The sequence below is a fragment of the Magnolia sinica genome, unplaced genomic scaffold, assembly GCF_029962835.1.
Source record: "Magnolia sinica isolate HGM2019 unplaced genomic scaffold, MsV1 ctg357, whole genome shotgun sequence".
Classification (NCBI taxonomy): domain Eukaryota; kingdom Viridiplantae; phylum Streptophyta; class Magnoliopsida; order Magnoliales; family Magnoliaceae; genus Magnolia; species Magnolia sinica.
In genome coordinates, this window is record NW_026682818.1 from 179,556 (window position 1) to 244,606 (window position 65,051).

Consider the following 65,051-nt stretch of genomic DNA (forward strand, 5'->3'; position numbering starts at 1 on the left):
GCCGGCTGTCACAGGAAGAGTAATGGCTCCCTCGAAGATCACCCTATTTCCGGCAAAGCCTTGTAGGGGGTTCACGGGTCAGAGTTGTGACCTGTCGATTCTCATTCTCTCGAAGGCTTCGGAGTAGATGACGTCGACTGAGCTTCCCATGTCGACCAGGATGCGGAAGACCTTGCGGTTAGTTATGGTCATAATTACCACAAGAGCATCGTCGTGCGGTGTTGGATCCCGCACGCATCATCTTCTGTAAAAGTCAAGTTGCAGGGGTTGAGACAGAGCTCTTTCCTCGGCCTTTTGGTTAAATGGACATAGTGCTCGGGCTCTAAACTCTGAGAGTGGGCTTTGCGAGCTCTATTCGAGTTGCCTCCATCAGATGAATCGCCATAAATGGTTCAGATTTCAGCAGGTTCTTCTGTAGTTGCTCGACCGTTCTTCTTTCTGAGTCGACTTCTCCTCCTTAGCATATCGACGCAAGTAACCCTTGCGGATAAGGGTCTCGATCTCACCTTTGAGGTCTACACAGTCGCTCGTATTATGGCCATGATCACGGTGGAAGTAGTAGTATTTGCGCTTATCTCGATTCTCAGCGTCGATTTTCATGCAAACATGCCAGTTCAGGAGTCTCAGACCCCTGATATCTAACAATATCTGCTCCGCGGAGGTGTTGAGGGGGGTGTAAGAACGGAGTTTGCCCTCGAGTCTTCGGCTTGGCCAACAATCGCGAGAGGCACGGTCGTCGGGCTTTTTATTGGATGACTGAGGTTCTTTGTTTCTTTGCCTTTTTTCTTTTGATGATGCTTCAGCAGCTTGGATGTTCTTGCGGGAGTTGGAGAATTCCTCGGCATTGGTATACTTATGAGCCCTGCTGATGAGTTCGGCTAGGGTAGTCAGTGGATTTTTCCCAATTGAGAAGGTGAACTTCCCTTCTTTGAGGCCGCTGAACATGGCTGAGAGCGTCATCTTGTTGTCGTAATCTTCCACTAACAACGCTTGCTCGTTGAAGTGGGCAATATAATCCTTTAGTGGTTCTTTGTTCCCCTATTTGAGGGTGAACAGATGAGTAGTGAGCTTTCGACTCTTCTTACCAAAAATAAACTGGGTAAGGAACAATTTGCTGAGCTCTGCGAAGGAGCTGATCGATTTCAGTTTAAGTTGTCGATACCAACTCCGAGCAGACCCAGAGAGAATTATCGAAAGGGCTCGGCACATCATGGCGTCCGTGGTCGACTGGATCTACATCAACAATCAGTATGATTCCATATGTTCTAAGGGGTCTCCGGATCCGGAGAATTGGATGACAGGGGGCATCTTGAACCTTGACGGCATCACCTCGTCCATGATTGCTGAGGTGAAAGGAGGCTTAGTCTCTTCCATCATCGTCTGGACTGCAGTTGGGACAGACATAGAGCACTGGTCCTTTTGAAACGCTTTAAACTGGTCTCGGAGCTCCTTAAGCTGTGTTTCCAAAGGATTCTAATTCTCAGCTACTGTCTCCTGGAAGGCATCCATCATGTCAGTTATCCTGCCGCATCTACTCTTCTCTAGCCGATGGCGGAGGTCGATAGGTGCTAGAGCCGAAGTGGCAGATATATAAGACTGTTCTATGTCCAGAGCGGGTTCTGGGATTCTGGCAGATCGCTCTTGGGGCACTATGCCGTGAGCAGGGTCAGGAGCTCGTGCGGACCGTGCTTAGGATACTCTGGCCCGTGAGCTGACCGGTTGCGGTCATGCTTCGAGCATTGGGGTGGCTTCCATCAGGTTTAATGGTGGCTGCTGATTCTACTACGCCTTCATTCGGCTGATTTCATCTTTCAGTATCTGGACTTCATTTTGCAACGCCTTGTATTTTCCTCCTCGGCTCCTAATTCGTTGAGACGGTCCTATTGGAGCCGACTCGGTTGCAGTAATGAAGAAAACTAGGGTTGCGGTTCCATCACTATCGCCCTTTTCTTTCCTCTCACCATTTCCGGCTAGACCTTCTAGCTTTTTGTTCGCGAATTCCCACAGACGGTGCCAAAAATGTTGATGTCAAAATCTGAATCACCCACCACTCGATGCTGCGAACCTTCGAGGAACCCTGGCCCTGCGCAAAAGGTTAAGCAAAGGAGACCCTGGCTAAGCTGGGGGACCCTCCGATGCCTAAGTCAGGCTAGGGAATTGGGGTCTAAGTCGTATGTAGAGAGAGGGTGCTATATCTTGCGTACCTGTGGCAATGAGGTCCCCTGGTATTTATACTTGTGGGTAGAGAGGACTACGTCCGTTAATCACGGCATGATTTACTCAATCAGGCGGATATTGCAATCGTGGAGATATCCTCTACAATCTTTGGATTGCGTAGTGCATTGTGTCCTAATGGCGCGTATCTCCGAGCGAGATCGTTGGTTACATTCGCATCCAGGTCAATATCTGGGCTCATCGTGTCGAGTATCATCATGGGCTCAGCCCTGGCCTCAGCACGCGATGCGTTCCTGCCTGGACTCGGCCTTGGCCTCAACATACGAGGTATCTGTATTCTGACTCAGCCTCGGATCGTATAGACGTGAAGCCGAGTACCAATAGTCGGAGTTTGTTGATAGGTCATTAGGGTTGGAGTTCATCAATCAAAGCTGAGGATGAAGATCAAGACTCGGCTCAACCACTCCCCTTCAGACGAGGACGAGGATTCGGGTTGGCCAATCAGGATTGTAGTTCTGAGCCATGACTTGGGAATTGGCCCTTAACATCATATCTTCTTTCTGAGGCCTCGCTATCGGATTCGTGTAACCTTGGCTGACCCCGATTGTCCTTGTACGAATTTCCCCATAACATTATGTAATGATCACAATTGTAGTAGGGCCTAATAGATCGCTCAATCTAAATAATTCAGGGATTAGATTAAAACTAATGATCATGTGTAGCTCACCTAATAAGAGTCTTTGGGTCAGTACTAAACAACGATTGATATTACCTCTTGCTTTGTCATTTCTAGAATGGAAAGGCTACTAAATGGAAAAGAGAAGTCTTCTCAGTACCCACGTTGATTATGTGTAATTAAGGCTAATTTCAGTCAAATTACATTTAATTACAACAAATCAAGCAGGCCCTAAGACTTCCTAATGTCGTGCTTGGAAGAGTCATAGCTTGCTATTATAATGAACATACCACTCAATGAATCAGATGCTACTCTTCCCTTTTTTTTTAGATGATTTTCTTGCCCAATTGAATGCTGATTATTGGTTGGACAGTTTTCCTCCCCTCAATTTTTTAATAATCGAAATTAAATGTAGAATAAAACAACATAAGAAAATGCTTAATCCCACACTTTAAATTTCACAATCTACCTAGGTACTCATAGGAAACTCTTCGAAGTAGAGAAGAAGAAAATCCTTACGCGACTATGCAAAGTCATGTGGGAGGTGACTAGTTGTTCATGTGGGAGGTGGACTCCATGTGGATGAGATCCAACCCATCCATCGAGTGATTTGATTGAGGTAAAAAAATCAGGCTGACTCAAAACTCAAGTAGGCTAAAAGATGGGGAATGGTCTAGATGGGAAATCTTGTTAAAATCATGGTGTTTGACATGCCCCACCAAGATCAATGGATTCCCAAAAATCAAGACATTCAAAAACTCTTGTGGGCAGCACTTGGTGAAGTTTTGAAGTTTAGTTAATAGGCATGATTTTACACCTTTTCATATTTTGTTGCCCATGTAAGTATTGTATTGGACTGACTTTTAGGGGTGTTTGGCACTATAGATTTGGGGGGATTTCAAATCCCTGGCCTGTTTGGCACAATAAAGTAACCAGCGGTTTCAAATCCACTATGAAAGCTTGGATTACATGTAAAATCCTTTCAAGACTTGCATGTGTAACATGTGTCACCAGACTACTATTCTATTGGGCACTTGTTCCACTGATGATATCCCAAAACAATTAGGTTATCAATTGCATCACTATAATTACTTTAATATGATTATCCGCTGTCCAAACATTGTCCATGTAAATCAATGGTTAAAAATTGTTGGTTAGTCACTCGGACATAACCATCCAAGACAAGGAATTTCATCATTTTCAGCCAAAGTATATCTTTCAGTGGGCTTATTACAACCATTGCATCAAACATTATTTCACTAATTAGACATATTAAAGTTGATTTAGTAATTAAATTCAAATCCATGTAAATATACAATGCATAGTTACTTTTGGATTAAAATTGATTCCGAATCTACGATGATGCCAGACACAATAGGAGGATTTCAAATCCAGGAATTCCAAATCCATGCTCACAAACAGGCCCTTGTAATATATGGTGACTGACGTGCATTAATTTTTTCCTATGCCCTTCATATGGATACTTGGTCTGCCTAGTACAGCACTAGAGAAAATAAAATCGGTACGACCAAGTGGGGCTGTCAACGGGCTCAGCCTGTGGTTGGTCTCCTCCTGAATTTTGAACCATTTCAGGCCAGGCCATTTGGTCATCCCATTCAAAATTCTCATTTTGGTAGGCCTGGGCCCAGCCCATTGACACCCCTTTGACCAAGGTTGCTGAGATTTTGAAAACTGCGTGTTAATAATAATAAAAAAAGTTAACAAAACATTATTATATTGGGAGATTTTCAAAATGTAAACAAAATTTGAAAATATCACATTTTTGTTGTGAAAAAAATTAGTGCCTATTTAAAACATGAGATTAAATGGTATTAAATTGCATTAGATGGAACTAACATTATTATTGCAAAATTATTACATCTCTAGTAGTGTCATGGTATTTTGATTGTCCAATCCAACATTTGGAATCAAATTCTTCTTATAAGAAAAAACATTATATTAAGTGAAACTTATGTTTGGTGGACTATAGAATTATAATCAAGATATTAAATTTCACAACTAATGTCAGTCACCTAATGCATATGTAACTTGATTATCATGTTTTAAGGGTGCATATGATCGACAGCATGGATAAAACACATGCATTGACATCAGACCGTGGATTTCAAAATTCACCAGAAATCCCATTGTATTTCGTACTGGGGTGATATGATACATGTATTAATCTTATCCTTCCTATCTTTTTCAAACGCCGCCGATGGAACCTAATCCCATGTTCCAAAGGACCCTTAAAGAATTTTGTTATATACATATATACTTCAAATTGGGTTATAGTTATTAATTTAGGGAAAAAAAAATATTTTTATCTTCTACAATATTTTCCCAACAACATCCAAAGAAAAACCTCAAAAATATGAAAATCTTCCAAGAACTTGCCGAGATCGAGATTTCTCTTCATGCATAGAACATTTTGTACCATCAAACAGAGAAAGTAGATGTATAGTACATGTGTTATATGTTGTATAAATCCGTAAGAAAAAACATACATGACTTAGGAAACCAATGAAGAAGCCATTTATCAAGATATGAAACGTTGAATTCAAAGTGATCATCGAGCGTTTGGTCGCATTTGAACTCGGCAATATTGATGGCCATGTCCATGATCTCCTTGTTTAGGTCGAGCCGCGGGCACCACATGGCACTTAAGTATTGCAATTCATTGCAAGAATGTAGAATGCTACATAAGCTATTGTTCGTGATCGGTGTGTTATTAAGATTGAGCCACTTGAGCTTTGGCATGAATTTTCCGATAGCTATCAACATTTCTTCAGTCACTTGCAAATGAGCCAAATTGAGGCCCACTATGCTTCGACAGTTTTCGCCGATTTCTTCAATTGTTTTTGCGGTTGTGATGTTGCATGAGCTGATGTCAATGAATTTCAAGTTCTTGCAAGTCAGGATCAGCTTGCTGAACTTGATGCTCGATATGCTGTAACAGTTGCGGAGAGAGAGGGATTCGATTGATGGGGACCTAGCGTGTAATTGAATTGAATTCATCAAGGTCTGATTCGATTCAATCAAAGGACTGATTGCTAATTTGTGAAATTCAAGATGCTTATGGGGTCGTTTGGATGCACAGAAAGCTCCCAGGTCTGAGTCCAGCCCAGCTCGTGATGGGCCGAGACGAACATGCCTGAGCCCTGCCTGTGACAAAAATGCACATCTCAATTCTATTTCCAGCCACCCTATATTGTGCAATATCCAGGTGCATACCTCACTAGAATTCAGATCCTGTGTTTGCCATAAACAAAAAATTTCTATTTTTCTGCATTGTTATTGATTCATGTCATCACTACATTGTCAAAATTGGTGCATTGAATGCAGCCTGGAATGATGTGGCTCAATCCTATTACAACAAATAGAAATTTTTTGCCTTTGGCAGGCAGATGATATGGATTTACCTAATTATGGAAGATATTGACAAAAATGCCCTCGGTCGGGTTGTCTGACTGGAAACGGATTGATTACTGAACATGCCACTGGCCAATGGCAAGTGGTAGGTGCTCTGTAGGCCCCACCATAACGTATGTGTTTCATCCTGCCGTCCACCCATTCTTCCGGATCATTTTATGGTATGAGCCCAAAAATGAGGTTGATCCAAATATAAAGTGGACCGCACAATGTTGATTGAATGCCCACCATTAAAAACTTATTGGGGCCACTAAAGTTTTGGATCAAGCCGATATATTTTTTTCCCAAGTTTTTATGACCTAATCAACAGGTTAGATGTCAAAGAACCATTACGCTGGGCCCAAGGAGGTTTTTAATGGTGGACATTCAATCACTACTGTTTTCCCATGGTGTGGTCCACCTGAGATTTAGATCTACCTCATTTTTTGGATCAAACCCTAAAAATTATCTTTTGAAATGGATGGACGGCGTGGATAAAATACAAACATCATGGCGGGGCCCACATAGCACTGACCACTAGCCAAACCACCTCCTCTCTGACCCGCTTAATAAATGGGCCTAGCTTTTAGGTCATGTCCAGCCCTTGGGCCTAGAATTTCAGCTCAAGCGTGACCCGAAGCGGGCCAAGCCCGAAGCCCGCGGGCCAGCCCTGCCAATTGACAGTCCTGCTGAGTTAGCTTTCCATGCATCCAAACCACTCCTGAAACGAGAATTTCCTCTTCTACGTTTTGCAATAGATAGAGAACTTCCAATCACACATTGGTCATGTGTAACTGATCAAACCATCCCAACCGTCCAAACAGACGGCCCAAAACGGACGGCCAAGGGCCCGTTTGGAATTTCCCCGCTCCAAAGCGGAATGAAAGTGGAGCTGTTCTTTCGCAGTAGAAAAAAGAAAAGCAGGGAAATAGAATCCCACCAAACATGCTTTCCCATTTCTATCACCTTCTCCAACGCAAGGCAATCCGGTTATTGGGCGGACATCCAAACGGGCCTCAAATCGAAATGTGCAACCAAAGCCTATCAATTCAACGGTCAAGATCATCCTATCAGTTCAATTCAACACAAACATTGGGCGTCGAATCCAAACCTGGCGGCGATCGTGTCGATCATCTGGTCACTGGCAATCGAATCGATGCAAATCGACCTTGCCCTCGTTCCGCTACGTTCCAACACGTGGATCGACATCGAATTCAGCGTCTTGAGATCGAGTGGTCCAGCATCTCTGATGAAGAGGTCCAGGAAGTTCTGAAGGAGGGTGAGATGGACAGAGTCCGGGGTAGATCGCAGCGTCCCGCCAAGATCGGCACACGTGTGTGACTGCAATCAGAGAGTCGAAATCCAGCATTGAGAAGATATAGATCAGAGCCTCTTGGATGAGATCAGACCAGTGTATCAGGTGGGGTTCCATTTCCGTGCTCTTGGGCTATTGAGTTTCTGTGCGTGTGCTTTAAGCAGTTATTGGCTCTTTTATGGAAACGGATTGGCTACTCCCCCTGACACCAGCCCCGGAGCTGGTGTTCGGTGCTCTGTGGGCCCATCATGATGTATGTGTTTCATCCATTCCGTCTATCTATTTTTATAGATCAATTTACGGTAATATACAGAAAATGAGGTATATCCCAATCTCAAGTGGACCACATTACAAGAAACAGTGTTGAATAAACTTCTACCGTTAAAAACTTTTTGGGGGCCATAAAAGTATTGGATCAAGTTGATCTTTGTTTTCTCCCTTCATCTGGGTCTTTATGACCTAATAAACGGATTGGATTTCAAATAAACATTACATCAGGCCTTAGGAGGATTTAAATGATAGATATCCAATCATTATTTTTTTTCCTATGGTGTGATCCATTTGAGATTTATATCCCTCTCATTTTTTGAAGAAAGACATAAAATGATATTTTAAAATAGATTAACGGAATGGATGAAACACATACATCATGGTGGGGCCCACAGCGCACCGACCACCAGCTCCGGGGCTGGTGTCAGGGGGAGTAGCCAATCCGTTTCCCTCTTTTATATAGGTTTGCTTCAATACATCCCGATGTATTATAAATACGATACGTCGTGAATCTTGCCGTTGGATTTGGGTCCTTATCGATGATACAGGCTGTTTATTTGATAAAGATGTTTTTGGATGAAGGATGGGTTGAAAAAAACTATTAAAATTTGAATATTTGAACTATTGATTTATATAAGAATTAGGTTGACCGTTCACTTTCAAAGTAAAAGAGCGAAATTATCAAAGGGCTAAAATAATTCAATTGAGAAATTATTAGTAGTATGACTATACTAAAAAATGAGACTGATCATATAAACGGTCTGGATCATTCGGAAAACGACCCGGATTTAAAGGCTAAAGTGCCGACGTATCGTGAGGATTACGTTGGGATGATTCGAGAAGACCTCTTTTTGTTCTGTTTTGATTGGGTGATTAGAAAAGCTATGTTACTCTGGTGGGTCGTGATAGTTGGTGTACGTGCACTCGATAGTTGAACACGTGGCATATAATTATTGTGTTTTTGCTTCCTGGGTTCCGGTTTAGATGGGGTATAAGACAGAAATTTCACTGGAATAATGTCACGGGTGGCCGATTTCTGGAAATCTAATGGACAGTTAAATTGAAAGCTAGTTAATGGTATGGATTCACCGAATTAATTTCTATGAATCTGCCGTCTAAATTATCCGATAGATATCATTTTATGGTTCTGATCTATTTAATTGATGTCCAAAAATATGGACGGTTTAGTTTAATGTGATCCATGTGTTCAAACCATAAGTGCATGTGTATCAACTACCAATGTATGCTAGAGCATCAAATAATCCTCCCCAGATTAAGAGGTAGACTCCTACAGTAGTTAGCACCATTTTGAAAATGGTGGTGACTCATTATTCTCATATGTGGCAATGTCTTACAGTTATCAAGACCATCCAAATTGTGGGACCCATTTTCGATGGAGTATATGTCTAAAATCACACTATCCAAAGGAATCTCGACCATCCAATTAATGTATATAAAATAGACTGTTTAAAAATATTAGTAAGATATCCAAATTAAAAGTTTCAAAACAGAAGGTTCGTATTATCCTTTTGGCCATCTTCCATCTACAGTTATTTCAATATTTTCACGGCCTGGATTGCTGTTTACCATGCCATGTGTACGGCTGAAAATTCACCATCGTTTTTTTTAAAACAAAGAAGAAGTCAAAACTAGTATATTAGAGTCTAATCCATTTAATTCAGATCATCAGACGTGATTAGGGGTGTACACGAACCGAGCTAGCTCAGTTAGCTCGCTCAACTCAACTCGAAAAAGCTCGAATCGGCTCGGTTTAAAGTTGAGTACGAACCGAGTTAAGCTGGTTTTTTGTGCTCAAAAATGAGTTTGAGCTTGACTCAACTCAGATCAAACCCAACTCAAATCAAACTGAGATCGAACCAGTTCGGTGACTTGGTTATTTTTGATGTTGCTCACCAAATGTTTGATGAAACGAGTGGCTGGCGGCAAGAAAGGTATATATGTAAATGAAACTAACACCCTTTTTTTTTTTTCTTGATTTTTATATCACTTAGAAGGTGCTTGATAAAATACTTGTAAATTGGAGAACTCGGCTCGAATTGATTTGAGCTGCTGACTGGACTGGGACGAGCTGGCCAGTTAAGCCTGAGGACCAAGCCGAGCGCAGCTCAAGCTGAGGTCAGCTAGTGGCCGAGCGGAGTCGAGCTGAGGCCAGCTGGACTCGGTTGGACTCAAGGTACACCCATAGGCGTGATCGACGACTACAATGATGATGCTCCGGGTACAATGCACAGGTTGAAAGTTTGTACAGTACAGCTCTCAATTTTTACAAATGGAGACCATTTTTCATGATCCAAACCGTTGATATTATAGGCCCCACTGCGGATAACCATTTATAGAAAAATATCCTAGATGGAATCATCCTAACCATTGAATAGATGACCAAAAAGACAAACAGTTAAGAACCAAAATATAAGGACGTTCAGGTCCAACATAATAATTAGTCTTTTCTTGTATAAAGATTTATTTTTTCTTTTCAATGTGTCCATCCATATTTTGGACGATCATATCAATGGATTGGATTGGTGGATGATTGGCCACACATGTACAGACTGAAAATGCTAACGGCCCGAGCATTGTGTAGTACTTAGTTTATTCCTAGATGCCAGTGCTTACAGAAGCACGGCGACAAGGTCCGTGCAATAGTGTTTCCTTTTCTTGTCTGATACTCTGGCAGAGCATGGCCGTATGCAAACATCCAAAGTACACGTGGCATACATGCAGCTTATCCAAAATTAGAATTGTGGGGCCCACTGTGGATGAAGTATGCAATAGTAAAACGACCAAACTGGTTAGACGGTCCTAATCTTGTCTGGGCAATGGGCATTTGCTTGTTAATTTTGGACCGTTAACAAGTGGTCCACGTCATGGCCATTGATCAGATGGCTAGGATCATCCAGACTGTGTAATTTTCGTCTCCCGTTCTATACACCACGAATTGTACGGTCAACCCAAAGGTCCAACCCAACCCCAGCCTAACTTAGCTGTGGTAATTATCTCTATTTTGCTAAAGTATAACTTAAAATTTTGGAGGCACGTTTGGATTTGTAAAAATCATGAAAAAGGAATTTGTATTTCTTAGAAACCATATTTTCAAAAACTCAAAAGGGAATATAGTATTCCACGATTGTTTTTACTAAATTTCTCGAGAAGATTTGGAATTATTTATTTTTTTATATAAAAGAAATATTTTTTTGATTGTTTTTTTTTTTTTAAATATAATTATTGTATGTAAGATCAAAACTTTTAGTACGGTCGGGACCCTAAAAAATGAATAGTAACATATACAATATATATAAGACACTTAAAAGATGAATTGCAGCATATGTAGCATATGTGTGATGATTGTAAATGTATAGTATCACATGTCGCATCAGAGACGCATAACACATCTAACATATGGCCACTCAAATTTATAGAGTAGCATTCATGTACATACGGGCACTTAAAGCTAAGGAGTAGCTTTAATGTACATTGCACATGGTACATATGACATGGAGTAGTTGAAAATGGATAAAAGAACGTGTTACATTGGCATGTGGGGGTGAAGGGATATGAATTGCTTATAATCTTTCGTTAAAGGGCTCTGTAATCAAAAGCAAAGATTTTCCTATGTGAAATGTTGGTGTTGTCTTGTATATCGTGAAGCTTGCATTTGATGTGTGAAAATGATGTTACAATAGTATTATTTAAATCACATAACTTGTAATGGCAATATTTATATTTGTCTTAATAGAACTGCCAAATGCATGTGTACCATTACAAAGATTGTCATATCACATAACTAGTAATGACGTTATTCATCTTCGTGCCATTGCAAAGATTGCCAAATGCAGGAGTTACAGGGACTAAAAATGGCACGTCGGCTCATGTGACGCTCTAATGGCAATGTACATCTTCATACCAAAGAAGCATTATAGGGGCCGAATGATATGTTGGCGCATATTCAATGTTCATCTTCACGCGACAGCCAAATGCAGCGGTTATAAGGTTGGTACACGGCACGTGATGTTGTGTTGACATTGTACAAATAACATGGACTATATTATTGTTAAATAAATGGTGTGTTAATGAATGTCAATGGATTTTAATACTCCTTTGTAAATAGGGAGAGTATATTAGAGAGGCATATTTGCTGCTCGTAAAGTTTGAACACATGATTTTCTATTTTAATACCATGTCAAACAACAATTTTCTCTAAAAGCTCAAGTCATTAGATAATCGTATGTCAATGCATATCAAGAGACTCTAACAATTACATTGGAGGTTACATTAGAAAATATGGCACATGTGAGATTATGAAAGATGGATGTCAACACATTTGGATTAAATTCTTGAAAATTTAATTTCCTTTCATTTTGAAAAAAAAAATGCCTTTCTTAATACTTGAAGTAGAAAACTTATTTTAATGATTTTTCAACAAAAAAATAAGAAAAAACTAGTTTTTCTTGCAAATTCCTTGTAGAAGAACTTCGCAAAGAAAGAAAATTAAGTTTATTCTTATTATTATTATTTTTTATTTTTTATTTTACACACAATACCCACCCATGCGCACACCCCCATACTCATGCCATAGTAGGATTTCACCACCAATGGGTACTTGAAACACTATTATTCCCTTTCAACGAATTCAAACAAGCCCTCGCGACTTAGGGCTAGAAAAATCTTTCTAATAATGGATCACCTACAATTGCCCACACCACTTATTATACAAGGTTGTTTGAGCCATCAGATGTATTTATGGATTTTTGAGCCATTGGATGTATTAAATAATTATTTTTATCTCTTTTTTCCCTTCCCATGCATGTAGTAGAGATATATGGCTAGGTCCCGGTTAAGTTCGATTGCCTGAGACCTCAACCCAAGCCTAACATGAGCTTGGGCTAGGTTGGGGAGTTGTAGCCCAAGACTAGGGGTGCTTTAGTTCAGTTCTTGGGTGAAACTGGAACTGAACCGTTCCCAACGGTTCTACGATTTTCGGAACCGGACCGTTAGCACCCTAGAATCGAACTGGAATCAGATCGTGAAAAACGGTTCGGTTCCGAATCAGTTCCACGGTTCTGGGCTTATAAAAATCCAGCTGATGTTACTGCTCTTGAAATTTGAAACTGCACTTTTGAGGGATGGCAAGCTCGGCCAAGCCAAAATCTGAAACTTTAACATGGAAGTTCTTGTCCAAGAGGATGTTGCTGCTCTTGAAATCTCTATGAATCGGAGGGGGGCTGACATGTTCATGTAGGTATTCCAGACCTCTGGCTACTTCCAGAGTTATTATCATTCGAGTCTCCCAGTCCAACTTCAAAACGCCACCATGGGAACCTGTGAATCTAGAATCACACCAATAAATTCATCTTGAAGGGACATGTAGCCAACATGTATACATTTGCTTAATTGTATATATCTGAGAGACTTGCGGATAAGTGCATGGTTTGACCAGGGGCCTGGGCAGCCGCAGCAGCATCCAGATAGAGATGGTGAGAGAGAGAGAGAGAGAGAGAGAGATTGGGAATGCAGACGGTGAGAGAGAGGGAGACGCACCACGTAGTAGGGTGAAACAAATTAGGGTTTTTTGTTTTTTTGTTTTAATCTCAAGTTCGGATCAACGGTTTGGGCCATGGTTCAGATCAACGGTTCGGTTCTACATGGCCCTAAACTGGAATCGAATCGTATCAATGGTTCTTAAAAATTTGGAACCGGAACCGGAACCGGTACAGTGTAGAACCGGACCAAACCAGACCGTTGGATTGGTTTCGGTTTGGTTCCACGGTTCTATCAGTTCGATGTGCACCCCTACCCAAGACAACTCAACTGCAACTGAATCTGGGCCATCGGTCAGGTCGAGCGCAATACTTGTTGCACCTATCATGGACAAATATGGATTTTCTTGCGAAAATAGGACAATATCAATATAATATGGTGAGATTTTAAAAATAAGAGAATTTTAACTTTTTTTGATTTTATCTCAATTTAAATAAAAAAATTATTTAGAAGCTAAAATTATCATTTTAAGCTTATAAGCTAAACTTATGTACATGCCACACATTTGCCAACTAGGCACATAGGTGCTAGATTCAATCCATCCATTAGGTCAAGGTGTACATATTTTCGCAAAAATAAATAGTCTATTCGACATGTGGACCCTGATATTAAAAATAGACCAGTAAATTAGAAAACTTTAGCCAAGTTTTTTTTTTTTAAGACCGTACATTTGTTTTGCAAATTGTGGCCCACTAACCAATGGATCAACTTAAGTATTAGTTTGGGGCATCAATAAAATGGATGAATTGGACCTTAGACTTACCATGCCATGTTAGCACACATCTGGCATGTACATGAGTTTTATTACAATTGTATGTCCGCTTAATAGCTCTAAATGACTTATATATCTCCACTTTTTTAATTGTTCAATTCTATTAATTTATAATTAATATTTTTAAAGGCTTTTTTTTTTTTTTTTGATCCACTTATTTTTTAAGCCATTAATAAATCAATAAATCAAAGCCTACTTTTAAAATATTTTAAAATATCTATTTATCCTTTGAACTGTTAATCATATTCTCATTGACGATATGATAGAAATATATATGTTTTACTTAATTTTTAAATTGAAAAAATCACCCCTCAGTTGAAATCTATCATGTCCACATACTTTGCTAGCTCATGTTAGAGAGTGTGTCCAAAAATGGGATAGATTAAAACTCAAATCATCCCACTGAGAATAACTATATAAAAGTAGTAGCCTGACCCAAAACTTATGTTGGGATAGTCACGAGTGTTTCAACTATGGCTGTTTAATACCTACTGTTTCTTGCTGTGTGGCCCAGTGGAGTGTTTGAACAATGGTCGTTCAATCTCTATTATTTCTTGTAGTGTAACTTATATGAGTTTTGGATCTGCCTGATTTTTTGGGCTCACACCTTTAAATGATTCAATGAAATTAATGGACGGGATTGATTTCTCACAAACATCATGATGGGCCCAAGACTGTTTCAGTAGTGGGCGTTTAATACTTACCATTTCTTGCCTTGTGGCCCACTTTGGTTTTAGATTTGCCTCAATTTTGGGCCCACTACCTGAAATGATTTGCTGAAACTGGTGGATAGGGTGGATTTTTCACAACATCATGGAGAGCCCCATGAGTTTTTCATTGGTGGGTTTGAAAGATGGATCAGAAAAGGCCCGGTCGACGACAGAAGTGATCCGGACTATCGGACCTTAGATCAAGCGTATCTCGCAATCCGGAATGAGTTATCTGACATAAAATATATGATTTTGGGGTAGAACGAGCTACTTTAGCCAACCAACCCGGCTACGCGAGTTGCGCAGCCGAAATTGCGAAAAACCCCTTGATCGACGGTTGTTTCCCTGTTTTAATTTCGTTTTTATTATAAATAGTAAGTTTTAGTTTGATTGTAACTCTTCATCCGTCGGGCTTTAGGAGTTGCGCCCAACATGAAAAGAGCTTAGAATAATTAGGAGAATGGTTTGGTGAAGCCAAATAGGACACTTACTATTTTTGGCCGAAAACCTTGCGCACTGGTAGACATCACGACCATCTATAAATAGTAAGTTTACTATTTATAGTAAGTCGCGAATTCTAGGAGTTTTAGTTGCAGTTTGATTTTGATTTCTTTCCCATTGCTTGGTACCCCTATTTAAAGGGTTGTGAACTCGTTTTAACTGATTCATTAATCAATTTCGAATTTATTAGAATTTATTTTTATTTTCTACTTTCTTTCCTCGTGGATTCGAGAAGTCTTTGTGAGGAGTCCAGAGAAGTTCCGTGGATTCGGAATAGTTATCCTCTTGAGGACGACGGTGCTCGACCTCACGTCCTCCCCTGCGTCAGGGTTCAATACCATTTCCAAACCCTAGAGAGAGATGGGCGTTCAATACGTACTATTTTCTATGGACCACTTGAGTTTTGAATTTTCCTCATTTTTTGGTCCAATCCCTATAATAATCAAGTAAAAATGATGGACATAAATGGAGTGGATTTCATGCAAATTTCACGATGGGCCCAATGGAATGTCTTTTGTGACATCTGCTTTGTCCATCAGTTTTGCTAAGTCATGGTAAGTAAAAATTCCCAAAATTATTCAAAACGTATGCTCAAGTGGGCCACACTGAAAGAAACTAGGGGATGGAAACGCTAGTCGTTGTTGTCGTTGCCTCACGCCCTAATACGGTCCATGCATGAAATGATGGATGGCATGGATATCCACAAGAATATTATTGGGCCTCATTAATCCTTACATGTCAAAGAATCTTTCACAACATAAAGTAATAGAATAAAACCATGGAAATTCATAGCAAATATATTAAAAATAAAAATAAAATCTTTTTTCAGAGTTAATGCTGCATTTTGTCAGTTAATTGTGTTTACACTCATTTTCGGCGCCCTGACATGTACCAATCAAAGATTGCCATGTATCAACACCACCACCACATGACCACAATTGGTGTGAAACTTATTCTCATCCGAGAGTATTGTCATTTGAACTTCCTTCGGCTACACTCTTTCGGTTATAAATGGGAAGGCATGAACCCTTATGCTCATCTTTAAGAACACAAATCAGCACATGCCACATGGCCATGCTGATCGTGCACATTAATGAGGCAAGTGGAGCTCCCAGGTTCGGGATTCTCTTCGGGGCTTGAGGATGAGAAGCTAGTGGAGGGGCAGGAGCAGAGAAAATCCTTGTCACGGCCTCTTGGCTTGTTAGAGGCGTAATAACCTCGGTTGGTGGAGCTTTAAAGGGAGACGTGGTTGTCAATCTTGTCTTTGACTTATTTATTTTCTTACTCGGTGTAATGGCCAATGAGGACGATGCTTTCCTTTTCCCTTTGGGCTCTAGTTGTGAAGAGATTTGACTAACAATATCATTTGGGGATTTCTTCAACAACTCCCGATAATGGCTCTCCCACCATTCAAATAAGCTATCCATTGCTTGTGGTAGATTTGGATAGGTGGAGAGTTCAAGAGCATTTGCAGCCCTTCGGAAGGAAGAGTGCAGAGATGGGTAGAGAACTGAGTCGGTCACAACACGTCTACTGAACGGCGGTTGATTGCAAGATTTATGGGTGACGGGACAAGGAATACATTGAACAAAGCCAATTGTCGAGCAAGTAACTTGGGATAACACTATTAAACATCAGCCTTAGCATCTTTGCCTTGTTCGCTCGACCCCCCGTATGGAAGATTTCGGCCGATGAGATAACTTTCCTAAGCTTGATGCGATTGGGTTGCTGCCTCATCATCGTCTGATGTAAATTGGTTGGTGAACCAGCTAGGGCCATATTCTCCATCAAAGAAAGGCACGAAGGACCGGTTCTTTTCATTCTTGTTCAGATGAAAGAATATTGTAGACATATATAGCCTGCATGAGTGATGCTCGTGAGAAGAATGGATGATTCGCTCGTCATTCAAGGTGTAAACGGCTTCAGAGTGGATGGAATGGTGCACAAGAGAATGGTGAAAATATTCATATATCCACATTTGGAGAAGCCACGATGGTCCTCCTCCTAAATATAAACTTTTATGGGTGATTTCATAAATCTTCATGTACAGGTGGCTGAGCACGAGGGGTGCTAGAGCAAGCTCGTGGCCTTGGGAAGGGGCCTCGGCCCAGGGAACATACTCTGTGGTGATTTGCTGAGCATCCACACATAACAGATGTCAACAATTCCATAGTAGAAGGAAGGCCACATGCTCTTCTTCATCCATCGGGCCACTAATATTACAGTTGGCCTTCATGAAGTGAGAATAAGCTCTTGCACTCTTGTTGGGGGAATATTTGTTGTGTCAAGGCGCAAAACCTGGATAAATGGCTATGTCGAATGGAAATAATTGGGTCAAAGCTGGAACATCTAAGATAGTTGGGCTCACAGGACCACAACCGAAGTAAAAGGTGTTGGTTGACGTGCTTTAAAAAGCTAAAGTAGCAAGAATAGGGGTTGGATTTGCTGGATACTCATACACGAAGAGCTTTATGCATTTTGTAGATGTCTGATTCTCTCCAAGTCGCATCATGCTGGGAAGATACGCGAGCGAACTGGGCTTCTCATTTCAGGAGTGGTTTCGGCCATGTCCTAAGACTTTTTAGGACATTCATGACATCAGGAACATAATCGGACCGAATTAGTAGCGTTTCCCTGGGGTAGATGAGGAATAAAGGATCCATCGCTTGAACCTCCTCCATTTGTGTCTCAAGAAAAAATGCAGGGCCCGGGCACATATAGTACCATAGGGGTGTGACTGGAAGACAGTTTTGTCAATGCACTTGTCGACAAGGGTGTCCATCACGACCATCGGATCTGTTTGTTGGAAGTCATGAGCAAAAGAGAAAGAGGCAGCCATTGCTTGAGGTGTGGATTGGGAGGCGGGAGTTTAGAGCAATAAGAATAAATGGAAGCGTAATGAAAAGGATTTAAAACAACGCTGATATCGGCCAAGGTAATGAAGCATTTTTAGGGCATCGCCATGGTTTTGTTAAATGTAAGTACATGTATCGGCGCGGGGTTCATCCCTTGCTTCGATAAAGTGTAGTCATCGCTGACGTGTTACAATGAGTTGGGCAAAGACGGTTAACACCTTGACGATGCATGTACGCAATAAATACTGTATTAATGAAGGGTCGCATTTCACTTTCACCAATCAGGGGGAGTTACGTGTGATCTGTAGGGATCCACGTGGTGCATTTGAAGATATGCATATATGTATAGGGAAGATTTATCGATAAGTGTAGCTGGAATGTATCAGATGATGCCGTGTATTGCTTGAGCGATCGATGAAGAAACAGTCATGTGTGAACGATTATTGGACATGTGGCAAGGGGAGAAGCAAATGAGTTTAAGTAGTGAAAGAACAATTATAACAACTGTCAGAACGTGGGAAGGATCCATAATTGCCAAATCAAAGCTATAAATAGAAGATGAATATAAGAAGAAAAATTCGTCTCATACTAACCTAAACAAACCAAATATATCTTTCTATAATCTTGTCAATTTATCACTCAAATTACATTCCATAGTGTACTCGTTTACCTTATTTATCAAGTTACAATTCTTAGTATAATCTTTACTTTTCAACCTGTTATTTTACATTTCGTAGTGTAATTCATAGCACTAACCAAGTAGCTGGTAATCATTACTCTTACCCGGGTGGTAGACTCTTAGGAGTTTCAACTCCTGGTCAAGGGTTCGAGTACCCATAGGTGGTGAAATTCCACCAGCGTGAGTGTGTGGGGTGTGTGTGTGTGTAAAAAAAAAAAAAAAAAAGTAGCGCGCAATCATTAGCTATAATTTGAGTATATGCTCGCACGTTGGATTTAGTTCATTCATTGGAAAGGTGTTCCGCATCTATTTTTCGCGATTGACCGTAAGAATCCTTTTTCACATTTCACTTTACCTGTATTGAAAAGTCATTTCGTATAGAAGGCAAATGTGCAACCCATTATTAGAAGACAAACTCCACCATATGAATATCACCTGATATGATTTTTACACATTGAATGAGTGATTGAATAGGTGATCGATTTCTTTAGATATCGGTTATATACTATGTGTCTGCCTATCTTGACACCCAGGGTCATTGTTGTTCGGTTTGAAATGAAGCCAGAATTTCAATCATGGCATGCTTACGCACCCAATATCAAAACACAATAGCAGTACCTCCGTTACAACTACAGGCTGTCCCATTTAAGATTAAATTTGCCCTCCAATTATATGAGTAACCACCATGTGTCTTTTTATCATCAATACTACGATTGCCTTCCATGAAGGATCGGTGTTTAACCTTCTTATCGAAGGCGGTGGCTATTTATGTTTGGTACAACTCAAGATGTTGTTGCGCCATTAGTCATATTTAATTCCATTTTTCATATATTTATTATCGACTCATGCATTGCCACCCAAAGGGATGTTGGATTGGTAAAAAGTCTTCAATTCCATAACCCAACGAATAGGAATGAGTTTTGTTGTAATTGAATGAGTAATTCCGTAGGCATATAAAATTTTTGTAGTTTTTCATCCAATGATGGTTAATGTCCTAAAATGATAAAATGATATGGGAAAATGGATGGACGGCGTGGATAAACCACATGTATGTGGCCCATGCAACTCTTCGACTTCCAATTGCAACATCGCACCTTTCATTCTTATCGAAAAAGTCAAATAAAGATTTCTCTCATAACTCCCTCCCTCCTTTGCGCGCCAGTCTGCAAAACCCTTTGCAATATAAAAAAACAGAAAAGAAAAAAAAAAGAAAGAAAAAAAAAGAGAAGCAAGCAAAGATGGAAACGACGACAACGCCAGAGCTCCCGACGTGGACGATAGTTTCGGATGGCGGAAAACACTTAGAGTGGAGCTTTTCCGGCAGAGTTCCCTATGGCACCTCAGCCCAAACCCCCCCTCAAAATCTCATCAATTCCCTCCCTTCCATGTCTAATTTTGTGCTCCAAGGCAATGCCCACTCCCCATTCTTTCTCTCCCTCTCCCTCTCTCTTTCCTCCCCCCTCTCTCTTTGTATGTATAAATGCACCCATACATGCAAAAAATTGCTGCTGTGTCGAGCAAAAGAACCGAGTTCAATGCAATCAAAGGCATTCTCAAGTTTTGATCGTACTTATTTGCTTGTTTGCAGAATCTTCAAAGATTATTGGAGATGTTGGGAGTGATGAAAGGGACGTTCCGATGTTCCGCACTGGATGGGGAAAGTCCGTCACGGTGAAACAGTCTTCTATTAGAAAAGCATTGTCGGTTCTTGGAGAAGGAGAGATCTTGGAGAGAGGTAAGACTCCATGATGCCTGTTTTCATTTCTCTTTTGCTTTTGTCCTTCTCTTTTCGCCCCCCTCTTCCTCTCAACTGGAAGAATGCACCAATCAGACAGTTAAGATTGCCTCGACTGTGCAATTTTGTAGTGTGGCTTATCCATGGCTGTGGCCATCCAAGGAACAATCTGGATCACTCTACTGCTGGGACATATGTCCTGCTTTTTGTGTGGTGCAGAGAGCTGATTGGAATTGCTCTTAACTGCTTTTTTTTTTTCTCTGTTGCCAATTTTTAATTTCTTCAAGTAGTTTGAAGGGATTGAATATAAAAGAGAAATTTCAGAAATGATTTCATATAAAGCAGTCATAGAAATGGCTTGCTGATAGATCTCAATAGTTACCTTTTGCCAGTTTTTTGTGTTACTTGTTATACTGCTTCACCAATCCATGGATGAGGCCCATTTAGCTGCAAGGTCATATGGTACAGACTGTCCAATTTGCTGGTTTCTATTGTAGATGTCTCGTGGTACGAGATCTCAACAATTAGGTTCCTACCTCTGATATTTGGATCTGTCCTTGCTGAATTTGTACTTTGCCCATTTTGTTTTTTTAAATCTTCATTTCAAGGTTGCTGATCATGATAGACCACAATCTGATTTTCAGACCCTGGTCCTGGCTGGCTGTATCCCATGACCATGCAACCAAGTGGGTGTGTGCATGAATTGGGCACCGATGGACGTCATGTGTAGTTGAACAAAATGCTGTCTTCTGGATAATAAACAGATAGTTAGATGTGTTCATGAACTTGTGTGCTATGAAGTTCATGTCTTTATGCTAGTTAAGGCTTGTATTTTGAATGCATGTATGGGGCTTAGAGTTAATTTTTTCCATTCAATTTCTTTATACTAGGAGTTTGTTTTAGTTCTTTTGATAAACTGAGTTACGTGTATGATGGATATGCATGCTTAAGTAAATCCAAAGGCCAAAAGATAAAGCTTTTGCAATGGAAGGAAACATGAAGTTTCCAACATATCAATATTTGCTCTCTAATTTCACGTCTCTTCATCTTCTATGGGAGAACATGACTAAAGAATGGTCTAGAGTCACTCTGAATGACTTTACATTCATGCCACTTGCAATGAGGTGTGCAATTTCTCTACAAGCAGCGCAATTAAGGTGTTTTAGGCACACGTCTAGGCATTTTTGGTCACCTATGCCTCGCTTGGTCCCCAAGTGAGGCATTTTCCCTAGGTGTGCGCCTAGGTGCGTGACTAGCGCCATGCGCTTGGGTGCCATTTGAAAACAATTGTGGGTGTTCATCCCCATTATCGTCATTTCTCTTAAGAGCCAATTAAAGTAGATTACGTGTGATTTATAGAAAATCCGCGTGGTGTATTTAGAGATTTGAAAAGATTTCTTAGCAAACAACAGCTGGAACGTATCAGACAGTGCCATGTCAATGCCTAAGCGGCCGATGAAGAAGCAATCATGAAGAAACGGTTACAGGACAGATGGCAAAGGGAGAAAGAAAGGAAGTCAAGTAATGGTGAACGGCTATAGCAACCGTCAGGACGTAAGAAGGATCCAGATGGCTGGATCAAAGCTATAAATAGTAGAGGATTTCTGTAAGAAAAATCGTCTCATGCCATCCCAATCAAACCAAACATTACCTGTCAAATTATCCTTTCAACTACCAGTCAATTTACATTCTATAGTGTAATCCTTTACTTTCTTGTCAAGCAAATTACATTTCTTAGTGCAATCCTTTACTTTTAGCCTACTGTTTACATTTCGTAGTGTAATCTATAGCGGTAACCAAGCAGCTGGTAATCTTTAGCTGTAATTTGAGTCTACGCTCCATGTTGGATTCAGTTCATCATTCGGAAAGGTGTTCTGCAGCTGCTCTTCATGACCGACTGTGAGAATCCTTTTCTTATTTTCATTTGTCTGTATCGAAAAGTCCTTTCATACGGAAGGCAAAGGTGCAACCCATCATCAGAGGACAAACCCCACCCTCTGAATATTGCCTAATCTTGTTTATACTTTGAGCGAGTGGCTGAATAGGCGACCGATCTCATCGGATCTCGGTCATACACTACGTGTCTGCCTATCTCGGCGCTTGGGGTCATAGTTGTTCGGTTTGAATTGAGCCACAATTTCAATTCTGGCATGCCCGCACACGTAAAGCCGAAAACAGAACCACGCATAGTGGGTGCCTAAAACAATGGTATTTCAGGTAACTCATGATATCCTTTTTTTGGTTCTTTCTTATATTAGTGTTTTAACCCCTACATTGTTGAGCTTCTCCATTTGCGCCATATAAGAGGTAGAAGGCGAATTAGGCGTTGGCATGGAAACCATGAAAACCTCTAGCAGGACCTAGCGTTGTCATGTGGCGTCACACTCGCCCACCACCCGGCCTATCAGGTCACAGTCGCTTGCGATATGACGAAATCACCATCATGCCATTGGATCGGTGGAGTGAATTACTTGTAGTAAAAATTCGGTCGTTGTGTATTCATGTTGTTCGATCCTAATTGGACATGAATCTTTGCTGATCATTGGGGTTCAAGGGAATTAGAAAATTAGGTTAAAGGATTTGGGGATATTAAAAATTTTGATTTTATGGTTTGGAAAATTTAGGGATTTCGGTAAAATTGTCATTTTGGGTTGGGGAAATTGGGAAATTTAGGGTTAGGATTTGATTAAAATGGAAAATTAGGGTTTAAAATTGGGATGTGGGGTTTTGAGCAAAGAGGATTTGAGAATTTTGTGAAATTAAGGTTTCAATGTTTGAGGATTGAGGGTGTTAAAAGGGTCATGGTTTTGTATGTACCTTCAGAGCACCATATTGGTATAATTTTGTTCTTATTTATTATGTTTGTATCTCTTGTATATTCTCATTTATTGGGTTTTGATCTCCTATAACCATCTATTATTATAAACAAGCCATTGCGAGAAAAGAGAAAAAGTATCATCTCATTCTCCCTCATTCATAATCTTTCGCACCTTTCTTCTCTTTCTCTAATATCATGCATTAACATGGTATTGGAACTTCATGGGTGATTCTCTTTCTCTTTTTCTCCTTCCTCTTTCCCTTTTCTTTTCCTCTTTTCCTCTTCTTCTATTTCTTTGTTTGGCCTCGAAGGCCCATTGCATTCTTCAGATGGGCCTCTGGAACACTATGGTGATGAAAGCAGGGATGCTAGTCCTCATCACCATAATTGTAGATGCTATATGACCCACTAGTTACGACGAGCTCCATCGACCCCATTGACACCAAGAGCAAGGCTGGCAGGCCCCACCACAGTCACTAGTGGACACAGACGGGTCAATTGTTATCATTAGAAGGCCTGTATGTTCTGTCACGTCCACTAGTAGACCCAGATGGGTCAACTGATGTTAGCGGCACGACCTGTAGGTCCCGTTGCATCCACCGGTCAACCCAATCTGGCCTATCAACATTCAAAGTTGGATCCACAAGTCAAAATTGATCATTTTGAGTTGATTTTCCAAACTTTGTAAAGATGACGGAGAGCTTTGATATTGTTCAAAAGGTCCATATTAATTATGGGACACGATGACCATCCTAGATTGGTAATTACCATTGACAAATTAGATGGTAAAGTTTACATGCAATGGTCCCAATATGGAAAAAAATGTTTATTTGAGCAAGAAAGAAACTTGGCCTCATAACCGGGAATAAGAACCACCAATAGATGATTCATCCCATGATGATTGGGAAGGTGGGAATTTGATTGTTATGTCATGGCTATTGCACTTCATGCAATCAAATATAAGTCGTGGATTATTGTTTTGAAAGACAAAAGGAAATATTCGATATGAAGCTAGAGAGACTGGGGTACATAGTTGGAAAACTTACTCCTAACACGATGATTTGGCTCATCTCTATTAGTTGCACATAGAGATTGCCAATCTTAAGCAAGAGGAGAAGTTTGTTGAGGAGTGCTCCGTAGGGTTATGTTAAAGAAGAATCAGACCACCGTCAATCCATTTTCTTCAATCTAGAAGATATCAAGAAAAAATGGAACATCTAAGAAATTTTAAATTCCCGATTGGCCTCCACCTTGATTTTGAGCTACAACGTGTCTAGGTTCTTGGAAGGGATTCCTTGCTCTCTTTAGCATCGATATATAATTGCATAGGGGTGAGACTAGTTGATGGGCCACCATTATTGGGAGCTACTCTATTGTTTTGGAGAGGCCTGCTCTGATATTGATTCAAAATCCTTAAAGGACAAGGACTAGGAAATGGGTGCAACCTTTCTTTAGATGGGGTCTAGTTGAGATGTACCCATTGAGGGAAAAGGAGACACCAACAATACTGTTTGATTCTAAATCCAAGCCTTTATTCAAAAGAATCTTGTTCAAAGCCATGGGCCAATACGATAATGGTTGATGGGGAGTAGAGTTCTGGTGAAAATAGTTTTGATCTTTGAGGTGCAAGTCTTATGGCTCTATTGGGAGATACAAAGCTAGACTTGTCCCAAATGGATTCATGTAGGATATGGAGTTGATTATGAGAAGACCTTCAGTCCGATGGCAAAATTGAATTCCATCCATACTTTTATTGATTCTATTCATTATGCTTGGTGGTTACATCAATTAGAAGTGAAGAATGCATTTATTCAAAGCAATTTTTAGGAATAAATATATATGGCGACACCTCCTGTTTTTAGACCTCAAAGGGAGAAAGGCAAAGTTTACAACTCAAGAAAGGCAATTTATGGATTGAAAGAATCTCCTCGTACCTAGTTTGAAAAGTTATGCAAACACAATTTCTAATGTTGATACTATTGATCCGGATTTAATCTTGAATTTTTTCTTCAAATTTCTTGAGAAAAATGGTGTCCTTTGATAAAGGATATGCATTTGTTGGAGGAGTTCCATCTGTTGCATGAATTTCGGGTCATTTTTGGGGCATTTTTGTGGTCCTAAATCAACTATACCATTGTTGTTTGTGGTAAAATGATTATTTAAATATATTATGTCATCACTAGATTCATGCTCATGCAGTCTTATTTATATTAAATAATTGATATTAGTATCAGTAAATTAAATACATGAATTGTTGTTAGTCTAAGCTTCTTAGGTTAATAAAATCATCAGGTAGTCCGAGACAACATCCATACCAAAGAGTGATTTGTTACACCTAGCATTTTCACTATCAACATCGATGCATGTATCACACCCGTGGGGTAATAGAAACATATCGGGTATCACATGTATTATGTTAATGTATTGCTGTTTTTGAAAACATTGGCAAATTGGTTGAATTTTTTGATGAAACTCAAGGGGATGTTAAAAGAGACAATAATACACACTTAGAACACAAGAACACAAGAACACAAAAAACAAGTACACATGTTAAGTTTCTTTTATACAGGGTCTTAAACTATGCACTGTCTAGGATTTTGCTTCCCTCGGGCGTGGATCTTTGCCTTGATTTTGCAGGATGTTAGGGATGGGCTATCTTGCCTCCTGCCCTTTGATTATGCGGTCTTCGCTCCCTAATGGCTTGCCCCTGTTTTGAGTTGTATAGTTTCTAGGTATTCTTTTTTTTTTTTTCCCTTTCCTTTTCCCCCTTGTTTTTTTGTTCTTTTATCATTTGTTTTCTTGCTTTTGTTGCCTTCTGTCTTTTAATAAATTTACAATCTAAAAAAAAACTATGCACTAGTTGATAGAAGTGATGCAACTATTCTCAAAATTAATTCATATAATTTAAATTATAGAAGATGTATGAAAACACAACCAATACATTCAAAAGCCAAATCTGTCCTACAAATTATAGTGCATTTATTTATTTATATTTATTTTTTATAATTTAAAAAAATTAAATTTATTTTTAAAAATTAATAAATGAGTGTGCCTGGTGTTGAGATCAGCATACACTCATAAATACATAAATATAAGGCATAAATGACATTTGGTCAATGTAATTTTTTAAAACATAATTTATATTTATTTATTGATATTTTTAATTAAAAAAATACTTTTTTATCAAAATTTCAAAAAGTTTTGTAAATCTGTAGATCAACCTCCAAGCATTCTTTCATGATTTTTCCACACTCTAAGCGCGAGTTGAATTGGTGAAATTGGAGAAATTTTATATTTTCTCCAAATTTCATCGTTTTTCCAAATTTGAAAATTGGAGGTCAAAATTCATGATCGAGCATTTAAAACATGCAACATTATGGATTACTAACTTCACTCCGTAGATTCCATGCAATTTAATCAAGAGAAAACAATTTAAATTAACAAAAAAATTACTAATTGAGTTTTTGGTACCACATGCTCTCCGATCTCGATTCTACACGCAAACCTATACACAAGCTTGATAAGGAGTGTTCAAAATGTGTCATAGTTTTGTATGTACTTGTGGAGCACCATAATGGGTGGATTTTATTCTCATTTGTTATGTTCTTATCTCTTGCATGCTCTCATTATTGAGTTCTAATCTCTTGTAACTACCTATTATTAACATAAACCATTGTGAGAGAAGGTTTCCTCTCTTTCTCCCTCATTCGATCTCTTTCGTGTCTCTTTGCTTTCTCTAATATCATGTATTAACAGAGGGTATTTGAATTCTAGGGTTTTTGTCGATTCATTGGAATATTTGATTAGATGTAAGTTTTTGGAAGTGGTGTCAAGCGATCACTTTTTATAAAATATGTAATAACTTTTTATATTGTTTCATTTCATTGTGTTCAACTTAGTTTTAGAACTAAAACTATTAAAAATCGATATCTATATATAACACATGATGCGTTTGGAATCTATAGGCACGTGCCTAGGCGAGCCTAGGTGTTTCGGGCATTCAAGGGCACCTAGTGCCTTTAGGTACATTGCTGCAAAGGCACGACAAAACAAGATGAAAGTTAACCATACTGCATCTAGGGAAACAAGCTGATTGATACTAGCTAGACCGCAACCTTAGAAATTGGTTATGCTTGGAAAGAGACAATGAAGAAACCAATGTTGTGATAATGCTGATATTCCAATACCCCTCTTCATCAAAAATCAAAATTTCTTTTCAGAGGATCTTCTAAGATTATTGGAGAAAGCATTGTTGATGACATTCCAATCTTCAGAACTGGATCAGGAAAATCTGTTGCGGTGAAACAGTCTTCTATTAGAATGGCATTGTCTGTTCTCGGAGGTGGAAAGATTTTGCAGGGTGGTATCTGCAAATCATGTCCATTTCATGTTTTTCTGCTTCTTGAATATTGATTATGATTTTTCTGTGAGCATTTGTTTTTGGCTTTTAGAAAAGTTCTTGTTCATCTTTTGGCAAGTCTTAAATTCTCAAAATAGTAAGTGTAGAGAAATAAGTGAACTATGTAAATATTTTTGTGTATGTAGTTCAGTAGTATGGAGGAGCACCATAGTTCAGCATATAGTTCCGACATATGAATTTTATCAAGAGCTCGCATTTCTTCAATCATAGCCTCTCTTGACTTGGGATGTGATAAAGCTTGACTGAGTTTGAAGGCAATGAAATCGGATGAACAATATGTGAAGCTAAGTTGATTTGTGCCTCCACCCAGCCCGTGAACATCTATCTCACAAGCAATACTAAGTATCTGATCGGCAAATGGGACAAAGGATGTAAACATAGAGGAGATCAGCCCTTACCTTGTGTGAAGAACTCCAAGGAAGAAGATAAGACACATACCTCTTTGAGAAGTTCTTGCCTCCTAAGTCCTAAGTCTCTCACCCTCAATGCCCTAGTTGTTCTTCTCTAAATGGGGAAGATGGGACCCCCTTTTGATCTCCACAAACCCTAGCATGCCTGGGAAGAAAAGTTTTCTTGGGTTCGGCGTGGGATCCTTATGGTGTTCATACAAACTCCCATTGAGAGTATGTCTTGGCAATGATATCTCATATTTCATGTGTTGTTTTTGATAATGGACTTTGGCTAATGTTGGACTTGGAGTGAAGAAACCAAGGCATTACTATCAGATTCTCACTTTTCCAATTGTCATGGGATATGTCATCGCTGTGGGCTCCTCATTATTGCCTGTGGTAATACTAGAACTTCCATTTGCTCCCAATAAACATTTTTGCAAACTGGGACCACTTCAAGTTCTTGCCGTCAAGTTGTGATTGTGGCAATCATCAAACCAGGATAGCGATTTACTTGTCTCTATTTGCGTGTGGGTCTTTCGATTAGCAATAATAACTATGCCATCTCCCATATTTTTAACATAAAAGAACAAAAATCACTTGCCAAAAACCCAGATCTGACATATGGAAGTAATTTGAAGACACAAAACAAATTAAATCATCAACATCAACTGTAGATGCCCACCCACACACATGCATAACTTGTTGAACCATTATTCGGCTACTTCTTGACCCACACCTCCACACCCACGGACATATCTTGTTGCAATCTTATTTGTTTACTGCCTAGTTGTATTCTTCATGAATTCACACACGCACACGCAGCTTGCTCCACTTTTATTCAACTAAGCCTTAATTGTTCATGCATTCTGGATATGTTATCTTGTAGTTAAAAACTTGGTTGGAATCTAGGAAATTGTAATCTCTGTCCTTTCCATTATTCATGCATTCTGCATATCTTGTAGTCAGAAGCTTTGTTGGAATCTAGGAGGGTGTACGCTTCAACCTTCTTCTTTCTTCTGTCTTGTGCATGTGTTCAGTGTTTTTGTGTGTGTGTGTGTTTTGGGGGTGGGGGTGTAAATTTTCCTTGTGGATTGTAAATTTTCCTTGTGGATATAGCTTAACTTCAACACATTCTTGGTGCAGACCAAGTGCATAATGCTGCAGACCATCAATGCCACTCCTCAAATTCACTTTTCCAGACAAGCTCTGGGAAAATGGTAAACATATCGTCTGCTGGTCTCATCAGAGCTAAGACATTGTTGGGGTTGGAGGAGAACTACAACCCTCTTACTTCTCAAGGTCCCAGAGACACAAAGAAACAATCAGGTACTAATGGATTGAGTGGATGGGGAAAGTCGCAGTGTGTGGAGAAGAATGCGAGTGCAATTCTTGGAACTGCCAACATTCATAGTAGTGGGACCTTAGATGCTAGTTCATTTCCAAAATGTCCGATTAGCTGTCCAAGGGATAAATATTCTTCTGGAATTGGAAACCAATCAAAGAAGGATGTACTTGCGAATCTTCTCAATTCTGACACGTGCAGATCTTCTTCAGAACAGCCTCCAGTTAAGTTCCAAACGGCAGGTGGAAGATCTATATCAGTTTCTAGTGATGCATTGCAGCGTGCAAGGAACCTTCTTGGTGAATCAGACTCGGGGATATCACCAAATGAAGATGATACTTATGATCCACTGTTTTTGTTGCCTAGAGAAGAGAAAACTAGCAATGACAATTCACTGAACAAAGAGGATGTTTCTCATGCTTCCTTTTTGTACCAAAATGCTACGATGAACCAATATTGGGGGAACAGATTCCCATCCCATAAAGGGTCAATGTTCAACCAGAAGCAGTCATCCTATCTTCTGGAGGCTACTGATTCTAGGGATGGCATCCTGAAACATGTTGATGCAAATGGCTTGGCATCTGAGGGCATCTCCAGGTCAAACAGCAATAGAGGTTATATGAAAAGGCCTCCTAGTGATGACCTCTATGCAACTCAAATGTTAGTTGGAAATTCTTCAGCAAAAGATCTTGCTTCACAAACAATTCCGGCTACAGTGCCATCAGGTAAGCCACTGGTTGAAATTTCAAACAGCAAGGAGACAACTTGTGCAAATCAGAAGAGAATTACTAGTGAAAAAAGGAGACTTGTGAAGAAAAGCTTTACTTCTCCATTCAAAAGGCCCCGTAGTTCTATGTATGTTTTATTTTCATTTGTTAACTTCTAATGTTTATGTGCAAGGAATGGTACTTGGAATGGTGCCTCTGAAAGCATCTAACATGGGTGCCCTACACATCCTGAAATGGCACACTTATGCAAAATCTAGGCCATTAGCCCTGTGGATTCCATGGTGAATTTGCCCAGGCTGACTCTTCAAGAACAAAAAAAAAAAAAAAAACTTGACTGAAATAAGCAAGTTAACTTGTTAGGAGAGTCACACGTATGTGGAATGTGGACTGATGGTTATTATTTTTTGAGAACGTAAGTCCACTGGTTGCACAACAATCAACCATCCACCCCTCAAATTACTTCCAAGTTAGAACCTTTCATGTGTGTGTGACATCCAACCTATACAATACGTTGTCTGCATCATGAGGATCACCTTTTGTAAAAAAAAAAAACACAGCCACATCCACTCATCGAGCAGACCTCACTTGTATTTTGTTATTTAACAATGGTTGAAAATTGTTTTCTATGGTGTGGCCCACCAGATGAGTGGATGAGGCTGATTTTACATAAGGTCATCCTCATGGTCAGCCCAACCTAATAGAAGAGTTGAATGTCGCATGCACATGATAGAATTGAATTTATTTGCTGGGTGGACCATAAGTTGTGGGGCAACTGGTTGACATGAGACCTCTTATTTTTTAACCATCCATTTTTGCCTGATGAGTTTACTGACCTGTTGTTTTGTCAAAGGCACGTTCACCATGTGGCCACCTGATAAACCACCTGGGTCTAGAATAGGAGTGCCACCTTGGGTTGTGTAAAGTTCTTGCAATTGTGCGGTTGCAACAGTCATCCTCAGTTATCTGTACATCCTGTTTCTGAACTGTTCCTGCTGGTTGCATTGCAGATTCTCCACCCCTTTGAAAAGTAGCATGTCATTCCCTTGCACTGGTAAATCTCTGAAAATGTTCATTGAATGCTACTGTTAGTGTCACCTATTAAAGTTATGCATTTTATGTAAGGGATTGTTTTCTTAGGTTCATCCGCATTACCGACACTCGAAGGTTCCCGTTGCAAAAGAAGGGTTTCCACTCGATATCCGTTTCAGGTTAAGAGGCATACTGTGAAGGAATTTTTTGGAGGGCCACCATGTAAAACTGACTCTGTATGCAATTTTAGTTTTTGTTGCTCCTCCTGTTTTGATACATGTCTGTTTTAGATACTGACTATTGGATTTATTATACCTAAATGATCGTAGCTGACCCATTTATCGAATGAGATAAAGTACATGAATGCGGATAGTGCAGAAAAGTACATATTCCATGCTGCATCTGGCTTGGATGGGATTGGAGCAGAAGCCCTTCGGAACATGTTGGCCCAGTGTGGAGCTTCCTTGCTACATGCCACTAAAGAGTGAACACCCTTTACTCCATTGTGTTTCTTCTATTGTTTGTTTCACACCCTCATTTTGAAAGGCTGTTTTCTCTCACAACTTACTATTTTAGGACATAACGCATATACATATGAAGTCAGTTTGGGCTTGTCAGGGTTGGGCTAAAATGACTATAGCCTAAGACCGGCTTGAAAATTGGTTGGACCATGCTTGCTATGCCCGAGCTTTGATGACGGGCCAAGCCAATAGTTCCAAGCTCGGTCCAAAGCCGGGTTGGGCTCGTTAAGCCAAGCAGTCTGCCTGCGACCCTGGCCCATTGCCACCCTTATTTCTAATTGGCAGCATGAGTTCATGTTGAGATTTGAGAGTATGAAATCTATTGTAGTCCTAGTCTCCTAGAACTACTTCTAGTTCATAATTAATTATGGTTGTCAACAGGTTAGGTCCTTGGGTTACTGTGCATCTGTGCCCAAACTTGCCTAAGGGGGCCAGGTTTGGATCTTGATATATACCTAGTACTAAATCCAATTCAGTCCGTGTACCAATCGGGTGTTAGGCTCATTACTTAAGAGTCATGTTTGAGTTGGGTCCACACTATGAATAGTTCACCAATTTTAGAAATGGTTGTTACTCTTCAACTATATGCCTGACATATTTGTAAGGAATTCCAAGCTATCCAAGTTATTGACCCTATTGCTGATGGAGGAGAATCCAAAAACTACACCGAGAAGATGATACTAATCATCTGATTTTGCCATGGATTTGGAGCAGTCACCATTTTACTTTTAACCGTCCAGATTGCTTGGTTCTTGGAAATTGTTTCTCTATTAAGTGAATGGAATGAATACAAAGGTATGGTATTTATAGGTTTCTCAAGTCCATCTCGGTAGATTCTATAAATTTTCTTTAGTTTATCTAGAGAGATCCTGGAGACCTGAATCCTAATTCATTTGGTTGCACCAAATATTATGAAATTTCATGATTTTTATGATATCTAGTGCAGCCAAATGCACCCTAAAAGATTTACATAGATTACAAGCATATCTTCATAGTACATAGGAATTACAAACAATGCCCTCATATGAATTACGCCAAAATCTCTTGACATACAGAATGGAAGGAATACAACGGTATGGTATTTAGAGGTTTCTCAAGTCCATCTGGGTAGATTCTATAAATTTTCTTTAGTTTATCTAGAGAGATCCTGGAGACCTGAATCCTAATTCATTTGGTTGCACCAAATATTATGAAATTTCATGATTTTTATGATATCTAGTGCAGCCAAATGCACCCTAAAAGATTTACATAGATTACAAGCATATCTTCACAGTACATAGGAATTACAAACAATGCCCTCATATGAATTACACCAAAATTTCTTGACATATAGAATGGAATGAATACAAAGGTATGGTATTTATAGGTTTCTCAAGTCCATCTGGGTAGATTCTATAAATTTTCTTTAGTTTATCTAGAGAGATCCTGGAGACCTGAATCCTAATTCATTTGGTTGCACCAAATATTATGAAATTTCATGATTTTTATGATATCTAGTGCAGCCAAATGCACCCTAAAAGATTTACATAGATTACAAGCATATCTTCATAGTACATAGGAATTACAAACAATGCCCTCATATGAATTACGCCAAAATTTCTTGACATATAGCATTGTTTCTTAACAGTCCCTGTTAAACTTTGTTAGGCAAAGATGACACAGGGTGGATGAGGAAGAAGAGAGGAGGAGAATGGATTTTTTGGACAATCTGCACAATTCAAAGATGTTGATTTTTTTTAGAGTTTTGCAAGAGAATTTTCTCCCTAAACTCACAAATTTTATTTTATAATATTCAAACTCTCCTCATATATATGGCTGTAGAGGTCTTCAGTTCACACAGGTGTTAAGTACAGAATATAAAGATCTAAGGAGAACTTTCAAATCCACTAGACTTTACTAATTTTAGATCTAAATCATATCCTAAAATTTGGCTTCTAAATTTCAAATCCCAAAAAGGGGAAATAACCATGGTATTTAAAAAAGGTTACATCACCGTAATGGTGGGACCCTTTGTGATACTAAATCGGTTGTTCTGAAAAAAAATGGCCCACCAGAGGATGATATGGGGCCATAACAGACTGATATGAACCCACAATGTTTGATACAGGGCTGCTATAGTTTCCTCTATTTTTTTTAAAACCGTTATAGGGCTGTAATGGCCATTGTTATCGTTATTAAATACCTTGGAAATAACACCCATTAGAAAGATTGTAAATCTTAAAAGATCTTCACAAAGTAGAGAACTATTAATGGCTTAATTACACGTAAGATCCTATTAAAGATCCTCAAATTCTTCACTAGATAAACACTTTTAAAGAATCAAGCCACAAGCACAACTTCATATATGGGGCCCTTCAAACGGGCTGCGGGACAATGATTTTAAATATCGGTATTGAGGGGCGTATTGGCTAGGCTGAAAGCAATACGATATGGACTGTATCGGATTGTATCGATCAAAAATTTTTTCTATGCCAAAAAATTAAGGAAATATATTAGAGAAAAGGAAAAAGTGAGATGTTCAAGTCTAATGTGTATTAGACAACTATTTGATAAGAATGCTATTTGTCGGCTTGAGTTGCTTGACCTGTTGAAACTTGAAAGTCAACCAAATGGGCCCTAGTTGAACTCAAATCAAACATTATTTGTGAATTAGCGCCCATTACATTGAAATACAACCAGTGTTTTAAATAACGGTAGCGTGTTGCGTAATGTTTAGCCCTTTGTAAAGTGTAGCGTAAACTACATGATACAATAGAAGTAGATTCAAAGTCTCTTGACAAGTTCTCACAGACACATATTAACTACAGAGAAACATACAATGCTCCATAGGTGTACAAAACACACACAAACACAATTACATGTATTTCCACACTCAAGCTAGAGCATGGATATCGATCATGCCTAGCTAGAACAGATACAAAGAAGATGATATGACGATCAGCATGGGCCGTTGTTCCCCCTCAAACACAACATGACAAGATATAAGATTTTCAATTGTTGGTTGTCTATAGATGTGGCTTGAACTTTCTTAATTTGTTGAATCTTCTCTTCAAATAGAAGGCCAAACCAAACTTGACAACCATCGAGTCACCAACTCATCATTCACATGCAAAGTCTTCTCCCAAACACGTGCAACATTGCACAACAAATGTGTGAACTACACTCATAACATTTGAGAGGATACACATATTGGCATGCGAAGAGAAATGTGTGCAAAACGTGCAACACTATGTGAGTGAATTACACACGCAACTAATAACAAATGCCTAATAAAGGAAGAAATGATGAACGGAAAAGGAAAGCTTCACTACTTATAGAAATCTTCCATGTCAAGTTGGGTCAAACATTACTCAAACAATTTGTGTGCGAAGTACTTCTAAGCACGGAAGGATAACATCAAGTACACAATCACCATCTTCAACATGATTCTACATCTCATTTCACAACCTTGCAATATCAAAACATGAAGGCAAAAAGAAATTTCAGCAAAAACCCAAAAACAAGGGTTGACAACACCCATTTCTCACAAAAAAAACGTCACAGCACACCCCAAATGTCGATGAAACTTCACGATTCTTGTTTCTGGTGATTGCACATGATTAACCACACCTGCTTTGTGGAAAATCTGTCCAAAAAATCCTCAGAAAAACAATACAACAAGAAAACCGAAGTTTGAACTTTTTTCAACTTTTCTATATTTCATTGAAACACTAAAAAAAATTTATCCAAAAATTGTAGAAAAATCACCAACATTCTTTTAAAATCATTATGGTTTAGATCTCGTAATTTTATGCTTAAAAGGATTTCTTGGCTGTGCCCTGCTGATATCATCCGTATGCATGGATGACGTTAACAGTGGGCCCCACTATTGTAAGCTGTGATCAGGTTCCCAAACCACTATGATACCAAGTACATTTAAGAAGAAATCTGTAGAAGAAGTTGAAGAGAAAGGGTAAACAGAGAGTTGTGTTATGGCAGTAGGTGACGTTTCCTTATAGGAGACGTCCCTCCCCTGTTATGTAGGTCTCTCTCTAGAATTCCTCTTGGTCCGCACGCTTGTATGTACGATCATGTATGATGAAGCTTAGTTCATCCATGTTTCTCTCTGTCCTCTCTCCACTGGTGTGGTTTATATAAGGAGGGCCATAGGTAGAGAGAGGCACCCTCTTCCATTAGTTCATCTTCTTGGGTATTCTTTGGTGTAGGATTTCTTGTATGGGTGGGAGAGAGGTAAGCCTTATATTTTTGTTTCCGTTGTTTCTAGCGAAGAAGAAAGCTATGTGTTGTTGCCCTTGTGGAGTGAGAATATTGATGAACCACGTAAATCCTTTTGCCTCTTGCTTCTTGTTTTGGTTTGGCCATTTTCTTTTGTGTTTTGGCCTCGCTTACATTGATCATATGTGGGCGGTTTTCTGCTACAATTGGTATTGGAGCCTTTTAGCACAAGATCGATGTTGGCATTTGTTTTGTCATTGTGTTTCAGATAGCTGGATCGAGTTCTACTAGATTCGACGTGCCGAAGTTTGATGGATCCAATTATGCATTGTGGAAACTCAAGATGAACGTGGTGTTGGTGAATGAAGGATGTGCAATTGTGATTCAAGAAAAGGAAAAGAAGCCTATATAGGTGAAAGATGGGGTATTTGAAGAGAAAAATCAATTAGCCATGGTGAACCTTATTGCTCTAGATGATTTGGTTTTGTTCAACGTGTCCGATCAAACCATTGCAAAAGGTTTGTGGGACAAATTGTAAAACCTTATGAAGGGAAATTGATGTCGAATAAGATATTTCTTCGACAACAACCGTATAACTTGAAGATAAAGGAAGGATCTTCTTCACAATATCACTTTAATGGGTTTAACACTATGATTAGCAGATTGGCGGCAATTGATGTGAAGATTGACGATGAAGAAAATGTTGCAGTTCTACTCTATTCGATGCAAAATTTGCGGGGTGGTTTGATTATGAATCTCAGCAATGGTCCATACCTCACTATGGAGTTAGGAGTGTCCACATTGCTTACTGAAGAGTCTCGTGGAAAAACTTAAGGAGAATTTGTTGGTGATGCTATGATGGTCAGATGAAGATCTATTGAGAAGGGTATTGGTGGGAGAGATTAGACGAGATCCAAGTCAAAAAGGCACAAAACATGTAAGTGTTAGAATTACGGAAAGAATGGTTACTTGCGTAAAAATTGTAGATTAAAAAAAGCACATCAGGAAAATAACAAACCTGATTCGCATGATCAAACATCATATTCAAAGGGTTCGTAAGGAAATCTAGTTGAGAAAGATAATTCATTCGAGGATGGGGAAGCATTGTTTGCAACGATTGCACGAGATCACATGAGCCATCGAAGGATCTTAGATTCGGGCTCTTCGTTCCATATGACTCCACAAAAAGATTGTTTCTACACATATCGGTCATGTGACGGCGGCACACTTTGCACTGGTGATGATGGTATGCGTAAATTTGTGGGGATTGGAGACGTCAAAATTACTGTGTTTGTTGGTATTATACCTACAATTTTTGGTGTGTGGCACATACCGAACCTATGAAAGAGTCGTTTGTCATTGGAAAAGTTTAAAATTTTAATGAAGATGTCTATAAATTTCCTAGTGAAAAGAGTCGATTGAAAATTGTAAAGGGAGCAATGATGGGGTGAAATGAGAGTTAATGGCCAGTTTATACGTTTGGTTGGAGATACCGTAGTTGGCGATGCTATTGTTTCTAATGCTGTGAAAGACTACTACAATCTGGCACATGCAATTGGGCACATGAGCAAGCAAGGACTAAAGGTACTTTTTGATTGAAATTTACTTCATGGTTTAAAGTCTATTGATTTGGTTTTTTTTTTTTTTTTGAAGATTGCCTATCTGGAAAGCTTCATATAGCTCATTTTCCTACATCCACTACCAAAAGTAAAGATGCTTTAAATTTAATTCATTCTGATACTTGGGAGGCTCTTGTCGAATCCTTTGGAGGTTCGAAGTATTTTTGTTTCTTTTATTAACGATTTCTTCAAAAAGATATGGTTTACATGTTAAGAAGAAAAATGATGCTTTTACTTGTTTTGTCGAGTTTAAAACATTAGTTGAAAATCAAAAGGAAAATAAAATTAAGTGTACGAGAACTAACGATAGAGGAGAACACACCTCGAAAGAATTCAAGGATTTTCGTAGTGAGCATGACATTGAGAGGCACTACACGGTCCCCGGTACTTCACAATAAAATGGAGTTGCAGAATGTATGAACGTACCCTTACGGTGATCACGTTAGGAGCATGCTAATTTCGATTAGACTTGAGCTGTCGAGCATTGTTTTTGGGTGGAAGTCGTTAATATGGCTTGTTATTTGGTAAATCGTTTTCCCATGACTGCACTTGATTGCAAGATCCCTGAAGAGGTATGGCCTAAAAAAATTGTTAATTATTCGTTCCTTCGCAATTTTGGTTGTGACGCTTATGTATGGATTCCCCAAGAGCAGAGGACTAAGCTGAATGTGAGGTCCAGAAAGTGTATTTTTCTTGGCTATGCAGATGGAACAAAGGGGTACAGATTGTGGGACCCTATGGCCACAAGTTAGTGATTAGCCGAGATATTTTTAATGAAGATTTGTTGGGGCCAGTATTCGAAATATCAGTATCGCGTTACGTATCACACTGTTGGGATACGGATATGTATATGTTATCGCATGGGATATATCGGTTGTATCGCATAATGTACCGCTGTTGTTGGAAACATTGGGAAATTGGTCAAAAATTTCAATGAAACTTCAGTGATTGTTAAAAAGTCATCAATACACACTTATAAATCAAATCATTACAAAAAATAAGTGCACATAATAGGTTTTCTTTGCATGGGGTCCTAATCTATGCGTTGTCTAACAGAATTGATGCAAGTATATTTAAAGTCTATTCATATAATTTATAAATGTAAGAAGATGTGTGGGGATTTATGCTATTTGTTAACACTACATAGCGTTGTAGCTATGCTACGGCTATGCTATGCTACAGATGTTCTTCAAAACACTGAATACAACAAATGGAATATGAAAGCATGATAAAAATGACAACCTTTTCTTTTGATTTTTCCCATAATTGTCCATTACGCTTTGATTTGTCGGATCCCACTCAATACTTTGTTTTGATCTCCAAAAGATGCCTAGATCTAGTCTAAAGTGACTTTCTAAGCTTCTTCCATGGTTGAAATGGAAAAAGAAAAATGAGAGAAAAATTGAAACAAATTTCAGATTTAGGCATTTATGGTTGTGTCTGCCCATAGCTGGCCGAATTGGTGCCAATATGGTCTTATATGGTCCAATATTATGAGGAAGGGCTGATTTGTCCTGTATCCTGTAATATATCTGGTTAATATGGTTATGATTTGCCCGTATCGACGGATATGATGCGAATTTTTAAAGGCATGCAGTAGACGCTGAAATTGAGTTTCTGTGACCCATTTCTTCATTGCATGCTTCTTGCGATGATTTCCTCTTGCATTTGAACGCTGAACAACCATTTGCTACATATCAGTGTTAACGATCAGAAGCGGCGGTAGAAGTATCTGCCATCCTTTGAGGAGGAGAAACATGTTGGGGAATCTGTCCTGAAGCAGCTTTCTCGGGAATAGAGCAATAGTGAAGCTTGATGTGTTTTATGCCTGCATAATTATCGGATTTGTGGCATTTGCCGCTGTATATGTAGCATATGCATTATCATGACAAATAATGGAAAGATTAGACAATAGAATATGAAGGTCCCAAAGTAGAAACTGTTGCCAAGTCAACTCAGCAGCTGATGAGGAAGACAGAGAGCAGAATCAGACATGTGAAAAGCATTGGGGAAATTACATGAATTCATTCAAAAAATCTTCTAGCTGACACTCCTTTGGAGCATTGCAAGCTTATTGGCAGTAAAAGTTATACTTCTATCTCTATTCAAACTTCCCGTGAAAACGTTTGCAAGTGTTCAGTGTAGATGTAAACTATAGAGCTATTTCTCCACCCTGTACCATATCCTGGGGCCTGTTTGGATAGGCTGAATCCAAAATGTGGAAGTGGAGAACTCTCTTGGAATCCTCAAATTTGGGAATTGTAAGGGAAAAAGGAAGGCAATCCTTTTTGCATTTCCAATGTTTGTTTGGCAATGTGAACTTCTTAGTAAATATGTTTCTTTTCTCATTCATATTGTTTGTTATGCCATCTTGAATGGGTAACCACCGAAACCAAGGAGAAGTGTAATAATGGCAACTTTAAAGATCACATCAGAGGGTTATAGCATTTTCCCACCGAGGAATTCAATTTAATAAGTTTTGTTTTTTTTTTTTTTTTGTTTTTTGTGGGAAATGGTTTTAGTCACTTTTAGATGAATACTTTGGAAAAAAGAAACTATTTCCTCTGGTTTCTCAAACAGAGAACTATCAAATCAAAGGAATTCATATTCTTTTCCATGGTTGACCACCGTTTTCTCTCGAAACAAACAAGTTTGTAGTTCATTTCAAAGTTTAAATATGCTTATTAATGTATGAATGGCTGGATTTGTGGATATCTTGATGGCACTAAAATGTGTCTCATGAATGTGCATTTGAGTGAAATAGTTTTCATTATAATGCCGCTCGAAATTTAAATCTGCTTTGATACTTGGGAATATGGGATACAAAGTTGTGCATAGTCTTGGTCGTATATTTTCTTCTTCCTTAAGACTTTTTAGAGTAATGTCGATGCTTTCTGATGATTAGCCTATTAATGGTCCAATTCTGCACGACTGGATGGAATTTAATTACTTAACTGTGTTAATGATCCTTGGTCAAGTATACTGAGGGTAATTTCATTATTCCAATTAACTTATTTTCTAATATAAAAGAAATAGGTTTGTGCTATGTGGATTCAAGCATTGCAGCTTATAAATTTCTTAATCTTCTTTGAATTGTCTCATTTAGCTCTCTTCCATTAACATTGATTTCTTCCTCTTTAGGTGGGTTGCAAACCATTACAAATGGATTGTATGGAAACTTGCATGCCTTGAGAGAGGCTATCCAGCTCATGCTAGTGGCAAATTCTTGACAGTGCCCAATGTGCTTGAGGAATTAAAATGCAGGTTGGTTAAGTGTTCCCAGTTTGTATTTTGATGTATTAGGTTCTGAAACATCCACCAACAATGCCAATGATGTTCTTGGATAAAAGGTACGAGAGAGAAGTAAATCATGGTCATAGGTCTGCAGTTAAGAGAATTTTGGAAGGCGATGCATCACCTGCTTCAATGGTAGTTCTATGCATTTCAGCTATTTGCTCCTACCCTGATTCAGACCCTGAGATAGCGGAATGCCCTTTGGCACCATATGAATATCCTAAGAAGATAACTGGCTGGAGTGGAGGTGGAGCTGAAAATAATCATGTTGCAAAAATAGAACTAACTGATGGTTGGTGAGTAACATGCAGATTATTATGTTCAATGCACCAAATGTGCAATTCTGAAGGCTCTAACACAATTTTGTTGCGTAGGTATTCATTTGATGCCCTTTTGGATGCACCACTTACTAAGCAACTTGTTGCTGGAAAATTGTTTGTGGGCCAGAAACTTCGGGTACTCATTGTTTTTAGTGTTTGAAATATATCCCACTGATAATGCAAAGTCTATTCATTAGTGTAGGATTTTGAATCCTACTCCCCCTTCACTACTCAATGTGGCACGTGTGCGAGATCTGGGATTTTCATCTTATGAAGCACTCCACCTACCATGGCCCAAAAATGAGGCTTGTTCACTCATCAGTTGCGGTAAAGGATGAATGGTCAGAAAGGACCAACTGTCCAGTTTTGTTGTACATGCAGCTTCCGTGAGGACTGGACATGCCTGATTTTTGGCCCACAGGCCATAACACATGCCTGGATCTCTCATGCAGGTAACACATTGGAACCTGCAGGGAGAGTAAGATTTGCAGTCCTGTGAGTAGCCATAGAAAGGCTCTATCTCTTTTGGTGGAACTTGGCTTCAGCTGACAGTTAATGGGGATTGTCTTTTGAAGATTTGGGGAGCAGGCTTATGTGGCTGGGTTGCACCGGTTTCACCCCTAGAGGTTCTTGTTTTCTCTGTTTTCTTTTGTTGTTCTAAGATCAAAACTTTTCATCTTATCAAATTAATTGATTTTCTTAATTGCTGCTGGCTGCTGCTTCTATTTGTAGTCATCCAAGACAATCAGTTTGGTTATGCACATAAATGGGACATATCGAGCACATTGGGCTGACCGGTTGGGATTCTGTATGCACTTTTAAGTTGCATGGTGGATATTGTGACTTTATTTTCAGTGTACTACATATAAACATTTGGCTCATATCCTGCTTTCGATTCACCTTTTATCTATGCTTCTAGGTAAGAGCATTGGTGCGCCATTGGCTTTTAGGTGCATCAAGTGTGCAGGGGGTCCAGTTCCCAGGACATTGGTTGGGGTGACACGAATTTATCCTATTCTATACAAGGAGAGGTGAAATTTTTTAGTAACTGATCATATTTTATTAGGAACCCTCTTGTTCTTATCTAGTAGTTCCAACAATATATCCACATTTTCTGTTCAGGTTAGCTAATGGAGGTTTTGTGGTAAGATCGGAAAGAATGGAAGCTAGAATGATGCAACTATACAACCAGAGGTACGTTATTTTGATGAATGTTACTTGCAAGTACCCTGTACATGCTAATTTGGTGCGCATGCCGCGTATGAGAGATCCAGGCTATTAATTTGGTGGGCTCTGCAGTGAATGTGCCCTAACTCAAAATCATGCCAGTCTTAGTCTTCATGTTGGCCTCATATGCATAAGAGAAAATGGAGGGCCAAAAGGATCTGACCAATTGCTCATGTTCTATATACACTTTTGGCCTAGATGAATTGACTAATTTGATTTATGGTCTTTGCCTCATTCACCATGAGATTACTTGCAACGTTTTATGTATCGGTATCATACTGCGATCATGTCCTTTGGATATGAAAATATCATGGGAAATGTCCAGAAATATCTCATTTATCATGTAATATATAGGTCTAAGAGAAACACTAGAGATACTTTAGGGCTTGTTTGGATATAGTGCCAACTGGTGCAGGCATTCAATTTATGTTGATAGGACGTTTGCACTTGCTTGGGAAGTTGAGGAGGTTACGGAAAATGGTTTGCCCTTCCATGTCCTTGCTCAACAAGGGAGTACAACCTTTTGTTTCAAAAAGTCAAATGGAGGGAAGAGAGTGTCTCTGACGTGGAGTTTTAAATGAAAATTTTGGAGGTAAAAAGGTTTCCCTTTGTGGGATTGTAGTCCAAACAGTTTTAGATGCAAAGGAAAAGCATTTTCCAAGACTTTTCTTTTGCAAAATACAAGTGCAAAGGGTTTGCTTTCCCTAATAGTGATGTCACTTTACCTTCCACCAGTGTTCGTAGTATCGATATTGTTACAAGTTTCACTAGCTGGAGATACAGAAACATGTATCGATATTGCCGATTCCCATAAATATATCATTTATTGAGGGAAACTTGGGGAAAATGGTGGAATTTTTCAGTCAAACATCAAGAGATGCTAAAATATACATATTTGCATATTTAATAGGAAAAAATTGCAAAAAGGATGCATATATAATAAGTTTGCATTTAATGGGGGCCTAAAAGCATGTGCCATATAAGAATTCAGTGCAATAATAACTATAATGAGTTTGTATAATACAAATGCAAGTACCAAGCAATAACTAAGACATCTAAATAGTAAAGGAACTCAAAAACATACCTATCTCGCCCTCATACCCACATGGAGTTATGAGGTGGCTCAAAGTCGTCATCTCCTTACTCAGTCTGTCGTGATCGGTGTTTGAGTTGTCGATGTTGCTACATGTTTCGCCGGACGGAGATAAAGATATAATATTGTTATCGCCGATAACTGGAAATGTGGGGAAAAAGGGGGAAGCGTGGGAAAATGGTGGAATTTTTCAATGAAACTTCAGGACATGCCTAAATACACATTTGTTTATTCAGGAATGAAAAAATTGCAAAAAGAATGTGTTAAATAATAAGTTTTCATTTAATGGGACCCAAAAAGCATGCGTTGGCTTAAGAAATCACTCCAACAGTAACCATAATGAGTTTATATAATACAAATGCAGCTAATTTACAATAATTAAGACATGTAAAAGTAAATGAATTAAAAAAGTACACCTTTCCAGCCATATTTCATCTCCACATGGAGTGACGAGGTGGCTCGTAGTCATCATTCGGATCCTGTTGTAGTTGGGCATGGTATTATTGCCCAATATGTTGGCAGTATTGTTCCCAAGTTATCCTTTACTCATACCAATTGAGGAACTCCCTTATGTACCTTTGGTAGTCGTCCTCCCCGAATTGTACGAGTACGCCTAGACGTGGGTACTGCGTGACATATCAATGGCATTCGCTGAGTAGGGTGTTGAGTAAAAAGATCAAGTCCAACCTCGACTCCCTGATAGTATTGCTGCCAGTCATACGAGTACCACGAATATCCTACTGTCAAAGGGTCATGACTTGAAGAATTATCTGTCGGTTGCTCATATCTATGGGTAGACGAGTGCGACTGAATGTTCGAATTGTCGTGCCCATATCTATGGGTAGACGAGTGCGACTGAATGTTCGAATTGTCGTGCCCATACCTGTGATACCCCCCATGCGCATAAAGTGGGACAGAGGTGGAGCTCCCCTGCTCTGAATTGATGTCCAGAGATGACATGTTACGTGTAAGAGCATCAATTGCGGCGTGTCCGGCTTTCTTCTTTGAACGACGCTCGAAAATATGTGGGCTCTGATGCTCTCACCTTGGATGATGGATGAGATCCATGGTCATTGTCTTGAGTGGTATGGTCAAAGTATTGCTCTTTAGTGAATTGGCCAACAGATCGCTGGCTTTGACTTGTCGTGTACCCCCCACCATTGCCACCACTGCCACCACTAGTACCACCAACATCAGTGTCGGTGCCTCCATCCCCTCCCTCATCATCGCTATCGTTGTTGCCGTTGTCCCCACGACTAGTGTCGAGTGGGGGTTGAGTCTCATTATCATCACTCACTAGGACTTGATGATGGGGAGGGGGTTGCCCTCTGTTAGCTTACTACCTGATCGATATCGATATCAAGAGATGTTGCTCCCTCGGCTACCTGTGGAGCAGGGCTTCCCTCCACATCATCTAAATCAGCTGATTTGACCTACTCATAAAGTGGGTCCACAACATCGTCACTTATCTGTGCCATGGTACCTATAGACAACAGGTCAAGCGGGTCCATATTTTCCTCCATTTCTCGGTCTGCCCGCAACTGCCTCCCTCTTAACTTCATATTGTAGTGGCAGTAAACGAGCTTCTATAACTTCTCATATGCCCGCCCGTTCCTCTTGTTGGTGTGTATGAGTGATTATGTGCTCCAATTCCTCTCGTGTGGTGAAGAGGATACTGTCTGTGCAAGAACACGGACTACTAATAGTTGCAGTGCGGGTGTGTCGACTCCATATATATTGCCCACCACTCACCTATATATCTATGAGGAGCTTGTTTTAGTTTGAAGTTTAAACGAAAAATGCAGTTACCTAATTATATTACCATGCTAACACGGTGACATTGTTTCTGTCGATGCTTTTGCTAGTGCGGATGAGAATGTGCCCCTAGCATCCCTAAACTGCAACAACTGTAAATACGGATTCACAGGTCATTATTTTTAATCACCCATATTTCTAAAGACTATAAGGAAGGAAATTTATTTTATCAATTACCATTGGTGAAATCTGCTTAAATTGCATTACCTGGTTACTGAATTCTGCTTGCACTGTCGATTCTGGGAACAATCATTTGAACACCTCATGGACGGCCGTCGTCAAATCATTAGCCGACGTTTGTGATGGAATTTGGGATTCAGGTAGTATGCTGAAACCCAAATATTATTTACTCAGTTGCATTAACATACAAACGGAAGTGATGTTTAAAGTGTAAGTGCAAGTGATAAAAAATACAGGTAAATGTAACAAACTTACCAGCTTGGTGGAATGGGATGCTCTAGGGTCCTTGTCCATCGTTCATTGATGATATCGATCACCCACTAATGTGAATTGGGGATTGGAGTCTTTATCCATTCTCTCATAATTCTCATATGCTCGTACATTAACCCCATTGGAGGCCACATCTCATTATCTAAGGCTCGAAGGACCTTGTAGATCGGATGCAGGATGGAAACGATGGTGTGGACTATCCTAGAAGGAATCGGAAAGTACCATCTTCGAAATTTTCTTTGCACCCTCAGTTTTCCTCTAACTCCACTCTTTAAGTATTTCTCAGATCTGAACAAATTCCTGAGACCCACACGGTGCCTGTATAAGTTGTCGAGTGCAATGAAGTTTGTGGTTAACTGTGTCGCACATGGTCTAATGATGTTCACTCCACAACACTCACGCATTACAACCATGAGTGATTGTATGTAGAGTTCATTACTATCCTCGCATCCTCGATGGTCTTCCTGACAAAATCACTCTGGCCTATCCCCTTGAGCATTAAATCAATGTAGTGTGCCTCACACGGGGTCCAATAGAGATTGTACCTCCTCATCAATTTCTTCCTTGCCTTAACGAACACACTGCCATTGTCCGTCACAACTTGGACGACATTCTTGGACCGAACATCTTTAATCACTTCTTTTTGGAGGTCATTTATGTATTTGTGATCTTTTGTTTTGGCTAATGCATTAATAGATTTGAGGAAAACGGGCTGCCCTCTACGGTACAACATGAAATTGATAATGGACAATTTCGGGGGTCCCGTCCACCCATCACACATGATCGTCACCCCGTACTGCTTCCAATTCGGCTTGAGTTCACGTACTCAAGCCTGCATCTCCTCGTACTCCTAATCCAGGTAGACCCCAAGAATCTCCTGTGGCATCGGAGGCTTCACGCCGGGCCCAACTTGCTGCACCTCTATCATATTTTTAAAGTGTGGACTAGCTCCTGCATTTGCTGGTACATGGCTCGAGATGAACCACCTAGATATAACGCCCCCCACTTTCCCTGAGCCTCTTGCTCCAAATTTTTTAATCTCTTTTGATTAACACTTGCAATGGGTGTATCTGTGACACGAGTACTTTGTGCGTGTTGTAGTTCATGCCCGCCAGAACCACTACCACCCATACTGCCTCCCTCAAACCATCTACTGCTCCCACCAGCCTCATGTTGGGACTTCCCAAACGACGACGTACTCTCATCAAGCCGTCTCCTTTGCTCCCCCTCCCACCCTGATGCCCGAGACACACGAATCACTTGTCTGAACTCCCTCGTATCCTGAGTGGTAACACAGTCATCGGGATATGCTATCCCCTCGTCATCATTGTCATCTTGCTTGTCGATAGCACTTAGGCCCCGTCCAGTGCCTCGTAGCTCCTCCCTTAGATCCCTCTCCCAATCTTTTTGTAGCTGCTTGTGTGACTTCGCTTTAGCCAACACTCTTCTCATCTCCTCTCTCATTGGCTTTGTTACGCTTGAATAGTCTTTCACATTCTTGTACCCCCTGCTAAATGCTCCTACAGCCTAGACACTCCCTCACTTCGTATCACTTGGTCGCAGTAGTTGCATATGGCTCCATATTTATTCCCCTCCACTGGCCGTCCATGTTTCCACCTAATGCCCCTTGCTCCTCTTCCCGATCCAGACGACATTTTGCTCCCGATTGATACTACATATAGATAGAACGAAACAAATTGCACATAACTCCATAACGAAGGACAGACCAGGTCGTTAAAATATTTTGCTTCCGATTGACCAATCTATTCAATCTCCAAAATGAAGGACGGATTGGATTGTCAAAATATTTTTCCATGTTGGACCAGTTTGGCGATGCATGATGGTAAATCCTAAATCTTCGAATAGAATGAAGCATATACAAAATTCAGGTGGATCACACCACATGATATTTATTTTTTTCCTTTCATCCAATTGCCATTGTTTACTATGGGATGGTCCACCTGATAGCTGAATCTGCTTCATTTTGGGATAATGCCCAAAAATGATATGGAAAAATGGATGGACGGCGTGGATACAGAATAAATACATCAAAGTGTACTCCACAGTAAGGCTCGTACCGTCTTGAGAGATTCTGGGGTCTCACCTAATTGCTTCCATGAAATGGACGCAGTTTGGCTAGTGACGCTGCCAGTACCAATTGGTGAGTACTGGTCACTGTTCTGTGGGCCCCACAATGATGTATTTGTTTCACCCACGTCGTCCATCAATTTTCCCAGTTCATTTTATGATATGATCCCAAAGATGAAGATCAAAATCTCAAGTCGACCACATCATAGGAAACGATGTCGATTGAACACCCACCATTAAAAACTTCTTAGGGGCCACTAACGTTTTGGATCTTGTTTTTTTCCCCCTTCATCTAGGTCTGTAACCTAATCATCAAGTTGGATGTCAAATAAACATTACGGTGGACCTTACAAAATTTTAATGGTGGGTATTCAAGGAGCATTGTTTCTTGTGGTGCAGTCCACTAGAGATATGGATCTGCATCGTTTTTTGGCCCATGCCCCAAAATGATATGACAAAAAGAATGCATTGTTTCTTATGGTGCAGTCCACCGGAGATATGGATCTGCATCGTTTTTTGGCCCATGCCCCAAAATGATATGACAAAAAGAATGGATGGTGTAGATACATAACGCCTACAATGAGGTCGGCCCTACAGAACCAAGTGCACACTTAACACAAGGAGGGAATAGCTGTGAGAAATCGCGTTGCGTACTGAGTTACTCTATCATAATGAGTAAGCTCTGTTGGGCCCATCATGAATGTATATGCTGTATCCACACTGTCCATCTGTTTTACAGCTCATTTTAGGGGTTGAACCCAACATTAAAGCATAAACAAAGTTCCAGTGGACCATTCCAAAGAAAACATTGGGAATAATGATTTCCATTGATGAAACCTTCCTAAGGCCCACTTGAGCTTTGGATATACGTCATTTTTTAGCTCAAGGCCTAAAATTATTTCGTAAAATGGATGAACGGAGTGGATAAAATAAATAAATCACAGTGGGCCCCATAGAGTTTACTCAGTACGGAGTGGATAAAATGCTGGTGTACCACACACCACCGATCTGACTGGTGTGGGTCGATGTCGTGTGAAGACGAGCATTGCCGCTCCTCGAGCTCCGAGTTGTACGAACGGTTCAAAGGAGATCAAAGTTACATGGCCCCCAAAATGCTGTATTTATTATATCCACACTATTCATCCATTTTGCGAGATCATTTTAGACCATAATCCCAAAAACGATTCATATCCAAAGCTTAAGTGAGTCACACCACAAATTGCAGTGGGACAATGATTGTGATTGTTAAAACATTCTTAGTGCCCATCATAACGTTTATTTTCCATCCAATCTGTTCATAAGATCACACGGACCTAGGTGAAGTGGAAAAACAAATATCATATTGATCAAAAACTTTTGTGACCCCAAAAAGAGTTTCAATGGTAGATGTTCAATCCCCCACTGCTTTTTGCAGTGTGGTCCACTTGATCTTTGAATCTTTCTTGATCTTTGAATCTTTCTTATTTTTTGGTTCAAGCCTCAGGACGGGCTCGCCAAATGGAAGGTTGGGATATAACACATACCTCACGGTGGGACCCATAGAACTTGGTGACGTCAACACACCAGCCAGGTCGGTGGTGTGTGGTACACCAGTTAATCCACTTCCTTCCATTTCCCGGTAACACGGGACACAGATTTCCTACCAAAGGCTTTCGCAGGAATTTCTTGCATTGGGATGCTTGGTGGGGCCCACCATGATGTTTCCGAAAAATCCACCCCATCCATCCATTTTTCTAGATCATTTTTGGACATGAGACTGAGCATTAGGTGGATCCAAAACTGGGCCATACAAGAAGGAAAACTGGAGAAAGAGTTTCCTACCCTTGAAACCTTCCTAGGCTCCACCTTGATGTTTATATGCCATCCAAACTGTTTACAAGTTCATTCCCATCGAGATGAAGTGAAAACACAAAGCGATTAGCCTGATACGAAACTTTTGCGGCCATATGAATGTTTAAACAATGGTCATTGAATCTCCACTGTTTCCTCTCGTGTGGCCCACTTGAGTTTTGGATCCACCTAGTTTTTGGGCTCATGTCCTGAAATGATCTGCAAAATGGTTGGACATGGTGGATTTTTCGCAAACATCATGGTGGACCCCACCTAGCATAGACAGCTTAAATGGACCACACCACAGGAAATAGCGGGGTTAATTACGTCCCCCCATTGAAACGTTCCTAGGGCCCACAGTGATGTTTAATTGTCATCGAACCCATTCATAAGGTTACAGAGATATGGGTGAAGGGAAAACATAAATATCAGCTTCATTTATAACTTCTGTGGACCCCAAAAACTTTTCAACCATATACGTTCAATTCACACTGTTTCCTATAAGTGTAGTCCACATGAGCTTTGGATATTCTTGAATTCTAGGACCATGCCTAAAATGATATGGAAAAATGGATGGACGGCATGGATATGACATATACATCACGGTGGGCCCCACATAGTCTACTTAGTACTGAGTACACTAATGGTATTGTGCTCGTGTGTACGCAAGCGGATTTGTAGTCTGCTCCCTTGGTAAGGTGATGGGGACATCACATGCGCACGCACATGCACGCCCCCCCTACGCACGTACGCGAGAGGAGGGCCCCACCGTCGATTTGGATCAATGACGACATCCAGGGAGGGCCTCCTAGTTAGAAGACGGAGTTTTGGTTTATTGGAGTGGGCCCAATAATCAAGTAAAGCCCATCATGTGATCTCATGATTGGCGCCCACTAGTCGGATTGATTTCATATTTTAGGTTGTGCTTATTAATGTTATTTAGAACATCATGGACGCTTTAGATTTCTTTGATTAGTTTTTTTTTTTGGTTTACTTCATTGCCAAGTAATAGGTTGCGCACATGGCATAAGTTTTGGGGTATAGGGTTTTCTTATAAATAGACACCCCTTGTATCTTTTTTCATTCATGGAAGATTAATAAAAATTATGCGTTTTCCTACTCTCTCAGTTGTGAAGCCTAATTGGGTGCGAAGCCCTCCCTTCATCGAAGGGCTAACTACCGTGGTGCGAAGCCACATCTATCCCGTTTCGCCCCCATCCATCGCTCTCTATTACTTATCTTCCACCATCTCTTCTTCTCATCTCACCCCATCATCTATACTTCGAATTAGTCATCTATTGCAGCAATTCTTCTCCTCACAGAAGAATTTCAGAATCTGGCCCTACAAACTTCGGCGGAGCACTATGCACAAACCGTACATTGGATCAAGCTGAGATTTGGGAGTTTTGGAGTCCATCCTTGACCAACCAAGGCCGAGGTGGCCTTTTTCTGAATAGTGGGCCCCACACACATGCGGCCGGGATCACATGCACGTGCGTCTGTGCCATTATTGTTGTCCACGCATGCGGTACTTCTCTGGTTCGTTTCTCTCATCTCCTTCACTCCTCTCTCACCTAAATTTCCTTAACCCTTACCCTAGATTGTCCTAAATCCCAATTTCTATGCCCTTTTTTTTAACCCTAGGTTTTCCCGAATTGAAACATGTGAATCCCTTGGATTGTGGAAATTATTTGTGCATGTGTGGATGAATTTACCCTTACTTTGATTCTTGTTTGGTTTATAATTTTGATTGATCTGGCCCTAGCATGTGTAGGCCTGGATCCGCATAAGATACCCCTTGATTGAATGCTTGGACTTTTGTGTGGGATATGGAATTTGTGTAATTGTTTCTGAACTAACGTGATTTTAAGCCTGAAATCTCGCACATCATATTTGAATTTCATGATTTTAAGCTTGCATCATAAGGGTTAAAAATGAAAACCGAAAGTCACTCTCTGTCTGCAACCCAAAAATCTCTCCCTCTGGATGGAAAACAGCTAGCGGCGCAACAACGTGTAGAGCTGTATCAAGCATAGATAGTCGCTGCTTTTGATAAGAAGGTTAAACACCACTCCTTTAAGAAAGGGGATGTGGTCCCGATGCTGAAAAGGCTTATCGTGGTTACTCACAGAATCGGGGGCACGTTTGATCCTAAATGGGATAACCTATACGTTATAACGGAAGTTTATTCTAATGGGGCTTATCGGGTCGTGAATCAGAATGGACAAGGGATAGGAATACCTGTCAACGCCTTTTTTTTAAAAAGGTATTATCATTGAAAGGAATTTTTTTTTTTTTTTTTGATTGCGAAGATTATTCAAGAAAATTTGGCCTAATCAAAAGGGCGCAGAATGGGTACAAGTATGTAACAAGCATAACAAGCTCAATGAGACGAATAGTCATATACCAGCACAAGATACAACCATGTACCTTTGTGAACCTCCCTTCTTTAATAAAGCAAGGATGGGGAATGAGTAATAAAAGAAAAAGAAAAGTAAAAAAGAGATATGGCCTCCAAATATTCCTTTTAACATAGCGTTCCAGGTAGAATTATATGATCGCCAATCGTGTGATCTAAACAGGGGAATATTGCTGATTATCTCCAATTATCTGAGAGTATCACTGATTATCTCCAATTATCAGAGAACATTGCCAATTATCTTGATTATCTCCAATTGTAGAGAATATTGCCGATTATATTCGATTATGCTGATTATCTCCGATTATGTATAAGAACTATATGGCGGTGCAGGAGAGACAATGGAAAAGTCCATGGGAGCAATAAAAATATATATGCTGTATTGCCGATTCTCCAAATATTATGTATGGCAGTGGTGAGTGCCAGCGGCTCAAAACCCATGAAGGCCAACTGCGCGTAAGACTTATGCTGTTTCGCCATTCTTCAGATATTATGCGGGCAACGGTGAGCGCCAGCGGCTCAAAGCCCATGAAGGCCAACCACGCGTGTTAGATCTATGCGGGCAGCAGAGAGCGCCATTCGCTCAAAGTCCATGAAGGCCAACCACGCATAACCCCTGTACCTTCTGTATCACTCTTTGGTAGCGCCATGGGGATAGGTGAAAGAAAATGCCCCCCCTAAGAATGGTCCCGAGACGTACAAGTGAAAAAAGATAGGGTTGCAGTATGAGATTTGTGGTTCATCTATAGATAGGCCAACTGTGCATTAGACCCCCCAGTTTCCTGGCTTGATTTCAATAGTAACTCTTGGGGAGGGGTGACCTCTATATGAGCCCCCTCCCCCATTGATGGGTTGGCGGCCTTGGACTTGGTACCCCTATAGGTAGCCTTGGGAGCCCTACGAACTCTAGAGAGTTACAGAGGCCACCCTGTGCGTAAATCCTACCAAGTTCACCGCTTCGGTAGCTTCAATGGGCCCCTTTGATGGACTGCAGTGAGTGAACTCCCCAGGTCATGGTGGTTCAACGAACTCATGAGAGTTACAGAGACCAATTAGCATAATCCTTGCTCCAACTACTTAGGAGCCTAAACTGTGGCTGCTACAACTACTTACGAGCCTAAACTGTAGTTGCTCCAACTACTTACGAGCCTAAACTGTGGTTGCTCCGACTACTTACAAGCCTAAACTGTGGTTGCTCCAACTACTTACAAGCCTAAACTGTGGTTGCTCCAAATACTCAAGAGCCTAAATTGTGGATGGTGCCTTAGGTCTACTAATTGAACTCTAAGATAGTTCCGCCCATTATGGAGAATACTACGCAGAGCATGCTAACAAGCAAGAATAAAGTTATTGTCATGTCATGTCTCAAGCCATAAAGAAATATGCAATTGAAGCATGGATTGATAAAAGAAAAATCATTCATGATTATATGCTAAACTATAATTTGTTCATGTCATCCATCTTCAAAATTACTTTAAATATTGTCAAAATTCTCTCTCTCTCTCTCTCTCTCTCTATATATATATATATATATATATATATATATATATATATATGAAAAAATGTTGATACATAGCAGTCACCAATATTACAATTATTCTAAAATGCCCAAAGAAAGCACGAAATTTTGCAGATCTTGCTTAAACTGAACTTGGTCTGCAGCCGTGTTGAGCACGACCTCGATAATAAGCTTGGCCTGATCCGGAGCACCATTAAGCTCCTGTTCCAAGGAAGCAGCGACCACCTTATCCTTCAGAAGTTCTGATTCTTGAAGTTTGGCTATGTTGATGTTTTCAGCAATGTCAGCCTTAGCCTTGCTTAGCTTCAGTTCCTCAGTCTGCTTCTGGGCCTTGAGATTAGCAATTTGTTCATTGATGGCTGCCAAAGTCTGCTCAGAGACCTTCACATGATCCTGAAAAGAACCGCATTTCCTTTTATATCCAGAAATGATAGAGTTCTTGGATGTTTTATCTTTGAGGATCAACAACTCTTTCTGATGGTGAAGTATCTCCGGGGCAATAACTATATTGCGAGTCGACTCCAGCTGTTGCAGTTAAGCGTTGAACTGAATGAAAGAATTGTGAAGTGCTAAGACATTAATCTTGGCCAACTTTGCTGAATTATTCATAATCGTCAGAGCATTGCCAAGGAAAGGCCATTGCTTAGGGTCTTGGAACATGCATGGTACGACGGATGGAGCGTTCTTAACCAAGATAAGCTTGTATGAAGGAACCTTTTCTGGAGAGAAGGTCCAACACCGTTGCCGTCGAATTGGAGCCCGCGTTACAACTTGAAGATGGAGCGGCTGTGATAAAACAAAGAAAATAAAAGCATGAAAAGGATGACGTAAGGAAGTTCTATCTGGAAAGGGAAGCCGCAAACTATGAAAATTTGAAGATATAACTGCCGCTGGAGCCAGGAATGAAGGTGCTGATGAAGTTGAGACCCCTATTGTGGCAGGGATAGTCGGCGGGGTGGGCACCACCACGGCAGGGGCAATGTTAAAGGATGGTTCCCTAACCGCAGTGCTCGAATCAAGTGTCGTCGGAGTCGTCACGGCGGTAGGCTTTTACAGGAAATAGATCCTACGAGCAACTATAGTCGAGGCAGTGAATAATGCGATCGTGGCTTCATCTGTCTGGGCATGCCCCGCATTAATGATCGCCACCATGGTCATTGTTGGAAGGACTGTCATGTCTTGATCCACCTCCATGTTGTGCAGGGAAATTAACGCCTCCGCCACTGCTCGTGCCGCCGGCATAGAAAGTTTAGCTTCCCTCCACGATGAGACCTCCACAATCTCGAGGAGGATTTGAGTGTCAGGCACTGGAATGTTGATTGATGGAGCAACGAGCATCTCATGGGGGAGGGGAGTAGTTGGCACTAAAGGACATGATTATATTAGCTACTAGCGAGTAGCTGAATTCTTTGTAATCAAGTGGTTATTCTTCTGTAGGGGTGGCCGCTTGATCAGTCGGAGTTGAAACATTGTGGTACTTCCTGACCAATTGTAACGGCTTCACATACGACGTCATCCTCCTCGTTGATCTTTACCTCTCCCTTCTCCAAATCGCCGTCCCTAGAAGAGCTGCTCTCTTCAGCAGAATCACTGCTAGAAGACGACTCTTCATCTTCGCTCCCTTCCGATGAGTCCTCCTTCATGGATTCTTCGATTATTATTGCTTGCCCTTGTCGAACGGACTAGCCCTACCCGTTTATACCTTTACTTCTACAGGGATAGGAGAGATGCCCTATTGGCTTTGTGGCATTTGAGGGGAGCGGGACTGTGTCTGTGAGCGAGTCACAGGAAATGAGAAGCTTTGCCGTGCTGACCTCAGCAAAGGTGACACGGCTAAAGAATTGGGCATTTTCTAGTGTCCACTGCAGTCTCCCTAGTGGGAGACTAAAGGGCAGTTGCCGTCGCTGGTGGAGTTTGCTCATTATCCTTTTCGATGGGCTCGGGGTTGTAGCTGCATTGGATTATTCCCTCGACCTCCTCAATTCATCTAAGGGAGTCCCATAGGTAATCCAGCCTTCCAGGGTATTTGCGGGCTTTGCTTGTCGAATGGTTTCTTCTAAAGAGATCTTCAAACAAACTTGCTCAGGGGCAGGAGTGTGGTCTCTCTTCATCATGCAGACGATCCCTTGCTTAGGCCTATAGGTCTTCAATCTCAGAGGGGGCACCCAAACTAGATAATGTGCAGAATGACGATGGTGAACGAGATAGAATTGATGAATCCACCATCGCATCCAACAATAAGAGGCTTGAATCGAATGATTGTAGCCTGGCAATATGAAGTGGGAGCTTGTGCGCACGATCAGAAGCTGCTTCCATATTACTGGCCAGTTGTATGTCCCGACACCGTAGCTCCTCATGATCCTGGTGATGATGCCATAGTCTTCTGATATTGTCTGATTGTAGCCAAATTGGCAAGTGAACCTACTAGGGTAGTAGGGTTTGTGCCAAAATTCGCTACCCTCCCTTAGTGAGAGGCTGCTGGACCTGATGTAGATGAAGAATATCCGCTCGCTCGGGTAAAGCAAGTTGTCGTTGACAGCTTCTCGGGCTTCGGGAGTGTTTGAGATAGGGAACTGAGAGAAGGAAATGGATTTCGTTTTCTCAATCTTGTCCATGACCCAGGCATATGTCTTCTTAATCATCTTGCGCCTCTGATAATGCCAGAGTGGAAGACGATTTGGGTTCACATACGCCTTCTCCGGCTTGTCGTAGATCCAAGTGAAGTATACACCAAGCCACCCATAGTTCTAAGTTGTATAAGTCGAAGATGCTTCGACTGTCGGGCTTTTGTAGTGTGTAGCTACGTCGCCGAAGGCACGATATAGTGAATATAGAACTAGAGGAGCCAAGTAGTACTTTCTACCCTCTGCCATCGCTCCTGCGACCACAAATAGAGTTGGTCTGATGGCGTTAGCCCACTTAGAGCTAGGGAGCACCATAAGGCTGAGCCAATGGGCTAAAAAGGCAGCCAGCTCGCCAGAAGCACTGTACTCAGTAGGGCCCTTAATCTTCTGCTTGATTGCATCAAGTTCTTGTGAATCGTTTCCCGCAAAGTTGCAAAGTGAAAAAGAATAGTATGGTTATTAAAGAGATGATGAGGAATTATGTGAAAGGTTTAAGTAAGGCAAAAGGAGATAGAATATGTATTGCAAATTCTTGGTGAAATGAGCAAGCCAGGTGAGGTGCGGGACTTTGCGAATGTCAGGGAACTTTGCCATTTCCCCGAAGAGCTCGATGGCGGTTTCTGAGACTTTTGGCTGGCGGTTGGTGGGCGAGAAGTGTGCAAACTCTTGTGGGCACATACTTATAAAAAAGCGGCCCGTTATTGGAAGGTGCGCCATCTTATGAAGATCCGATAGCGTGATGCTGACTTTGTCCTTGGGAAGGTGGAAGGAATTGGTCGTCGGGCACCAGTAATTGAGGAAGCCCTTGAACACGGTCATATCTTTGCAGAACTGATCTGATGTAACCTCGATCGCATTCAGGAGATCGATCTTGATCAGGATGTCTGAATGCTTCTTGATTGTCACATTGGCCCAGACGTTGTAGTAATTATGAGCAAACAGGAAATTGCGAGTCCGGAACTCTTTGGTGCCCCACAGAGAATCTCGAGTGCGGAAGCTTTGCTGCATTGTCTCAAAAAAATGAGTTGGAAAGAGGGTATGGGGGTTGTAGCATGGCAATAAAAATCTCATTGGAGAGATTTTGCCAGTCCTCTGTCTTGCGCCACTGTCCAGCGGAAGACTTTGAATCTGCGGTTCCCTCATAGCCAGTTGGTTGTGTAAAGAATCCTATTATGAGTCATCCGATCTGTGGGCTCACAATACAGGATTGACATATGGCGGCGCAGATTCATCGGGATGATGACCATCTTGTCCTTATAAGGAATGTTGAACTTGATAATCTCCTGGTGAATCTTTATGATATACCAGGAGTTCTGGATGTGCTTCTTGTTAAACGCCTTGATCTTCTCCTGGAGTTGCTGCCCCTTGCTCTTCGATTGTTTCTTCTTCGTGAAAGATGGGGACGACGTTGGTTCTCTGTCAGACGGCCTGGAACTATTCGTCTGTAGATTTTCTCGCTAAAAAAAGAATTCTTCATGCGATGTGAAGACTTGTTCCGTGCGACTTGGAATGAAGATCGGTGCAATGCCTATTTTCAATCACAGGAGTGCGAGTCTTCCAGTTATCCATCTTTGAGTTTTTCTTCTTCGTGCAAGGTATTTTGTTGAAATCTCCTTAGTTCTTCATCCGAAACCTCTTCCAACACTTTCCTTTCTTCTTCATCATCCTTTTCATCAAAACCCCAGAGTTACAGACCAAACCCTAGCTGATCGGACCCCACATGTGTGACCGTACGACCACACGTGCGAGCCCATAGGCTGGTCCGTACGGCCACTCCTCTAGTGCCCCTTGCCTCTTTGAACCATTCCTCCAAAATCCTATCTTCCCTTGTCCAAAACCCTGAAATCCCACATCTCTCAAATTCCCCAATTTCCCAAACCCTAGATCTTGAAATCCTTCAATTAATCTAAAATCCATAACTTCCCTATATCCAAAACTTTAATTACCATCTCCTAATACCTAAATCCGTTAATCCCTAGCTTTCATCTTTTTCACCAAACTTTCCTAACCCTAGCTTCACCCACGCCCAAATCTATTAAACCCTAGTTAAAATTAGACCTTCCCCTTTACATTAGGCCTAACCTTATGCTATTTGGATGTTTCTACATCCATTAGATCCTAGTTTTTCATGTTTAATGATCTTGTCGGATGATGCTTGGCAACTTAGGCTTAAACTATGCCTGATTTCCTCTTAGAATCTTGATATTTGTGATGATAGTAGCAAGATTTGTAGTTTTCATTAATTAATTTAAATTTGCTGATCGATCTCTCACATTATTTGAGTTCATGCATTGGTCCTACATCAGTATATCTATTTATGTGCACGAGATGATTCAATGAATCCTTTGTATGGTTAATGCTTGATTCTTGTTTGATTTCAGGTGCTCTACTATTGCAGAGGGCATTATGTCTCAAACTCAGGACATATTTGGTTCCCATAGTAACGACGATAGTGATAATGAAGGGGCAAAAATCTTTAAGCTCCTTGAGACAGCTGCTGAGCCTGAAGTCCTAATGGCAGATATGAGTTTGGAGCAACTGACTTCATTTGCAACTTATCAGGCAAAGCGGGAGGTGCATATTCAAAAACTTTGGTTTGCAAATTGACTGCATGTCCATAGAGAAATTGTTTAACAATGGCAGGTGTAACCTCAGGCAATCAGGCAGTCAGATATGCAGAAGAATGTAGAGAAAGCCCTGAATGATGCAGGCCTTGGTGGGAGACAGGTCACCCCCTTAATGAGAGTAAGGGTGGTGGGCCTAACTGCTAAATGTTCCCAAATAAAAGGTTGTCCTAGAGAAGGCTTGATAACAATATGGAACCCAACTGAAAAGCAGGTGCGGCATAGTGACTCCACCTCAATGCCTTTTGATGTCTTGGATATCCTCCCCATTTAACTAGTTTCTCTATCTTGATTACTGTTGAAGAACACGCGCGCACACACATTTTCACACTTAAAAAACAAAAAATGAAAATTTGCTTACAGTGTAAAAGAATTATTTGATCCTCAACCCAAAGATGTGTTATCTCAGATTCTCATTGGGTACAAGTGGGGCCTGTAGTTCGATGATCTGGAATGATGATCCAATGAGCCTCAAAAGTGGACGGACCATCTTGTCAACTATTAGATTTGGAGATCCTTGCCATCCATTTATTTTGGTTTTCAGTTGAATGTGGACTGTTGCTGTAGTTTTTTTAACCAAATATTGCTGGTCACAAATGGTGGGGTTAGCATTGTCTAACCAAGGAGATTTTTGGGCTCCTGTCGGTCTACTACTGTGTCCATTTGGATCACTGGAGCATACTCCCCACTTGTATAACTGACCTGAGGATCCTATGCATATCCTTGCTTCAAGGATCATATTGTTCTCTCAGGTGCAACCTAGGGTGATATAAATTATTTGATGCATTGGTGTGCAGCAGGTCAGTCTGGTGGAGGGGCAGATATACTGCACTGGAGGACTAGTGCCACTGTACTCTCATGCTAATATCATCCACTTCCAAGCAAGAGGGTCTACTACAACTTGGCAACACTTACCATCATCAGCAGTTGAATGTTTCAAGTCAGTGCCCTTTGGCCTTTATCCTTTCATTTAAGCTATCAATTTGAGTCTAATGCATGATCCTTTCTTACAGACCATTTTTTAATCCTCGCAAACCAATATTATTGTCAAATTTGTGTGAAGTTCCTCTAGCCAGGTCAGAGAGGCTTTTCGTTCTATTGTTGCTTATGCTGTTGGTTACAGTGTACTTGATGCTTATTTTGCTTGTGTGCCTGGGTTCAGTGAATTTGATACAGCAGCTGTAATTGTGTATGTGGGGGATGTTTATTTATCCGGAAACCAAAAGAAGCAGTGGGTGTTTGTGACAGACGGGTCTGAATCAGGGTCTGAGTTACAGTCAGAGGGACATTCCATCTGTTTACTCGCTATCTGCTTCTGCTCATCCATCACCGAAAATGATGCATTCACACCGGTTGACCACTCTATATTAGGATCCACTGTAAGTTGATAATTGTTGTAAGAATAATATAAAATAGATAGTGGTGCTCTATTTCTTCCTTACAGAAATTACATAAGAAATTGCTCTTGGTATTTTGCATGGGATATATTGGTTGTATCGCGTATGTATTGTTGTTGTTGGAAGACATGGAGAAACATTGGGACGTTGGTCGATTTTTTCAATGGAACTTCAAAAATTGTTAAAAAAACACATCAATACACACTCAGAAATCAAAACATCACAAAAAACAAGTGTGCATACTTTGTGAAGTTTTTGTAGAGAATGTAGAGAGAGAGAGAGAGAGAGAGAGAGAGAGAGAGAGAGAGAGAGAGAGAGAGAGAGAGAGAGATGGGAAATTAAGTATCTCAAAAACATAAGAGCTCTATTCTGTCTTATTATCTTTATATATGTGTGTGTGTGTGTGTGTGTGTGTGTGTGTGTGTGTGTGTGTGTGTAGGGTTTTCCCTATTTACAAATAACATCCTAATAAACACAAAATTACACATAAGACCGAACTTTACATATTTATAGATAAATCCCTACATAATGAGAAAAATATTCCAACACCCCCCTCAAGTTGGTTTATGCAATGTTTTAAATGTTGTTATCGCATAATGTATCGCACCGTTTGGATATAGATACATATCGGTTATCGCATGGGGTATATTGGTTGTATCGCATAACGTATCGCTGTTGTTTGGAAATGTGGGAACATTGGGAAATTGGTCGGTTTTTTCAATGAAACTTTAGGGATTGTTGAAAAAGACATCAATACACACATTACAAAAAAAAGTGCACGTAATAGGGTTTTTCTTTGTATGGGCTCCTAATATATGCACTTTCTAACTGAACTGGTGCAAGTATATTCAAAGTCTATTCATATAATTTATAAACAAAAGAAGACATGTATGGAAACACAAGCAATACATTCAAAAGCAAAAGAAGAATCACTAGATCAGGTTACATACATGTTTAATTTTGTGTTTGGATACAAAGATTGCAACTGATTTGCGAGAAATTGAGAATTTTTTATTTTTCTTTCAATTATCTATAACTTGACCCATCTCCCCCAAATCTCGAATTCGAAGTTCCAAATCCATGATTTTTCATGGAAAACATGAAGAATCATAGATTTGAAACCATTTGACATTAGTTTAACGTGATTTACAGCAAAACCATGGATCGAAAATTGAAAATGCTTACTGGATCAAATAGGTGGGATATATCAGCAGTACCTGTGTGTTTTGTATCGAACATGTGGGATACAAGATATATCGTGGGATGTATAGGCTGATATTGTCGATATTTAAAACACTGGGTGTATGAATATCTGTCACACCCAACTTGCCAGACACATCTTGTAGCGTAGGAGAACTGAGAGCCTTTGTGAAGGTATTTGCTAGTTGTTTTGTTGATTTGACAAATGCTGTACTCAACACGCTAGAATAAATCTTCTCCCGAATGAAGTGAATATCAGCCTCAATATACTTGGTCCTCTCATGGAGAATTGAATCAGAGGAAATATGTATAACAACTTAATTGTCATAATAAAGTGGGCTAAAAGGGGAAATGGAGAATCCAAGTTCTACCTTTATGGTTCTCGACTACAAAATTTCACATGCCCCATGGGCCATAGATCGATATTCTGCTTTTGGACTTGATCTAGACACAACAGATTACTTTTTGCTTCTCCAAGTCACCAAGTTCACTCCAACAAATGTGCAATAGCCAGAGGTAGATTTTCCATTTGTTGGGCAACTTGCTCAATTAGCATCAGAGTACCCAATAATATTAACATGTCCATGATTAGCATAGATAATGCCATGTCCTGGACATGACTTCAAATATTTCGGAATATGATACATTGCATCTAAATGAGATGACCTTGGCGAATGCATGAATCTGTTGACAATGCCAACTGCTTGGGTAATGTATGGTCTTGTGATACTTAAATAAATCAACTTGCCAACCAGCCTTTGTTACATACGTGGATTAGGTAGAATCTCACATTCAAATACATGTAATGAGTGCTTTTGATCCATTGGAGATGAAGCAGGACGGGCTCGAAGTTTGCTAGTTCACTTTGTAGATCAAGAGTATACTTCCTTTGAGATATGAGAATGCCCTTGGACGAATGAGCAACTTCAATCCCTAAGAAGTATTGAAGAGAACCAAGATCCTTAATGTCAAACTCCTTGCCCAACATCTGCTTGGTATGTTCAATAAATTCCAAGTCATCCCCAGTGATGACAATATCATCCACATACTCGAGTATGATGGTGCGACCTTCGTGTCGAGTATGAACAAACACAGTGTGATCTGACTAACATTGCTTGAATCCAAACGAGAGAGTTGCATAAGTAAACCGTGCAAACCATGCTCTTTTTCACCTTATACACTTTCCCTATCTCCCCCTTAAGCTGAAAACCAAGCGGAAAATTCATATACATCTCTTTAGTAAGGTCACCATGAAGAAAGGCATTCTTGACTTCTAGCTGAACTAATGACCATGAGAGATTCGTCGCTAAGGAAATGATCAAACAAACATAATTTAACTTGGCAATGGGAGAGAACGTCTCAGTATAATCCATGCTATAGTTTTGAGTGTAACCCTTAGCAACTAGGTGAGCCTTGTACCTTTAAATTAAACTATTTGCCCAATTCTTTATAAAGTACACCCATCTGCATCCAACGGTATGCTTTCCCACGGGTAAGGGGACAAGGTCCTAGGTGCCATTCTTATCCAACGCAGCCATTTCAGCCTCTATTGCATGCTTCCACTCAGGGACTGCAATAGCCTCAAGAACAGACTTAGCAATAAAAGAAGAAATAGCATCAAAGAAAGCATGATACGATGGAGACACAATGGCATAATAAAGAAAATTAGAGAAGATGGCTGCGAGTGCAAGAGGCCACATGTGATGATGGAGAAATAGAGGAGTTACCTAAGGTAGGAAGAGAAACTACCGGTGGCGTAGGTGGTTGCCTCGACTTCTAGCGGACATAGGTAAGTATCTGCTTACGTGCCACCATAAAAGTAACATGTGGAGCATCAACCAAAGACATGCAAAGAGACTTGCATGTCAACAATATCCATGGAATCAGATATAGAGAAGAAGGGGCATTCTTCAAAAAAAGGTGACATTTATGGAAATATAAAATTTTTGAGAACACGGATCATAACACCTATAACCTTTGTTTTGAAGGGAGTAACCAAGAAATTCACACTTGATTGACCGGTTATTAATCTTGCCTCTTTTGGGGCCTAATGAGTAAACAAAACACTCACAACTAAAAACCTTAGGATGAATAAGAAAGAGAGGAAAATCAGGTTTGAGTATGTGAAACGGAGTTTTACCATTTAAAACTCGTGAAGGCATACAATTAATTAATGATGGGCACATTCAATCACCATACTAGAGGAGGGCTGAGCTAGTCTCCTTATGGCTAGATGTCCATTACATGGGGTCCACTTGGCCCAATTTACATTCCTAACCACGTTGAAGACCCCACGTGTATGTTCATGCATCTTTGACGACCCCAGACTAGGAAGATGCACGTGGGCTACATATAGGAGCTTGATAGACATGATGCTCGGACCATTGAATCATTATTATCGGACATCTTAATCATGGACCCCATAGGCTACGAAATAGTTTAGTCGTTTAGATTATTTACATGCTTCGATATTTGTAGTATAGCTTATATTTGTGTTGACATTAGGGAGTTAGGAACAACTTTTAATTTATTAAACGTCTTCATGTTGAGAATCTTATCTGAGAGTGTCTTTTTGTAAAGTGCCTTTTTTGAGACTATAAAAGAGAAAAAGGGGGTGTGTGAAGCCCTAATGCCATTATTTTGAAAAAAAAAAACTTTGTTTTTCTCTTCTTCATGTGATTTGAAGAATACTCCCATGTGATTTGGAGCTTGGGTGTGGTGTGATTCCATCCCCCCTTTAATGGAGGTGCGAGGCTTCCATCTATCATATTCCATCTCTCTTCCTTTTTATCCAAAAGAGGTATTTTCTCAAAAAACTTCATCTCTCTTCTTTCTTTCCTATCCAAAATCATCCAAATCATTTTTTTCTTCAACTTTTCATCATCCAACTTCAACCCCGACCGAAATTAATCATTAAGGACCCCAAATCGCTAACTTTCCTTCATAAAAAACCTTAATTCCCCTATACCAATACCTAAATTCATCAATCCCCTTAACCAATTCACCAAATTTATTCCTAATTTCATCTTTTCTCCAAATTAAAAAACCCCTAATTTCAATATTCTCATGAACCCTAATTTTCCAAATTTCAGATTTTTCCCCTCCTAACCCTAATAATAAAACCTATAAGTTAGTCACTTGAGTGTGGAACGTGCCTATGCTAAATTGGAAGTTTTATCCTTCCATCGGGCCTAATTTTAATTGATTTATGTGAATTCTTAGCATACGGGCATGTGATTTAGGTTAAATCGGATTTTATTTCCTATTATTTACTCTTAATTACGTGGTGGGTTAGCATCTTTCGTTAATTGAATTACTTTATGGACCTTTTCATAATCTCCATGTTGCATGTTACGATTAAATCATGTGTCCTGCATCAATTAAGTTGCATGATGTCAAAAGAGCAGGAGAC

The 65,051-nt window shown here is 40.2% G+C and overlaps 2 protein-coding genes across 5 annotated transcripts; one reads left to right on the top strand and one right to left on the bottom strand.

Annotated features, from left to right (window-relative positions):
- Nucleotides 1-5,211: 5,211 nt before the first annotated feature.
- LOC131236301 (uncharacterized) lies at nucleotides 5,212-18,225 on the bottom strand. Its single transcript, XM_058233414.1, has 4 exons — nucleotides 18,111-18,225; nucleotides 13,027-13,184; nucleotides 7,374-7,603; nucleotides 5,212-5,843 (listed from the first exon to the last, which is right to left on the bottom strand). The coding sequence occupies exons 1-4, from the start codon at nucleotides 18,223-18,225 to the stop codon at nucleotides 5,324-5,326; spliced, it is 1,023 nt and encodes a 340-aa protein (XP_058089397.1). The 3' UTR covers nucleotides 5,212-5,323.
- Nucleotides 18,226-19,338: 1,113 nt separating this feature from the next.
- On the top strand, nucleotides 19,339-60,518 carry LOC131236303 (protein BREAST CANCER SUSCEPTIBILITY 2 homolog B-like). 4 transcript variants are annotated; one of them, XM_058233417.1, is made up of 19 exons: nucleotides 19,339-20,327; nucleotides 20,509-20,655; nucleotides 27,696-27,836; nucleotides 29,429-30,482; nucleotides 31,363-31,406; nucleotides 31,493-31,563; nucleotides 31,714-31,868; nucleotides 40,881-41,003; nucleotides 41,090-41,329; nucleotides 41,408-41,489; nucleotides 41,929-41,979; nucleotides 42,086-42,161; nucleotides 42,273-42,384; nucleotides 42,476-42,547; nucleotides 58,800-58,992; nucleotides 59,074-59,256; nucleotides 59,840-59,982; nucleotides 60,056-60,118; nucleotides 60,205-60,518. In XM_058233417.1, the coding sequence occupies exons 1-19, from the start codon at nucleotides 19,928-19,930 to the stop codon at nucleotides 60,428-60,430; spliced, it is 3,576 nt and encodes a 1,191-aa protein (XP_058089400.1). In that variant the 5' UTR covers nucleotides 19,339-19,927; the 3' UTR covers nucleotides 60,431-60,518. The 4 variants fall into 4 exon arrangements, with proteins under 4 accessions (XP_058089400.1, XP_058089398.1, XP_058089399.1 ...); XM_058233415.1 differs by having other exon boundaries at nucleotides 19,340-20,327; nucleotides 31,493-31,620; XM_058233416.1 differs by having other exon boundaries at nucleotides 19,341-20,327; nucleotides 31,493-31,620; nucleotides 59,843-59,982.
- The last annotated feature ends 4,533 nt before the right edge of the window (nucleotides 60,519-65,051 follow it).

Bases quoted from the DNA above. Each gene is read 5' to 3' on its own strand.
- LOC131236301 (XM_058233414.1), bottom strand. From the start codon at position 18,225: ATGGCTGCCTCTTTCTCTTTTGCTCATGACTTCCAACAAACAGATCCG. The intron at 13,185-18,110 runs GTACTATATGTG...CTAGATTCACAG, and splicing joins CTTCCAGTCACACCCCTATG to GTTCCCATGGTGGCGTTTTG. The intron at 7,604-13,026 runs GTTAAAGTTTCA...CTCTGATTGCAG, and splicing joins TCTTGGACAAGAACTTCCAT to TCACACACGTGTGCCGATCT.
- LOC131236303 (XM_058233415.1), top strand. From the start codon at position 19,928: ATGATATGGGAAAATGGATGGACGGCGTGGATAAACCACATGTATGTG. The intron at 20,656-27,695 runs GTAAGACTCCAT...TTCTTTTCAGAG, and splicing joins AGGAGAGATCTTGGAGAGAG to GATCTTCTAAGATTATTGGA. The intron at 59,983-60,055 runs GTCAGTGCCCTT...CCTTTCTTACAG, and splicing joins TCAGCAGTTGAATGTTTCAA to ACCATTTTTTAATCCTCGCA.